This window comes from Nicotiana tabacum, chromosome 15 (genome assembly GCF_000715075.1).
Source record: "Nicotiana tabacum cultivar K326 chromosome 15, ASM71507v2, whole genome shotgun sequence".
NCBI classification, from domain to species: Eukaryota; Viridiplantae; Streptophyta; class Magnoliopsida; order Solanales; family Solanaceae; genus Nicotiana; species Nicotiana tabacum.
In genome coordinates, this window is record NC_134094.1 from 115,506,481 (window position 1) to 115,578,569 (window position 72,089).

The following is a 72,089-nucleotide window of genomic DNA, read 5'->3' on the forward strand; positions in this document are numbered from 1 at the left end:
TCAAAAAACAAAATCAATCAAAAGAAACGACTACAAACACACACACACACACACACACACACACACACACACACACACATATATATATATATATATATATATACACACACACACACACACACACACATTCCCCACCCCCACACTTTATTTATGGCATGTCCCCATAACACACAAATAAAAAGCAAGATATAACTTCCCTGATTCATCTAGTCGGGGTCAGAATCGTCGGGATCTCCCTTGCACGCCTGACCCAGTGCACACATCCATGCTGAGAGCTTCTTTTCAGCCTTCTTTGGGTACACCCCACACTTAGCAGCTTCACTCTTTCCAATTTGCTCTTTCAGGGCCCTCATTTCTCCTTCCATTTTGAAAATTAGTCGGTCATCCATCACTTTGAGCATTAGATGCCTTTCCTGAATATCCAGAATTGCTCTGCCTGTAGCCAAGAAGGGTCTTCCTAAAATCAAAGGGACCTCCCTATTCTCCTCCATGTTGACCACAATAAAGTCCACATGGAACATAAATTTATCCACCCGAACCAACACATCTTCAATGATTCCGTCAGGTATGATGGTGGTCTGATCCGTTAGCGGGAAGGACACAGGTACCGACCTGATCTCTCCAATTTTTCCCTCCAATTTTCTGAAAATAGACAAGGGCATAAGATTAATGGAAGCACCTGAATCACACAAAGAGTTTTGAAATTTAGTACTTCCTACAGAGCAAGGTATAGTAAAACTCTCTGGATCTCCACATTTTAAGGGAGCTTATTTTGCAAGATGGCATTGCAATGCTCTGTCAACTTGACAACCAATGTCTCTTCCACTTTTCGCTTCTTGGAAAATATTTCCTTCATGAATTTGGCATATACTGGCATCTGCGAAAGCATCTCTGTGAAAGGTATATTCACATGCACCTGCTTGAACACTTCTAGAAAGTGCTCGAATTGTTTATCCAGCTTTTCTCGTCTTTGTTTCTGGGAGAACGGTAGAGCATGTATGTATTTGCTATCTTCAGTCTCATTATTTGTTGTATTATCATCCTTCTTCTTTTTCTGAGATCTCATCTTCCCTTTCTTCTCCAGACCATCATCTACCAGCCCTGCACCTTTTTGAATGTTATCATTTTTCTGCTCTTCCATAATCTCTACCTGTCTTTCAATCGGCTCATCCTTTTGCTTTGCTATGGGATCCTCCAACTTGTGCCCACTCCTCAAAGACGCTGCATTGATTGTCTCTTTTGGATTTCTTTCTGTATCAACAGAGAGCATTCCTGGAACCCTCTTAGACAATAGAGTAACTAGTTGCCCAACTTGTCTTTCCAGGTTTTGAAATGATGTTCCCAGTTCTTTGATAGTTGCACCGTGGGTGTCAAGCCTCTCATCTGTCTTAATAATAAAAGCCTTCATCAGATCTTCCATACTTGACTGATTAGACTATGGAGGCTGATATTGCTGCCTCTGCTGATTTTGAAAGCTAGGAGCTCCTTGTCCCTGAGGTCTAGAGTTATATTGTTGCCATGAGTCCAGGCTTCCACTTGGTGAATTCCAAGAAAATCATGGGTGCCTCTGTCCCATAGATATGAAATTATTACCACTCTTGTAGTTGCCTCTATCAAAGCTTCCCACATTATTTACCACTTTATATGCAGCTACGACCTGGCACTGATGCATTGGATGACCCATTCAACATCACAAACTGGTGATGGTTGGCTATGGACCTTGGCTAAGGTCAATTTTCTTATCTCTTTGGCCATGGCGACTAGTTGGGCTTGCACTGCTGTGTTGGAATCTACTTTATGAACCCCAACCGATCTTCTTCTATCATTACTCTCGGCTGGCCACTAGTTGGCATCTTCAGATAGCTTATCAAGAATTGCCACAAACTCCTCAGGAGTCTTCTTCATTAAAGGACCTCCAACTGCAGTGTTCAGAGTTCGTCGTGAAGAGGGTGTCAGTCCATCCCAAAAGTCCTGGAGTTGCATCCACAATTCAATCTCATTATGCTGACACTTCCTCACTATCTCCTTGAATCTTTCCTAAGCCTCGAAAACTGTTTCAGTGTCAGTCTGGCAGAAGTTGTGAATTTCCTTTTTGAACTTTACTGTTTTTGCAGCTAAGAAGTATTTGTCAAGAAACTTTCTAGTCATATCCTCTCATGTCCTGATCGACCCTGTTGGTAAGCTACGAAGCTAATGCTTCGCATCATCCTTCAGTAAAAAGGGAATGCCCTTAGGTAAACTACATCTTTTGATACTCTGTTGTACTAGAAGTTGTTCATGATTTTCTCAAAATCTAATCAAGTGAGTGTTAGGATCTTCATTTACCTTCCCTCTGAAGACACAGTTGTTCTGGATAGTTTGAAGCAATCCTTGTTTCAACTCAAAATTATTTGCTGCTACTGGTGGAGGTCTGACACTGGACAGTCTCTGATTGTAGACTGGTATGGCATAATCACCTAATGTTCTACCAGGCATGGGTACATCATTCTCGAACTGGTCTTCAATCAAGGGTCGATTTAGAATGAATGTTCGACCCCCATCATCGTTGACGGTCTCATCAGTAGCTCTATGGGCTGCCTCAGCTGCTATCCTTCCAGTTTCTTCTCTAAGCTGTGCTGCTTTTATTGCAGCTAAATTTACTTCGCCCTTACCGTTTTTAGCCATGTGTTCTGGGGTTGAAGGTTGCCCCAAAAAATTTTCGGTGAGTTCTTTCTCTTTCCTCAATTGTCGCAGACTCTTTTCCACCTCTAGATTATATGGAATCAATTCCTTTGAAGAAGATCGAGTCATACACCAAAAGAGTCAATTTGTTGCCTGCAGACGGAAGAGGAAACCCGTGAAGAATAAAATAAAATAAAATAAAAATTCCTTAATTAACACCAAAAACTATTTTGAACACTATTGATTGCCAATCCCCCGCAACGACGCCAAAATTTGACGAGCAAAAAATACAACATGAAATTGATTCTCGCTAATATAAGATAGTGTAGTATGATATCGTCTCCATATGAATTGGATTTAAATAATGTTCAAGTAATTCCTGGTTTAATTTCTATTCAGGAGGATCAACACTTGAGTTAAATGATTATGATCTAAGTTTAACTACTAAAATAACGTAATTGACAATTGACAACAAGGAATTAGAGATTCGCATAGTGGTTTCTTATCAATGTGAGGAATAAGGGTTTGACAGGATAGGGGCAAGATAGCTAACTGAGATTTTAGTCTAGTTTAATTCACTCTAATGTCCTAATAATTCTCACGAATTCAATCGATGATTAGTTCAAACGTGTAGTCAAGACTACTCTCTCGATTAAATCTTAACTCTATGAGGTAAACCAATATAAGCACTGTGAAGTATGCAAGCATGCGTTAATGGATTGGTCCTTAGGAAAACATCTCTCGAATATTATCCTAACTCGATTTAATCAACAATTCAACAAGCTCTTCCGATTACTCAAGAGAATCAATGAATTAAATCAAACAAAATAATGCAAAGATAATCACCAAGATATTCCTCTTTCGATTAAATAAACTGATGAACAAAGTTGCAATAATTCAAAACTCCATAAATGAATTCAAGCACGAACTAGAGTTAAATCCACAAATATTTATCAACACATCAAATCCGTCAAACCCTACAGGAAACTGCTCCATAATCATGGAGGAAGTCATCACAAATATAATTGAAGAATGAGAAAACATCAATTTAACGTTACATTCCGAACTCCCGTATTGAATTGATGGCAAGATGATGAAATCCTGTGTCTTGTAGCCTCCAATGCTCTCCCAAAGCTTCCAAGGTCAAAAGTCCCCTAAAAACATCTTTTTGTTGTATTTATACCCTGTAAGAATCGGCCCAGGCGAAATTACCTTTTCCAAATCGAAACAGGACAAATACTCTGAGAAAATTGCACAGGCGCGCCGCGCATTGCGCTGCCCCATGCGGGGAGCTAGTGGGGAAGTTCAGAGAGTAAGTTGTGACAGACAACAACAAAATGTATTGCCGCGCTGCCCCATGCGGGGCGGCAGTGGATGTTTTCGAGAGTGAAAAGTTTTTCTTCTATTTTTGATATCCAGACTTGGCTTCCGACCCCCGAACGTGATCCCGGCTTAATCTCTTGGGCTTTTACTTAGATTTCAAAGCTCCAACTTGTTCCATTTAGCTCCCAAATATCTTTTTAAGTCGAAATCACTTCTTACAAAGCATAAAACACATAATAAGTGCAATACACTAACATTTAAGCTCAAGCACAAACAAAATACAATAATTAAAGTGCAAACTATGACTAAAACACGTGATTCTAGCCTACCATCAATGACGTAAATTCATCAACCAAAAACTACACGGGTATAGGTGGTGTAATTCGTAACAATAGAGGCGATTGGATTATGGGCTTCCCAGGTTCACTTCCCACATCCAATAGCCTTACAGCTGAAATGCAAGCTTTACTTCAAGGCCTTAAAATAGCAGTACAATTGCAACTAATGCCATTAGAAGTTGAACTGGATGCTAAGGAGGTAGTCAACCTACTAACAAAAGATCATCCTCTATACACTAATATACTCTGTGATTGCAAGCACCTTCTCCAGCTGCTACATGATCCAAATTTACATGCGTACAGAGAACAAAATAGAGAACAAAATAGAGTCGCAGAATAACTTTGCAAAATACGACAGCCAAATGGAAAGTAACGGTGCTACATCAGTTTTTGAAGCACCACTTTTTGTTTCAAGCCTCTTACTTGAAGACAAACTAGGACTAACTACTATCAAGGCAGTCCCATCAATAGCTGGGAATGTAGCCACCACCATGGATACACACACAACTTTTGCTCATCAATTGGAAGCTGGATTGGCGGAAGTAAACTCCTTTTTGACAATTGGTCTTGTAAAACCAGCTCAAAGCAGCACCTGAGATTGTAACACTAACCACATTAGAGTTAGCAATTCTAACTTATCTGCTACATCTAGTACTTCTTTTGTTTGTAATATGGTGCACATGCATCAACATCTCAGTAAACATATGTTTAATTAATGCAACTTATCTTTCCAACCAAAAGAAAATGATTAGTATATCAAAAAATATGTTTGGTCCAAATTTAACTTCTATCAAAAAACTAAGGCCAAATAGATGTACGGCCTCTTAAACTTGGCTCAAGTTTCCATTTTGACACCTTAACTAAGCTCATTTACCTATTGAACACATCAACCCAAATCAATGTATGCCTATTAAACACAAAAACTAACATGGCAAGAGAGTTGTATTTCACCCCCTCTTACGCGCGTGAATTTAATAGGTTTGAGATCATGTTTATTTTTTTTGTTTAAATCAAAATTGACATTTTTTTTCTAAAGGCCACCCATAACCACCTGATCTCTGACGAGTAACGAAAGCAGAAGAAGAACGGCAGTAAATTTTATTGTCGGAATTAATGGAGATCGCCGAAAAAGTCAAAACTCCGGTCAGGTCCAAAGAGGCGACAAGCAACAGTAATATGTTATCAAGGTTTTAACATTTACACACCAACCACGAAATCAGTAATAAACAGAACACAAACGAATCTCCGATACCATACCGATGGAAGACCAGAAATGGTGATAAATGTCGCCGATTTTCATGATAGCCCCCGAAATATTAAATGTTCGGTTACTTCTGTCAGATCTGTTCTTTTATCAGTTAAAACAACAATGAAACAGAATAATAAAGATAAAAGAGGAAAGGAAATGAGCAATGGTCGGTGGTTGCTAGAATCGCCGGATTCTTTTTTGTTTCTTTCCTTTTTTTTCTCAACTTGAATTTTTTCTTCTCGAGTTAGCTAAAAGAAGGGATTTTCAACCCAAAAAAGAAAGAAAAAAATTGATATAAATTTCTTCCTTCCCCAGATCTGAAAATCCAAAAACGATACTTGTGTTTTTTCCTTTTGACAGATGAAAACGGTAGTCTTCTGATGGTTGAAGAGCCAAGTAGATTGGGAAGGCGGAGGTGGGTTTCTAGGGAAGGGGCTGGTGGGATTCCATGGAATGAAAAAAGAAAGGGGGTGGTTGGGAAGAATGTGACAGTGGGAGGGGGGTGTTTAAAATAAATCTTTTTTGTTTTCAAAACTTCTTATTGACTATTTGGACTCAAATGTCACGTGTCTCCCTCTTATTTGTCATTTTGTTAAGTCATTTATGTGTGAATTACACGCACCTTATTGTTTTTACTGGTTATGAGTAAAGTGTTCAATAGATCACTTTATATAATATTAAGGTGTTCAATAAAAAAAGCGCTAGATTAAAGTATCAAAATGAAAATTGAAATCAAGTTTAAAGGGAGTATACCTATTTGGCCAAAAACTAAAGAAGAAGCTGAAACATGCACGTTACTCAATTTTGCTAATTTAAATCATAAAGGCCTCCTGCTCGAACTCCCACCCACTTAACTTTTGAAAAGTGCCAAAGGCATTTATCTTCGTAATCTAACGTCCAATCAAATCTGTGTGAAATAAATATATATTAGGAAATTACAGTTACTGACCGTAAAAAATAGTTGGTCATGTTTTTTTACCGGCAAACATTTAAGTCAAAAGTGTTGTCTAGGGTGTTCATGGTTCGATTTGGAACGATTTTTTTAAAAAAGAAACCAAACTAAGTAAGTCGATTTTTTAAATATTTGAATCAAACCAAATCAATTGACTCGATTTTTTATCGATTCGGTTTATACCGGTTTTTGTCGATTTTTTGGTTTTTCCGGTTATTTATCGGTTTTTTTCTTAAATATGAGGCATACACTACCAAACGCATATTCCGGCGAGTACATTTTCAACGTAACACTATCAAATCAATTATTCTTTGAGAAATCTATCATTTTCAAGATATATTGATGATAATTGAATCAAATGGTGATGAAGAATTTAAGTACTCAATTAAAAATCGATTATTTTTAATATGAAATAAATTCTTGTACTTAGTAAAAGAAAACTACCAATCAAACTAGAATATAAAGGTAAAGAATTAGATTATTATAATAGCAAAGAACTATACTAAAAATACAAATGACTAATATGTACTATAAAATTTTAGAAACTTTATATAAAAATATACATATATGTGTAATAATAAATTTAAATAGCTACTTTTATAGTTGGTTTGATTCGGTTTTTTCGATTATTTTTTTATTAAAACCAAAACCAAACAAAAAATGATCGGTTTTTAAAATTCAAAACTAAAACCAAACCTAAAAAGTAATGATTTTTTTGGTCTGCGGTTTTCGATTTGATTCGATTTTTCGGGTTCTTATGAATACCTCTAATTGCATGCGGGGCAAACGAATGACAATATTTGCTAAATTTGAAGTTTTATTTATGGAGTAGGCAGGGCCAAAAGATCAAAAGTGACAACGAAGTGTCTTATTTCTCATTAGTCAATATATATTGAAATCTTTCGTACTTTGTAAAAGGAAAATCGCCGACCGCCTCACGTTTTGTGCACGTGTATTAGCTTTTCGTTGGTTTTTTTTTTTTTTTTGACAAAAGTTAATTATGGACTAAATCTGTTGATTTTGTAATACATTAAGGATGTTTTTAGTTAACCATGTGATAGGTTAAGGATGTACAAAAACGTTTCGCTGTCCTCCAACTTAATCTCTTTGATTAATTCCAAATTTCCACGCAACCTATCACAAGCTCCCTCTTAATTTTCAATGTTTTCTCTGTACCACCTTCACCAGATCTAGTAGGCGTTTGAAAAAATTGTTATTTTTGAAAAAGATATTATTCGGAGTTAACTTGAAAAATGATATTTGGAATTTGAAATTATGTTTGGACATGCATTTTACTTGAAAAAGATGGGGAAAAAATTTCTTTATTTTTTAAAAACTCATTTTCAAAAACTTGCAAATTGAAAAAAAAATTAACAACAACAATTTTCAACTTGACAAACGTGACCTTAAATTTTTTTGACCAAGCAATAACAACAACAACAATAACAATCCAGTATAATCTCATTAGTGGGGTCTGGGGAGGGTAGTGTGTACGCCGGGATTACCTCTACCCTGGGTAGAGAGACTATTTCCGATAGACCCTCGGCTCTATCCCTCCAACAACTCTCCACTTTGTTTTTAGGGTGATTCGAACTCACAACATTTTGATTGAAAGTAGAGGGTGATCACCACTAGAATAGTCCACTCTTGGTATTTCTTTTTTGACCAAGCAAGAAAGAAATAAATGTCACCGAAAAAAATAAATAAAATAAGGGGTTTTCTTTAAATAAGTGGCCTAGTCCTCGTTGTCACCACTTTGACTTTAATCTATAAAATGAATAAATATACACCTCTTCAATGTACCCCATTATCTTTCTGCCTAAGAAAAGACTAATTCTCCTTTCACAAAAACTCTCTCTAGCTAGCAACTTTTCATCAGAAGATGAGTTACTACAATCAACAACCTCCTGTTGGTGTCCCTCCACCACAAGGATATCCACCACAAGGCTACCCTCCACAAGGGTATCCTCCACAGGGACCGGGGTACCCGCCCCAGTATGCCCCTCAGTATGCGCCACCTCAACAACAACAACAACAACAATCATCTGGTGGTGCGGGACTCATGGGAGGATGTTTGGCTGCTCTGTGTTGTTGCTGTCTATTAGATGCATGCTTTTGATGACTAATATGAGTTGATTGTACCATTATATTATGGTTGTGTGACGCTGTTTTATTTCATTTATATGGATTAATTGTCTTAGACTATTCTTGATTTTGTTTTTGTGTTTGTCCTTTGGTGTCTTGTTCTTGACTGATGATTTGAACTTCAATATCAATGCACCTTGATGTACGTTGTGTTAGATTCTATTGTTTATGTTTTGGACCTCAATATGTGAATGCATTTTACTTTGGTTAAGAATTTAATGCTTCAAATGTGGCTGTATATACATACAGATTTCTTCTCAACATTCAAGTTAATTACTTCAGGCCACAAATTAAACTAATCAAAGTCAAGGTGGTTTGGTACTAGGGATAAGGAATAATTTATTACGGGATTAAATTTAAAATGAATTTATCCCATGTTTGTTTGGGATAAAATCGCAGTATAACTAATTCAGGAATTAATTATCACAGGATTATAGTGCTTTTTTATCTCTATCGGAGGTTGGGATAATAATCTCGAAATAACTAAACCCGATATAATTATTAATTCTGGAATAACTTGTTTCCCAACCAGAAGTAGCTCATTGCGGTGATAACTGATAAATTTGTGTAGAAGAAGAGATGGAGAAAGAACGAGGTGCTCATGGATTTCCATCTTTTGCTTACGAAGCAGGAGGTTGTATACTTGTATTTATAAAAAGAAGGTAAAAAGTTTCAAGGCTGGACTCGAAAAACGGCCAAACGTACAACTCTAAAATTTTGTTCTTCCTTTTGCAAAAGGAAAATAATTTGGAAAAAACAAAAAAAAAGGATCATGGGATGAAGTGTGCACCCACCATCTCAACATGGAACCAATCATTTCAGTGCGAGGTTACCTTTTTTTTTAACGGAAAAGGTCCAAATTTGCCTCTAAATTTTGTAAAAATAATTAACTATGTCATCTGTTAATAGTTGGGTTCAAACATATCTCCGCAGTCCCCAAGGGACGGCCCAGTTGGGTTTGGCGGGTGACTTCCACACGGAAGACGCGGGTTCTATCCACCGCAATACCTCTCTGGGTCTCTCTGGGTCTGAGCCTGTCGCACGGGGCTTGCTTAATGCGGTTTACATCCCTGTGTGATTTGTACCACAGAGAGGACAGAGGCTGTAGCAGCTACGAATTTTCTTGGGGTTCCAAAAAAAAAAAAAAAAAAAAGATGTCTACGCTGTTACCAAAATAAATCACATATGCCCTTATTTCCCCTATTTTCACAAGGTTCTGGGGCATAAATGTCTTTTAATTAGCGCCTCGCTTTGCTTAGTGATGAGATCCTCATAGTTCAACTTAAAGGCTTGACAAGATTTTGGGATGCCTCATTTATCTGTGAATTTTACACTGATAACATATTTATCAATATGTAAACTAGTATTCTCTCAGTTCAATTCTATCTTACACACTTTCCTTTTATTTATTCAAAAGAGAATGACAATTTATATTGAGACTTAATATAATTTTAAAGTTTCTATTTTATCCTTAATAAAATAATTTATAACCACATAAATATTTATGATTTGCTTTAAACTGCAGGTTTCGGAAACATTCTTTTCTTTCTTAAATACGTATCCTATTAAAAACTTTCACATCACATCTACAACTCATCTTTGAAAAAAAGATATGCCCCTATGTGAGGAGGGGAGAAATGAAAGTAAGAACCATGGGCATGGATGAAAGAGTGTCCTTTGAGAGAAGAGGGGAAGAAAGACTATAGAAAGGCTAAGTGAAGTACTTATAGGGACTTTTTTAACATTCTTCTTTACTCTTCTTGCTTATCACCTTCTTTTCCTTTCCTCGCATCCTAATATAATAAAGATCAAGACGAGTTGCTCTAGGTCCAGATATCTCCTTTCGAGATCGCCACCATCGGTCTAAGTAGCTTAAGTTTTTGAAGAAAAAGGTAGAGAAGGAAGGGTGGTTGAAGCAAGACCATAAGAAGTATCTTTAGCATTTCAAGTACCCGGTTCAGAGCCAGGACATCTTTGGAATATCCATCAGCAGCGCCTTTGGCATGATAGGCAGGCCGCATATTTTGATCCATCGCTAGCAGAGCCACCGAGGGAATCGAGTGAATGAGCTTAACGATCATTTTAGAAGTAGCACTTTATTATCCTGACGACTCAAAGAAAGGTTGAAACCCATCCCTCTTTTTAAAATTGATTAATTAACAATACACCAAGCAAGGGCACGTTGCGCGGTAATAGCCAGTTCAAGGAAGTGAAACTTTGAACTATTGGCATATCAAATAGTATATGGCAATCCTTGCTTATTACTCTCATCATTCACTTTTTACTTGTCCATTATACTAAAAGTATATATTTAATTTTACTTGTCTATTTTAGCAAATTAAGAAAAAATTATTTTTTTCCTATTTCAGCCTTATCATTAATACCCATTTTCTAAGACTTTTTAAAATGCTCTTATTATTATGGTTATTATAGTAAAACAAAAAGTTACTTTATTTATATTATTTATAAATTTCATAAGAGGAATGCAAAGTCCCTTGTGGATAAGTAAAAGTGAACAAATAGCATAACTTATTGAAGCAGATCGACGAACTTCAAATGGATATTCCATTGGCAAATGTCTGATTCCTCCTTCCAATTTCCCATCATATTATTTATAATTATAATAAAATGGATAGATATGTACGTTAAGTCGAGATCAAGTGAACATCAACTTGTAAATTGACTTTCAAGAAGCCCACACGACTTTCAATTCAAGTAGTAAAAGTTAAAGCTAAAGCCAAAACATAGCAGATTCAATCCCAGCGCAAGTGCATGTGGCCATCTCATTCACCCAGTTCAAACTTCAAGACATAATCCTTAAGTACAAAAAAAATATTTAAATTAAATGTTTATGTGTTGACGATGAGTAAATGATTAAGATTAAGGGGGAGAACATATATCAGAATAAGGTTGGCTCAATAATAGTGAATTTCGGATTTTGATCCAAAAGTGATTTACATTACCTCTGATTGATCCCAAATTTAAAACACGGTCTCCTTAGGTGATTTTCAACATTCTCTAACAACACCTATTTGAAAATAACACCAATTTCCAAATTTGAAGAAAAAGAAAATGGAGAAGAAGGAGAAGAAGAAATGGTTTGGAAGGGTAGGAATATTTTTCTATTTTAGGTAAATAGTGTATAGGTCAAAATCTGTCTTAGTGGGATTTAGCATGGAGTGGTATTATGAAAAGTGATATGGCCAAAGTCGACTAGTGGACAGTAGGGCTCGTAGCCGGGCGGTCAATAACGACCAAGGTCAAGTATTAAGGACGGTACTAACGACTAGTTTTTGTAATAGAATATTTAAAGAAATATTCCACTGAATATTCTATGTACTGGTACTTTTAGGGTTGACTGGGGATATGTCCCATATAAATAGAAAAAGAGATCAGGGGAAAGGGCATGTAATATTTCTTTCGGATAAGAGCACTTTTTGAGAGGAAGACTCTCTCTAGAAAAGATACAAACACTACCTTTCTAAGAAAATTCTAACATCCATTATTCCACTCATTTCCATCAAATCTGAGAATAGTTCCAATATTCTAGGATTTGTCTATCACTCATCACTATCAGAGAGAAGAACCATCCACCTCATTCAATATTGGGTGAATCATTCTCCTTATTTACGTTAATGTCATTTATTGTTATTTATTACTTGATATTCTTCATCATTACTCCCCTTGAAACATCAAATGCACACTGCATTTAATCCATCACCAACGATATCTTGCGTTATTTGTGTTAGCTAGTTATAAATTGAGGGATATTATTATCAACTAGGCTTAATCCCTCATTACATAAAACTAATTAGTTTAATCGAAGATTTACACATTTTGGTCAAACAATTTGGCGTCGTCTGTGGGGATTTCCTAGTTAAATTTTTAGTTTCTCCTAGATCTATAACTAGCACAGTTTACAAAAAAAAAAAAAAAAGAAGAGCAAAACTCATTTTTCCTTGTACACACGGATCTGACAAGGCAGGTAATGGAGAAGAATGGATGAAGGCAGTGGCCGATCTCACCACCAACCTCTTGAACACCATCAATGAGATTTCTAAAACAGAAGGCAAGGATATAACGCCCAACGCCTCCCCCAGGCGAGTTGGGTCGCCCCTCCCTCACGACAATATCACAACATCCCGCGGTAAAGGAGCTTCCACATCCACGACGGAAGAGGCACCACCAGTAATGAAAAAATTACTCGAGGCTTGGCTAACAAACACGCTAACCAGCATCCTCGACAAGCCCGCCCAGGAGGCAACTAGAGAAAACACAAGGACTAGCATTGCACCGACAATGGCCGAGCAGCACGGCCCTCTCCCTCTAGTAACAGGTATCACTCACAATGTTAATAATGCATGTGACGACACCCTCACAGCCATTCTAAGGAAGATGGAAGAAATGGAAAATGAGAATAAAATGCTTCGGGGCCAAATGAGAGAGCACCAAGAAAGAGTCGACAAAATACCGGGTGCCCCAAAACTCTTGCCAAAAAAAGATGATGGTCGGTTCGTTGAGCAACCCTATAGTGATAAAGCCACCCCGCATGCCATACCCAAGACCTTCAAGATGCCGCCTTATCTGAAAATATATGATGGTGCGATCGACCCCGAAGATCATGCGACTCACTATGTCACTGCGGTAAAAGGCAATGATCTCGCCAAAGAACAAGTATCCTCCATCTTGTTGAAAAAGCTCGGCGAGACCCTCACTAGAAGAGCATTAACTTGGTATTCACAACTGCCCGCGTGTTCCATTGAAATGTTCGAAGAGATGGCCGACAAGTTCGTAACGATCCATGCTGGGGCCAAAAAGGCGGAGGCAAGAGTAAATAATATATTTGCCTTCAAACAATCGCCCGGAGAGGGATTGAGGGACTTCCTCACTCGATTCAACCGACTAAGGATGACCTTATCGAATGTATCGGAAGGAATGGCTGTAGCAGCTTTCCAAAACAGGCTGAACAGGATTGGCTCAAGAGCAACCAGAAAATTATTAAGTCGGCTTATAAAATATCCTCCAACAACTTGGGATGAAATACACAACGCCTACTGTGCCGAGGTCCGTGCAGACGAAAATGACCTGAATGGGCCAACTCATCAGTTGACCTAGGTGCAGGCCAAATCTAGGAAGGATCGAAAAAATGATGCCAAGAGGGACTTTGCAGCTCCACAACTCAACCGAGAAAGGCATCATCCATATATCAGAAGCGCCATCATGCCCCCTCCTGCCACGAAGAGGGCCCATCTAGACCAAGGACAGGGACTCACCGGAACGAGATAGGTATGCCCCATTTAATTATCCGCTCATAATTTTTGGGTGTCACCCTCAGAAATAGTCTACGCATCGGAGAAGCTCGGACCAAAAGTAAAGTGGCCACAAAAGATGAGGTCAGACCTAAGCACCAGAAAGTCAAATGCCTTCTGCGAGTTCCACCAAGAGCGAGGTTACAAAACTGAGGATTGCATCGCCCTAAGGTAGGAGGTCGTAAACATGTATTACCAAGGATACCTCAAAGAATTACTAAGCGACCGAGGAAGGACCAAATTTGCCCGAGGACGTGAACAGCACCAGGGACCACCGAAAGCACCCTCACCGACTCGCACCATTCAAATGATCATCAGAGGCGGCGACGATGCTTCGATCAATAGCGTAAATTTCACCACAACCCATAAGCTCAATCGGTCGATCACTCACGAACGGTATGACGAACTCGAAGAAAGTATCATCTTCGATAAGTCAGATACCCACGGTTTGGTTTTCCCTCACTATGACGCCCTCGTTATCACTTTACGAATATTAGATACAGATGTAAGATGCATTATGGTGGACGATAGGAGCGGCGCGTACATTATCCACCCTCGAGTACTTGCACAAATGAAACTCGAGGATAAGATAGTGTCGCGTTGCATCACGCTAATAGGTTTTAACAATGCAGTTGAATGAACTTCTGGAGAAATCACACTCCCCGTCCTGGCCGGCGGCGTCACTCTGAAAACCACATTCCACATCATGGACCAGGATACGGTGTACGACGCCATAATAGGCCGACCTTGGATACACGCCATGAGGGCCATCCCCTCCAGCTTGTACCAAGTTATCAAATTTCCAACCCCATGGGAAATATTCAACATACAAGGAGAACAACGCATATCTAGAGAATGCTACCGCATCACCCTGGATTGTACGACCACCCAAAAAATGAAGGGAAAAATAAAATAGGCATAGCAATTAACAGGGTCGAGGTGGAGCTGTGACGAAAGAGAGGACGTCATCAGAGATCCCGAAACAGTAGAGGCCGCGGGATCAACCATAGAATACCTCGACCCCGTTCAACTTGATGATAACGACCACAACAATACAGACTTGTTTGCTTTTTCCCACGCAGATAATGACCACAACAATGCAAGCTTCAAGAACCAGGTAAATTCCGTCACTTCTTAACTACTAACGCAGACTTGTTTGCTTTCTCCCACGCAGATATGCCAGGTATCCCGAAGGAGATTGCCACACACAAGTTAAACGTCGACCCATTCCAACCCCAGTGAGGTAGGTTAGGCGAAAGTTCAATTCCACAATAAATGATGCAGTCCGCGAAGAGGTCGAAAAATTACTGGGAAATGGCTCCATCAGGGAGTCAAAATACCCCCAATGGGTCGCCAATGTGGTCATGGTGAAAAAGAAAAATGGGAAGTGGCGAATATGCGTAGACTTTACAGATTTGAATAAAGCATGCCCCAAAGACTCATTCCCGTTACCCCATATCGACCAGCTCATTGACGTAACGGCCGGGCATGAATTGTTAAGCTTCTTAGACGCCTACTTAGGCTACAATCAGATCCTTATGGAAGAGAAGGATCAGGAGAAGACCACCTTCATCACCCATCAAGGGACGTACTGCTACAAAGTTATGCCTTTCATACTGAAAAACGCAGGGGCGACATACCAAAGGTTGGTGACCAAAATGTTCAAAGATCAACTCGGCAAGACTATGGAAGTTTACATAGACGATATGCTAGTCAAGTCCAAAAGGAAAGAAGATCACATTGGACACTTGAAAGAAGCCTTCGATATACTCAGGCGATACGGGATGAAACTAAATCCTGAAAAGTGTGCATTCGGCGTGACCTCAGGAAAACTCTTGGCTTTCCTAGAATCACATTGAGATATCGAGGTCAACCCCGACCAAATCAAAGCCATAGAAGAAATACCAGAGCACTTAACCACCAAAAAATAGGTTCAAAGACTGACTGGCCGTATCGCCGCTCTATCAGGATTTATTTCGCAATCATCTGACATATGCCATAAGTTTTTCGGCATACTCAGAAAGGACAACGGCCTCCAGTGGACCTTTGAGTGTGCCCAAGCCCTGATGGAGTTAAAGGCTTACATGTCATCACCACAATTGCTTTCTAAAGCGGAGCCTGGGGAGCGCCTCCTTGTCTACCTCGCCGTATCAGAAGTGGCAATGAGTGCGGTCCTGGTCCGAAAAGATAAAGGTACGCAATCTCCCATTTATTACATTAGCAAAACCTTAGTCAACGCCGAGACGAGGTACCCCCACCTCAAAATATTGGCCCTGGCCTTGGTCGTAGCTTCACGAAAGCTTAGACCCTACTTCCAGTGCCACCCCTATCTCGGTAGTCACAACTTTCCCCTTGAGAAGTATTTTGCATAAGCCCGAGCTATCGGGCAGGTTAGCCATATGAGCCATAGAATTAAGCGAGCATGATATCACATATCAACCGCGAATGGCGATAAAATCACAAGTCCTCACCGACTTCATCGCCAACTTCAGCGCAAAAATAATGCCTGAAGTCGAAAAAGAAGCTGCCCACGCTTTTCCACAAACACAAAATCTATGGATTTTGTACACCAACGGCACTTCTAATGCGTCAGGGTCCGGACTGGGACTTGTACTCGAAGTCCCAACAGGCGAAGTGATTCGCCAGTCCATAAGGTGCCCGGACATGACTAACAACAATGCCGCGTATGAGACCATGATTGCAGGAAGGGTGACACTCAAGTACGGGGCGAGACGGGTCATACTACACTGCGGCTCTCAACTCGTCGTCAACAAAGTCGCAGGGACTTTCCAAATCAAAGAGCAAAGGTTACAAAAATATCAGGTCGAGATCTGTAAACTACTGGCCGAGTTTGACGAATGCCAGCTTGACCAGATTCCTCGAGCACAAAACATCGAAGCAGACGTCCTCGCCAAATTAGCAGCAGCCACTAAAAGCATAACCGGAGAAAGAAACGTGGTCACCCTCCTCCACTCATCAATAGATCAAATCGAGGTAAGGACCATAAATCTAACTTGGGACTGGCGCAACCGTATTGTTACACATTTATAGGATGGCGTACTCCCAGATGATAAAAAGGAAGCCAAGAAGTTTCGGATGCAAGCAGCCAAGTACAACATCATTCATTACGACCTATACAAGAGGACGTATGGCGGCCCCTGGCGAAATGCTTAGGCCCGAACCAAACGCGGTGCATCCTAGAAGAAGTCCACGAAGGTCACTGCAGAGCTCATTCCGGCAGTCGATCTCTAGTCAGATGTCTCATACGAGCGGGTTACTACTGGCCCACTATGAAAATAAGGGCGCGGACTTCGTGAAAAAATGTGAGCAATGCCAAAAATACGCCGCAATGACCCATCTAGCGGGCGAGCACCTCCACTCAGTCACTTCCCCTTGGCCGTTCATCAAGTGGGGAATGGACATCGTCGGCCCCCTCCCTGCAGGGCGAGGTAATGTACGATATCTTTTGGTTTTAACTGAATATTTTCCTAAATGGGTAAAAGCAGGAGCATTTGCCCAGTTACACGAACAGGAAGTGACCGCCTTCATATGAAAAAACATCGTGTGCCGCTTCGGCCTCCCCAAAGAGATCAGTTGCGACAACGGACCCCAATTTACTGGAAAAAAGGTCGCCGAATTTTTTGAGAAGTGGCATATCAAAATAATAATCTCAACATCGTACCACCCCAGGGGCAACGGGAAAGCGGAATCCTCCAATAAATCAATGCTGAACATCATGAAGAAAAAACTTGAGGATGCCAAAGGACTATGGCTGGAGTTATTACCAGAAGTGCTTTGGGCCTACCGTACAACGTCGAAGACGACCACAGGAGAGACTCCCTACTCATTAGTCTATGGGACTAATGCGGTAATACCAGTCAAAGTCGGAGAGCCCAGTTTGAGATATTCCCATGAGAGCAGGAAGAGGAACAATGAAAGCAGAAGGAAAGAACTCGAGGAAGCCGAAGAACGGAGAGATATGGCCTACATAAGGATGATCGCCCAAAAACAACAGGCAGAACGCTATTATAATAAAAAGTCCAAGATCAGACCACTCAAAGTCGGGGACTACGTGCTCAAAGCCAAAACACAAGCAAGCAAAGATCCGCGGGAAGGCAAATTGGGAACAAATTGGGACGGTCCATACAAAATCACGACAACTACAAACAAAGGGTCTTTCCAACTAGAAATAATGGAAGGAAAACTACTACCAAACAACTGGAACATCATACACCTCAAGGACTTCAACTTTTAAGAAAAAACGTTCTCCAAGTCGTACTCTTTTTTCTCTCACTTGAGTTTTGTCCGAATTGGGTTTTCTCAAGGAGGTTTTTAACGAGGCGACAAGGGGGACACTTAAAGTTGAAATACGAACGGAAGAAGGCACCGGACGGTCAGTACATTGCCCAACCTCTCAACATGTCTCCACGTCGCCCAAAGAAGAGACTAGATAGACTGGACTGGAATGCCAGTTCGGAAAACATGCAAATTTCTCCAAGTATATGAGCAAAACACAAATGTATGAAGTCCTCCCATACTTTCGCCAGAGCAACATTGCCTCAATATCTACTCATCCCCCGGCCACAATTAAGTACGGGTTATATTCAACCTCATTCGAATCAACACCCGCTCGGCCTCGTTCAGATTAACTAAGTATAGGTTACATTCGACCTCGTTCGGATTAACTAAGTTACATTCGACCTCGTTTCGAATTAACTACGTATACGTTACATTCGACCTTATTCGAATTAACACCTACCGGCCCCTGGCCACGACCGAAACTTATTTCTGTTTCGACCTCGTTCAACACATATAAACCAAGTTCTTATGACTAAAGCAACCAAATGGCAAAACAATGAAAGAGGCATACAAGCCCGAATAGAAGGAAAAGAGTCGGGTACAAGCAGCGAAAATGGAATTTCATAAAATATATTCTTTACAAAGGCTAGAACAGATGCCCACAAAAATATGTACAAAACTTACAAGCAAAAAGAAAGAAAAACAACTACTCGCCACCTAACCCAACAACGTCATCTATCTGACCGCCTAGGTCATCTCTACCCGCCTCTCCGCCAGTACCTTCGCCACCGCCTTCAGAATACTCATCCTCATACCAGGCATCTTGTTCAATCTCGTCCATGCATGTGTCCTCCTCGCCATCACCAACCTCCGGCGTAGAGAGATCATAGCCACAAGCAGTCCGAGCTGAGCGTGCCTTAGCGCGAGCATCCTCGAAGTCGGCCTCAGAAACTTTCCCCGCCGCCATCAAGTCCCTAAATATATCCCGTTGGGCCTTAGCGTGGATCCAGATCTCATACAGATCCCGCGGAATGTCAGGAAAGGCAGAAGCGCGAGAAGAGGACGGTTGAGCCAGTAACTAGGACTTCTCGGCTTCAAGGGCGATAACCGTTCATTAAGGCCCGAATTTTCTTTCTCCAACTCCCCTATACGCTCATTGAGTCGCTCCTCTCTGAGCCTCGCCGTCTCCAAATCACTTGCCCACTCTGAACGAAGGACGTGGATTACAGCCTCCGATGTCTCTACTTGCCTCAAAGCCGCCAACACTATCCGATTCCGACTTCTCTAAGTCCGCTATCCTCTCGGCGAGCTCACCACCCAGAGCATCCGCCTTGATTAGAATTTCTTCGAGCTCGGCCTGCAGCAAGCTCACTTTGTCTTGAAGGTCAGCGCATTGGGCCTCGACTCCCCTGCTCACCTCAAGCTCATCCGCCTTGTCCCTCAACGCCTCCTCGAGCTCACTACATTTTCCGATGACCTTCACTAATTCACCATCCTTCTCTTTTAGCTCATCTAGGAGATCCCGGAAGTTGCTACTCCCACCAAGCCACCTGCAAAGCTCGCGGTGCTTATCACGATACTCGCGATATTTTCATTCCATCTTTTGGAAAATGGCCTTCAGCCTCTTCTCTCGACGGGAGCGTTCGATCTCCAAGATCACAGTCTAAAAAGAAAACCAGAGCGAGTAAGAATAAAATCGGATTCTAGATGAACGAACATGCAAATGAAATACCCAACTTACCCTAGAAGCAAGGCTGACTATGCTCCTCGACAATGTGGAATCCTTCAGTTTCTCAAGGGTCTTACCCTCCACGTTAGAACAGAGGGAACCAAGAGAAGGGACTATGTCCTCTGTATCAACTAGAAGATCCCGGTCTAGAGGGATCGCAATGGTCTGCGTGGTTCCCTCCAATCTCACCTCGTGCCGGGTAAGTCCTTCTCCCATTATCCTAACCTCTTCAGGGTCATATCGGAGCCCGTCTTATAACCATCCTCAGCAACCCCCGTTACCTCTCTCATTGGTAAATGAGGTGGGAACATCAACGAGGGGCGAGGACGATGGCACATCTCGCCGCACAGTACGCAGAACCTCCATGGACACTCCACCAGTTCCAACGTTGGCATCAAGAAGGGGCACGCTCTCTGCGGTTTTCGCTGATGGCAGGACCTCAGACGGTAAATTTGCACCGTATTTAGGCACAACGGAGGTTGGTTCGCATTCGTTCCTTGTAGAATCTACGGCTCAGATTATCCCATCGCCGACTTCCACTGACCTCCTTTTATGAGGAACCAAATCCTCCTCGCTTGGTGAAGACTCTTCATCTATTAAATGAAGCAAGGGAGAGGCCAGAGTCTCTGGTATTGAAGCCGTCGACGATCGAGCCGATCTAGACGAAACTAGATGCCAAATAAAAGTGGATGGTCGGGCAAGCTTGGCCACAGTCATAGCAGGAGTGGACCCCATTGTAGTGTTCATCTGGCGAAACGTAGGAGTAGGGGCCTTCGACCTCCTCGAGGATCCCCGGGCTAAAAACAAAAGAGAAGAGAAAGAAGATTAAGAGATCGATCTCCACAAAACAATAAGAAGCAAGCGACCAGAAGGCCACAACAATAAAGATTCAAAATGGGTAAACTCACCGGTCGCTGAAATCTTGGGTCCGAACTTCTTGATAAAGGCCGATCATTCGTGAATCCTCATTGTGTGAGGCAAGACCTTGCTAACCCAGTCATGAATATCCGCAATCAAAGGAGGGGGCAAAGTCTCAGCTGAACGAGGAAAAGGCAGAGTGTTAGGCTACAATCAAAATGAGCAAAATAAGCGTTTAGTAAAAAAAATAATTACGGGCATAATTCCATGCCTCAGGAAAGCCATTCGCATTTGTCACCACGTCCTCGGTTTTCACGTAGAAGTAGCTAAGCCAGAACCGATGATTTGCTTTATCGTCTATCTTCACTACCAAATTCTTACTTCCTCGGCGACAAAGATGCAATACCGTTCCCCTATAGAAATTGGGCGTGAAGAAGTGCATCAGGTGGCGAAGAGAGATCCCGCGGCCGGTCAATTCCGCGTACTTCGTCAACATGCGGATGAGTTTGTAGATGTAAGGTGAAAGTTAGGTCGGGCAGACGCCGTAGTAGCGGCAAAATTCCTCCGCCAATAGGAGAAGAGGAAATGAGTAGCCCACATAGAACGGGGTACGCGTCGAATGCGCAGTATCCAGGGCGATGAATCTACACCACGTCACGACCAGCCGGGACCAGATCGATCTGGGCCGGAATTTTGAACTTCGCCTTGAAATTAGTAAGGGCAACCGCGTCCATCACCGATTTTGTGGCCTCAGGGTCGTCCTCTGGTGGTTTTGAAAAGTCAGATCTAGCCTTCTCGTTATGGAGAATTATTTCCTCCACCATAGGAAAGCTTTTATCTTCCACAACAATGGCAACCCCATCGTCATGGGAAGGCATGCGCACTGCCAAGGGAACAGGGTCAGGTACCCCCCCCCCCCCCCCCCCAGAACTGGAAGACACGTGAACCATATTTGTTTATGAATAAAGGAGGTGTAAACATAGAAGATTCAAGAGTAGCAGGAGCCACCAGAATCAGTGAAAGCAAGAATATGGAAGTAAGATCAAAAGAGCAAGGATTCTAAACGAGGAAGGAAGAAGAAGGTATGAAGGTCCAATATTTAGATTGCAAAAAGGAAGGCAAAGGATTTTGTATCCCTATTTATAAGAGTTCAGGCATCAATATCGAGAAAGTAAATCGTCGTTACCCAACTCATGAATCGAAGTGGCAAAGGTACGGGAAACGATGCAAGGTATCGGAAAAATACGTAATAATGATGTATGACGACATGACGTCACTCTAAAATGACGTGACCCTGGGTTGCGGCTCACGAAAGGCTACGTTTCCACCCCGTCTGAAACGCTACTACTCGGCCTGCTCATCTAAACTTCTCAACCATAACTAACAGAGTCCGCTCATCTAAGTCGCTCAGGGTCGACATCAATAAGCAGAGGGACTAACTGTATAGGTCAAAATTTGCCTCAATGGGATTTAGTATGGAGTGGTATTATGAAAAGTGATGTGGCCGAGGTCGACTAGTGGATAGTGGGGCTCGTAGTCAGGCGGTCAATAATGGCCAAGGTGAAGTATCAAGGACGGTACTAACTACTAGTTTTTTAATAGGATATTTAAGGAAATATTCTACTAAATATTCTATGTACTGGTACTTTTAGGATTGACTGGGGATATGTCCCATATAAATAGAAAAAGAGATAAAGGGAAAGGGCATGTAATATTTCTTTCGGATAAGAGCACTTTTTGATAGGAAGACTCTCGCAAGAAAAGATACAAACACTACCTTTCAAAGAAGATTCTACCATCCATTATTCTAGACTTTTCCATCAAATCTGAGAATAGTTCCAATATTCTAGGATTTGTTTATCACTCATCACTGTCAAAGAGAAGAACCATCCACCTCATTCAATATTGGGTGAATCATTCTCCTTATTTACGTTAATGTCATTTATTGTTATTTATTGCTTCATATTCTTCCATCATTACTCCCCTTGAAACATTAAATGTACACTGCATTTAATCCACCACCAACGCTATCATGCGTTATTTGTATTAAACTAGTTATAAATCGAGGGATATTATTATCAACTAGGCCTAATCCCTCATTACATAAAACTAATTAGTTTAATCGAAGATTTACACATTTTGGTCAAACAAATAATGGACTTTTAGATGTAGGCCAACGTGCAAATAGGGGCCGCAAATGGACGGGTTGGGCTGAACTTGGGCGGATCATGATGGGTTGAGTAAATAAATTGGTCATTGCCCAACCCAGTCCAAGTGTATTTGGGCTAAGATGTGCTGGGTCAAGATGGGCTAAACAATGGGTCATAATCCAACCCGTCCAACTTGACCCATGTTTTAGAACCATGGTCTTCTTGCATAAACAAAATCTTTTACCTTTTATACACCTATGTATGTTCCCTACTTTCTTAACTTCTTCCTAAATTATTCATTCCATGCACTGACGATGAATTTCTATATATCTAATTTTAAATTTTTAGCTAAGAAATACATATGGATTAATCTTATACTCAACTATTCATGAGCTTTTATAACTTTCTAAAACTAAATAAATATTTAAAAGTGTATAAGAAAGAAGAAAAAAGGCCAAAAAAAATAGCGGTTGAAAAAAAAGAGATAATATTTCAGAAAATCTTTGTGCAAGATAAAGGTTTGGCTAGTTGAAGTTTTTTTTTTTGATGTTGCAATTGTTCCATAAACAATTTATTTAGAAAAGAGCCTTCCGGCCACACAAAATTTTCAGAAAACTTTGTTGATTAAATCTTTTAGAGAAAAACAACCCATACGATTTTCTATACAAACTTTGATTTATATCTATTTATGTAGTTATTATTTGTTCTTTACAATGTAACATAAGAAGCCGTACTGGCCACTTAAGAAGTACTCCCTCCTTTCCAAAAAAAAAATAGACTATTAGTATTTTGAGAATCAAAATATATTTTCTTAAATAACAAATTAGTATTTAAATTTATAAGTTGAAAAATATTTTTTATGTTATTTCTAAATAAGTAAATTTCACCACAACTCAGTTATAAAATTATTCATATTTACATTAAAACTTAAATACCTTGATTCTCATTTTTAAACTTAGATACAAAAATTAATGATGGGGCAACTAAGTAAATTTCCAGACAAGCCTTCAGTTGGGTTGTGATCCCTTTGTTTTGGATGAGCTTCACGGGTTGTATTTGGGTTATTTTATGGGTCAGAATGAGCTATAAAAAATGATGGGTTAATTTGGGTTCAGCCCAAATAGACTCATGAGCTAAAATGTTTGTAGCCCAACCCATTTATCTCTGGGCGGGTTGAATGAGTTTGGGCTCAAATTGACACCCCTATGTGCAAATACAAACTTTAGGACTCCTTTTTATGTAGTTTTTATTTAAGCCAGTATTACAAATGATAATATATTTGTCCCTTGTACCTATTAATTAAAACTTATGTTTCTTTTTCTTTATCTTAGGACTCAAAAGTCCCTTCTAATTTAAAGCCCCACTTTCCCAATAAAGGAATTCCAGCAGATAAAAAGTTTTATTCTTTGACAGTTCAAATTCCCTTATTAGTAATTTTTCAGTGAATAGATGCTCTTTTGTAGTCCACGTCTACACATGAAAATGATATGAGTAAATTAATCACAAATCCTCTAAGCTAATTCACAAGTTCTTTTTTCAATATGTACTGGGATTCTAGCCAACTAAGATCGATATATATGAATAACATCAATTAAATTTTACGAACAGTTAGATGGGAAATATTACCAAAATCCTTAGTTAGGCTATAGTCCGTACCAATCTCTCATATATAGCAAACACATTTCATATACAGTTTATGGTTGCCTAAGAACAGACAGACAACTATTGACCAGAAAATGAAGAAAAAGGGAAAATTGGACCGGTACTTTATTTGTTGATCAGTACACTAGTAGCAGGATAGAATTTGGCAGTTGGCACCGGTCAGTTTTCAGGACACTAGTTCTGAATCTCGAGCTTCTGTTGTCATCACAAAGCTTGGAAACATTTGAGTTATTTCCCTGGAATTGTAAATAAAATTTTAAAAAAAAAAAAAAAACATCTTCTAAGGCTAGTGACATCAAGAATTTCTAGTTAGAATGTGATAATGCAGATTTGGAAATGAACAAATTATGCTTCAATAATAGTATATACTTAATTAGAATTTTCAACTCACTTTAAGCATGGTAGAGTCATGTTCTTAATGAGAGAAGGACATCTTATAACCAATTCCTTCCACTCTTCTGGATCAATCCTTCCATCTCGATTCGTGTCTGCCTCTAGAAATGTCTGTTTATTATCACACAGATCAGATATCAAACAGATATACTTAGGATGACTAACATGGAAATAAAGTGACTCTTCTCCACCTTATCAATGATTGCTTCGATAGCATCATCTGGAAGTGTCAATTCTGATTCTTCCAGAATAGCAAATACCATTTCCTTCAGCTACACAAGTTTCCACAGTAGAACAAACTAGTCAAAAGAGAGATTGAGCATCTCGAATTTGAGATACACCGACTGTGTAAACAATAATGTATTTAACCATTTATGTAGTGAAGTGTGTACTGTCAAGCTATGTTGCGCGGACTTTTCAAAATGCTACCACACCCGTGTCGGATCCTCCAAAAATACACTATTTTTGGAGGATCCGACACGCACCCAGCGACATTTTCGGAGAGTCCGAGCAACATAGCTGTCAAGTAGTTTCAGTCTTCCCTACTTCCTATTTCAAGAAAGGCTGTCATTCATATCATATGTGAAATCATCAGGATATGATCATCCTCCTAAAAAAGAAAAGTTTTCATCCTTGAACTCCTTTAACATATTTTTTCAACTTCTGTTGTCTTATTCTGACACATTTAATGAAGATTAAGCAAGAAAATCATGGTTATGACCATTTAAAATGCCTGATGCCTGTATCCTGATAGGGGGTCATAAATAAGTAGTATTCTCTGTTGAACATTCAAGTTATGTTTCCGGTAAGATCAAGCAGCAGTAGCTTTAACTAGTTCAAATTCTTTTAGCCTATACGGTGAACATTTCATTAGCAGTATATTTATCAAAAGAAGAAGCAATCAGTTGACTAGTACCTGATGATTATTTGGGATTATTCTAAATTCAAATTTACATGTTGCATGCATTGTAAGTGATAATATTAAGGGAGTGGTAGGATAATTGAAACAACTCAACAAGTATGTTTCGTTAAAGCTACTCACCTCTTCACGTTCTATGTATCCAGTGTGGTTCAAGTCATACAACTTAAATGCAACTGGAACAAAATTATTCCTGAAGTTAGTGTCAGCAACAGGAGAAAAAATGTTTGACATGTTGCTGTACTTATAAGTACAAGAAAGTATGCCTCACTAAAAAGAATTTAAAAAAACAAGAAAAGAGAAGAAATGAAATTCCAAACAACTTTTTTATAAGAGAAATTTCAAACATATCTCTTACATTCAATTTTGTCTGCTTGAGGAGCCCTTGGGTGGAATAGGCTTAACGACCGAACAAATTCTCCAAATTCAATAACCCCATTACGCTTAAGATCAAACAAATCAAACAGCTGCAATAGTGTGACAAGAAGGAATAGGATCTTGTTTGGAGAATAAAGATCAAGATGCTGGACAATCATACAACATGAAACAGAGAACTTTTAACAGTTTCAAGAATGGCCTGTTAATATAGCAACTACTCGAACTGTTGATGCAGTTATGACCATTAAGATGACCCATCATTATATTTGCAAGCCGTTTATAACAGAGAATATTTTTCCAGAGAGTCAAATCACATTAATTACTGGCGAAGAAATGTCTAATGAATTCCGTCAAAAAGGGTGAAACACGTACTCTCTGAGCAAAAAGATTCTGCTTAGGGCTGCAGTTGAAAAGAGCAAGGAGAAACTCTTCCTGCATTGAAGATATAGACATAAATCACAATCTCATAACCCGAAGTTTTAAAATCATTGGAGGACATGTAAAGTGCATCACTTGCCTCATTAAACTAGATCTTTGAAAAACGAATTAAAGTTTAATTTTTAGCACAATGGTTATCAAAGATAACGTGCTTTCAAAGTGGTTATGACATTGCCTCGTCAGGCACTAAAAGATTAGATCATAAAGTGGGATTATCATATAGGTAGCCTTTTTGTCATGAAGAAGAAGTAGGAAGGGAAACAAAGAACTTTTTGAAAATACCAAACTGGTCTTCTAAACTTCATACCCTTAGAATCAAAGAACACCAAGTTTCAGTGTTTCTTTCACTGTTATATTTGTAACTAAAAATGAAGAAACTCATAAATGAAAGCAGATGCATCTTGGAAACTTGGTTTAACGTGTCGTGGTCATATACATTGGCTGATTCCAATGGATCAAGTCCTACTGTTCTTGAGACTGTTGATCATAGCGCGTTTTCAACAGCTCTGCCCTTAACATCTCAATTTACATAAAAGCCTAATGAGTGAACTTTGCATGATGAAATTACCTTATGAATAAGACCATCATCAATTATGGAGCTGCTTATTTTCTCGTACAGAATTTTCAATGCATCCACTTCATTAACAGAAACTGCAACAAATGAATGGAACACTCTAAGATGCTAAAATTATGGATTGAGTAGATACTTAACATCATAACAAATTTCCATTGGACACATACTCTGCTGGAAGTAATCAAGAAGACATCAATAGCTTCATTGGCTAGGAAATATAAATTACCAATTATTTAGAGGAAAGACTTCAATTTGCTGAAGGCTAAGCAAATATAACATAAAATGATAAGACAAAGTAATAATAGTGATTATAAGATTCTTCTGATTGAATGTCTAAAACTATCCAATTGGTTATAAATTTTAGAGAATACTAAACTTTACAAAAACAAGCTCAAGCCAAAGAAAGAAACAAGAAATTAAATAAGAGCCTCAAAACCCTGTTGCCTAAATAGTAGGGGCAAAGAGACATTGTTTAACTCACAGGAAGTCTCAGAAGCTAATAAGTCATGGTCCTCGAAACCAGGTGGACGTCTACATTTCATGGAACAAAACCAGCTCTTTAAAGCATACATTATCCCCCAGAGGACTTTAAGATCCTGAAATATATATATATTTACCTGCCACAATCCAACATAAAAATTATAGCAATGCATTCTACAACATAGAGTATTAATCAGAACACCAGTCCAAGAAAAGGGCACTGATGATATTGTGTGCAAGTTTTATCTCCTTTTGAATACTAGGTGCATTTTCAGGCATAGCCAGATTATACATAGTTCAAATTAACCACTTTCCTTTTGTTAACAAAAAGAGTAACCACTTTTCTTTTCATGGAATCATAGTCAACGCTAGCTTTTTAGTGTCCTTTTCTCTATATCATCCGGTATTGAGAATTCACTGGTCCGACTAATCCATATTTGCACCGTATAAGGCATTAAAAGACGAAGAGCTCCTACTAGGGGTTTCTCAATTCCCAAGGCTCAAACCCGAGACCTCTGATAAAAAGCGGAGAGATCTCATTCATCCCACTATTACCCTTGGTTGCAGGTTTTTCATTGTCTCGAGTGGGATTTCAGCATCAGACAGTACTATCCCAAATAAGCAATATCATACCGTTCTTAAAAGCAATTAACAGATTTTTCAACAATTCTAACTGTTTCAATAGTGCTTGTTACCCGGATTGTTGCTACTGAACATTAATCAGAAAATGTCAAAACCAAATTTACTTGGAGCATATGGCTATGTAAAAAAGTAGTACTAGCAAAAATACACTTGGAAAATCCCAAAATCTTGTGAAGTGCATAAGTTCACCACTCTAAAATTAATCAAGAACATTGAGTAGAATGAAAGATGAGAGAGAGGGAACTTACCTCTGTGCTGTTATGGAGTCAGTTGGTGTGTTGCAGAGTCAATTAAATCCTGTAAGATCTTGTTCAAATTTCATTCTGATGATGATGTGCTCATTTTTGTTTCTTGTTTTCTCTCATTTTCATATGATTTTCTAATACGGGAAAAACTCCTAGCAATAATCTAATGCATAATTGATTCCACATAGGTTTAGTACAATGTCGTAGTACAATAATGAGTAGTATTTTATATATTTTAGGTAGCTATTTGAGTCTCAGTTGCCTGCATATGCAAAGTAGATAGTTGACATTGTCACCCTGCAATTTTCCAGCTTACATGGTTGACATCCAGATTTTCAATTTAGATGAATTAAATAGTTATCTTTTGCTTTTGTCTCCACAAAGTTTAATTCTTTAGTAGTAAATACAGGCGGAGCTAGAATTTCTGATAACAAATATAGACACCTACTTTGGTTTTTAACGCCGCCCTTGAGTACATCACGAGCAATACTCCTTCTCAATTTATTTGATGGTATTTGATTGTACATGTACATCTCAATTTATTTGATAGTATTTGATTGTAAATATAATTTAAGAAAAAAAAAAGACTTTTGAAAGTTATGTCTAGAACAAGCAATAAATATTTGTATGACTATAATTTATCTCACTAAGGATAAAATAAAAAAGTTTAAAGTTAAATTAAACTTTCTAGAACAGACTAAAAATAAAAGAATATCACATAAATTGTGATAAAGGGTGTATATGTTAACCTCAGTTTGTCATATGCGGAGTAGATAGTTGACATTATATTTTTCAAATATAGTTGGAATTTACCAGGGTAAATAGTTATATTAATATGTAAAAATAAAATTTAAACTTATGAATTTATATTATTAAACTCATAACACTTTTGAAACAATAGGTTCAGAATTTCATATTAATTGAAACTTGATGAGTTCTGTGTCAAAATTAGGATTTAGTTTAATGTTTTTAATACACCACCAAAACTTATAGTATAATGATATTAGTAGGAATTTCTGATATAATTGGTGTAAGTTGAATACAAGTCCTTGATCCCCTTCCCTTGTCCATTCTGTAGTGGAAAAAAAAGTTCTTTGAAAAAGTCACATTTTTTCAGTTAGGCCTACTATTCTCAGAAACAAAATATGTGATAAAAAAAATTAAAATAGCGCCCTCGGCTTTGCTTAGTGATGAAATCTTATGGTTCAAACTTAAGGGTTGACAAGATTTTTTGATGTGCTATTTCTATGAAATTTTCACTGATAACATATTTATCCACATTGTATATCACTATATAAGCAAGGGGCCGGATAGAGTTTTGAGGTACTGGTTGATCTTAACTCAATATTTTGAATGTAGAGTATAAATTTATGACCGAAAAATTCACTAAAATTGTAATAAATAATAGATATGAACATATAAATTAAGAGGGTGTTTGGGCTTATAAGCTGGTCAAACTGGTTTATAAGTACTTTTTGACTTATTAATGCGTTTGGTAAACACCCAAAGTGCTTATAAGTCAAGTGTTTATAAGCTAAAATAAGTCATAATCACCCCTAACTTATAGCTTTTTAGCGTATAAACACTTTTAGTTTGACCAAGATTTTTACTAGTTTATTCTTAATAATATTTTATAATTTACAAAATATTTTTCCCAAAATAAATTTTCTAACTTTCTTTTCATTCCATATTCGTTGTTCATCTTTTTTCTTTACAAAGAAACTTTTTAATTTATAAATTTTTGTAAAGTTTTTAAGGATATTTTAGTCATTTTAATAAAAGAACAACTTATCAGCACTTTTCTACCAAACACATTAACTACTTATTATCAGTTTCAGCACGTTTATCCAAACACGTAAATGCTTATTTAAAAAATTTAACCTTAGCACTGAAAAATATTTTGAGCACTTCAAGCTTATCAGTTAATTCAAACGGGCTCTAAATCTTAAATCTGTCTCTAAAAACTACTGAGGAAGCCTATCAAAGGAGTATCATATAAGTAATGTTAGAAAAATCTTGCTAATTCTATTGTCAAATTTAATGTTTGACAAAGCAAACCGAATTTCAAAGTGTATATTCCCTTGGCGTCTGTTCGATTCCTCCTTCCTATCATTTTCTTTCTGTAAACTGGACACATATGTAGATGAAGGTCGAGACTCGAGATCAAGACCAGAAGACTTCCAATTCTAACGCTAAAGTCAAAGCTTTTTAACTACATTATTTAAAAGATAGCATATTCTCTATTTTTAACTGCATAGCATCCGAAATCCACTGCTTGACTAATCTAGATTTGCAACATATAGGACCCATTTAAGGAGAAAACGCTCCCTAAAGGCTAAAACAATAGCATATTCAATACATGTTTGCAACTGGTGAAAATCGTATTCCCTTTATGTGATAAATCAAGCTCTCTTCTACTATTGACTAGTAGATTTCTGAATAGATAATTTTGAAAGTTAGATATTGTTATAATGACCTTTACACAGGATCCCCAGTCTGAGTCAGGGGCGGCCCAACCTCATCGGAGGCCTAAAGCAAAATCTTAATAAGAGGCCTTAATATATATATATATATATATATATATATATATATATATATATATATATAAAATTCAATGAACATCGTTTTTAAAAAAATTAGACAAGTGAGGATGTGAAATTAAAAAAAAATGAGAACTTAGTTTTATAAAATACAGAAAATTAAATGAATTTAACGTTGATTGCATCACAACTGAAATGGGAGAACCCAGAAAACATAAGTGACTCCTTTTTTTAGTAAGTCCCTTTCTATATTTGGTAACAATTCAACTTTAGATTTTTCTTTTTACCATTAATGAGATGATTTCTAGCCCAAAAACTTCTATGATTTATTTAAGATTACAAGTTTCAAAAGTCTTCTTTTATTTCATAAAATTCATGTCCAGTCAAATACTTTCATATAAATTGGGACGGAGAGAGTATAATTTATGTAAGAAAAATAAATAATAAGCTAGATTATTAGATATAGTTACATGACCAACTAATGAATAGAGAAATATAATTAAGTAAAAAAGTAAAATAAGATTAACAGAAAACTATTTTAGTTATATTAATTAGAGGAAGAAATTGAGTTATTAAAAATTAATATGACAATAAAGAAATAAATTTATCAATAATAAAAGATAATTATATAAATAATATACTACTATATATAAAAAAAATACTAGTAATTTTAGTGCCCTTAAATATTTGGGGCCTAAAGCAAGTGTTTCATATTGTTTTTTAAAGTTTCTTTTCCCTTCCCTTCAATAGGGAGACTAACTTTATCAACTAACTTCATCTCATAATAACTTGCCGAAGAGCTTACGATATCTTCAATAAAACAATGAAAATCTGACAACTTAGAATTTCCAACAAGAAAACATAATATCTATATATACTTTTGCAAATTTTCCTTGTATATATGGTGGAAACAAAGAAATTAGGTATAGTGGGACTGACACCCTCACCTGGGCAGGTGGGGTGCCTGTAATTAATTCATTTACATAAAATATAGAGTTTACACTGTCAATACACAACTTTAAAAAAAACTATAATGCATAGGGGAGGAGAAAGTTAACAGAGAGAGAATTACAAGATGGAGAATCCCACTCTTGGTGACAAGATTAAAGTTCATGTAACCAATGAACTGAACTACTAACATTTCTCATCAGTATACATAACTTATTCCCTTATAGCTACTAACCTATAATTTCTAGCACAGTAGTTGCCCTACGTGCCAGGCAACTCGCACATTAAAAATAGAATCAAACAACGAGAGCATTACAGTATATGCATACCATGTCATTCTGATAAATAATGCTAATGATCACTTTCTAATAGTTTAAACTTTTAAATAAAGCAGTTCACAGACAGGTACAATAACAACAGCAAATTCAGTGAAATCCCACAAAAGAGTCTGAGGAGGGTAGTTCGTTTGCAAACTTTATCCTACTTGGAAAGGTAGAGAGGTTGTTTCGATAGTTCACAAAGAGTTAAATATAAGTATATATCAGAAGATGCTCGGGTCCTGAAATATGCCTCATTTTCACATTAGGCATAAGTATTTTCATCGTTTTACACAATAAGAGAATCAAGCTGAATGTGAAAACGTGTTTGCAGACAAAATAAATAAAAACCATCTCATTTTTCGTAATTTAAATTTTTGCATTAGAAAGTTCATACAGTAAAACGGTTCATTCCCACCTTTTGGGAAGTGACCAAGAATCTATACAAGAGAATTTATCATTGCAAATTGAGACGAGGTAGAGGAGATCACGGAAGATAAAATTTATTCTCCTTGATTAAAGGAGAAAGAGCACACTTAAGTTATAACAAATTAAGGATTGCGTAGGTTACACAAAATGCAGTGAAGCTTCCACTGCCCATTAGGTATCTCTATGGTTTCTTATCTTTATTATACAACTAAAATCATAGATACAAGGTATGCTCCCTCCAAATGATGGAGCATTCTGCATTTAAAATTAGTCTATATCTTAAAGAAAATGTCTAAATATTGAGACTAGGACAAAATTACATTTACATCACCCTAGTCCCCGGCGTAACTATCTAAGCTTCGGCATGAATACAAAAACTGAAGCACCATGGAAAGAACAGAAAGAAAAGGCAGGATTCGAAAGCTGTACATTGCGTAGCTATCACTAGGCAGCTACTTATTAGTCTTTTGTTGCATGTTGAGCTGCCTCAACGTACTGCTCTGCAAGTTTCTTGATTTTCTCCCCTTCCTTGATGAGAAAATTAGCATTTTTGTCCTTTGGGTGATACTTCATGACTTTCTCAGTAGTTTTGCCCACAGCCCATCTGTATTGTTCAACAGAGATCACTCCGCTCTTGCAAAGTGGCCTGATGTGCTCCTTCACATATGCTTCAACCTGAGGATAATTTAATTAGTAACCAAAAGAAAAGAGCTCACTAGTGGGATTACACTAGGTTTTGTTGTTGTTGTTAACGGAAAGAAAAGAGCCCAGTAAATATTCCTGTTTAGAAGTATTTAGACATTCAACTCCACTTGGAATATTCCTCTTAATTGTTAGTCAGATAGGGAACCCTGATAAACATGAAAGCAAGTGTTCATTCAGTACCTTCGTTGATACAGAGTTATTGCTGCCTGATTCCTTTTCAGCACGGGATTTTGATATCTTGTTCACTTGTAGATTTTCATTTCTTGCTAGCTGGCTAGGTGAGTTTGGGCATTTGGAAGCAGTAGAGCTGCTGTCATTTCCCTGCTCCGAGGACTTTGAAGCCTGTTTGGATTCATCAACTCCATTGCTTTGTCGAACTTCATTGTTCATAGCCAGTTCATTAAGCTTGAGCGATGCCATTTCAGGGTACTTCTCAATCAGCGGCTCTTTATCTGGTCCATACAACTCTTCACAGTCTACACCAGAGAGCTCTTCATCAATAAGGGAACTATTTTGAGAATGAATAAGGGAACTATGACTAAGGCAATTTTCGGTCTTGCCAGCTGCAGTTGAGCTTCCAACTCTACAACTTGTTTCACACCCAATCAACAAAGATGAGTCTACAGGACCTTCAAGAATTTCCTGCTTTTCGTGATTTTGAAGTTCCATAGAGCCATCATATCCCACAGGGTTGATTGTGGAGAAGACAACTTTCATTTTAGATTCTCCTGGCTGCAGCGCAGAGATCATTGAAGTGCCAGCACCAGAAAAGTCATCATCCTCCAAATTATATTCAAAATCCCCATATATATCAAGTTCTGGAGGAGCATCTACTTCAAACACATTCTCGGGCCCGTGATCTTCAACTTCTTTTGATACGCAAATTTCCTCTTTGACTTCCTCCAATGGGCAAGTTGGACTATTTGGAGGTGAATCAGACAAAAGTCCTGCATTTCTTAGCGCTTCATTGACTGCTGGATCAGAAGAATGGACCTCGCTTAATTCTTCGGATGAGTTAGTTAGAACTTCTGAAGTTTTGCAGGGATTTGACTCTCCCACAACAACATTACTGGCATTGTCTGATCTACGCAGCAGCTCTTGTGAGCAGAGGTTTATATATACTAGTTTACTATTAGACCTATCAGCAACCTCCTTTTCAATATTAACAGCGTCTGCAATTGCCAGTTCTGTTTCTGCTGTTCTGCGCATAACTGACAGATTTGCTTTCCTTAAGAAGTGCTCAGTGAGACGGTGAAGTTGAGCCTGTGAGAAAACCAGAGGAAAGTTGATAAATTATATATAACCAAGATAAGTGATTTGTGGTTATAGGAGAACAGAGCAAACCCCTGAAGTGGAAGCTATGTCCTATTAAAGACAAACAACATGATATAAGAAAAAAAAATCCCCTATCTTCCCTCTCTGTTATATTATAGAGAAGAAACGAGTACCATTCATCTCTAGGTTATATGGATCTGTACCCCAATAAAATCATACTAAACTAGGGATTTTGATAGACTTTTTTGCATCATTCCAATTTTATCGGTTGTCCCGAAGGGACGAGACTTTCAATTGATCCTACTATGACACGTGAAGGATTAACAAGCTGTTAGATGCCAATCAGCATATGGAATAGATGATGGTGGAATTTGTGATGATAATTTTGATATCCAGGGAGAACGGCTTCTAGACTATAGCTATCTCCTAGGAGTTCAGGGTTCTCAATTAAATTTGAGAATCAAAGATCAAACATGAAACAAAGAAAATAGAGACGTGCTTCACAACAGTGCTTTCAGTAGCAAATGCCTTGCTGCTTCAATAGAGAGTAAAGCAGAGGAAAAAAGGCAAAGAAAAGAAGTGTTGAGATATGTCGCATACAATTCAAGAATAAATCGCAATACACACAAACAACAATTCTACTGGCAAAGGAATTGAAAAAATAAGTGAAATATTTATTGTTTTGTGTTGTCTTAACTCTTATTCAAGACAAAGCCACTGGGTGAAGAGACGTGCACCTCCGTGTCTTAGTGACTGGAACTGAAGCTGTCTATGCAAGGTGAATAACTCAATCTGCTTCAATCTAGCACTCTAATCCCAACATTCTAGCACTAACACTAAGACACCTAGTTGAGTTTGCTGACTTCGAAAATTTGAAAGTAAATGCTGTCAATAAATTGCGAGGTTAAGAAAAAAGTTGAGGTTATCTTGAATCTCGTCGGAGAAGTTGCTGCCCAAATAATAGCCGCAAAGAGGTGCACTGATGCTGAAACAGTCACCATTAGAGGAACGATGACATAAGAATAGTCATTGGAAAGAGCCAGGAAACAGCCGAAACTGTCGCCAGAAAGAAAAGGGGTGCCATCAGAAGAAGGTGCCATGCTAGCGGAACAGAAATAAGAAAGAGTGGTGTCCCTAGAACAGTCACCAAAAAAGATAAGATTGTGACTGAGCATACAATGTAAAGACGCTTGTAGATAAGGGGAGGCTACTAGAGCCTCTACCAAAATGATACCAAAAAAATAAGGAAGAGACTTGATAATGATGAATACAATCCACACCAATTTATACATGCTAGGCACATTTTTTCGTGGAACAATATCCAACTTTTACAACACTCTTACTCTAACATTTCTAACAGTAATACCAAACATTCTAACACTTTGAATATCACAGACTATAGAATAGCAAAATTATCACCCCAGGTAACAACAAGTAAACTTGGAAAAAGGCTGGAAATTAGGACAGTGCTTACCATCCTAACAGACATGGGGATTTTATTAAGACGACTGGGTGCCAAAGCTGGCCGCATATCTTTCGGTAGCTGAGCCTGCTCAAAAGTTTACAAACAAGAAATGATTCCAGGTGCAGAACAATAGGCAGCAAACAAATGATACAAAAGGAAAAAAAGTTAACATACTAGCAAAGGATAATTATGTTTCAGCACTGCACTGTCCTCTTCATTTTCCAGGGCGTCACTCTTGCTTGTTGCTGCTGTTTTTCTAGCAAGAACCTCTAGGGCCCACTTCCTCTTATCACTCTTTGTATTATCACATTTTACAGCTGCTTCCTCCTTGGTACACAATTTAGAACTACTTGATGTTGATGCAGATGGCCTTTCAGCGCCTTTGATAGAAAGTACATTCCTGGTAGCATCAGCCTTAGTGATCAGGACACTTATCTTGGCCCCCTTAATTTCCATGGGAGAAGCCACCATCACAGACGCCACATTTACTGGTGGAACTACGTTGAATGGACTTGGAAAAGACATTGAAGCGTTCGATGTCAATCCATTTTGTTTGTTCTGATCAGCTGCGACAAGAGTATGGGACGAAACAGGCTTGATATCCTCCTTTCTTGGAAAAACCGAATTATCTGCTAAATAAAGCCTTGATAAAATGGAAGACTTTCCCTCCCCTTCATTCACAAGCTTTGTCTCTACAGTTTTTGAATCATCTCTCAGGACGTCAAGAACTGACTTCAATGTCTGAATCTTCTCAGGCTTTGACATTTTTGAGCATCTGTGTTTCCAAAATTCTATTTCACAATCGCGAGTCCATGCTCGTCGTCGTCTTCCTCCAATACCATAAATTTTTTTGGTTAGGTTTTCACGTACTTTTCCCTTCTGCAGCAGTGACCTCTTTGCCTTCAGATCCACAGAAGACTTCTTAGTTTCAGTTGTAGATCCTGTCACAACAGCTCTAAAAGCAGTCAGAAGTTTCGGATCAAGCTGGTTTTCCCCTTTATCCCCAGAAGACTTGTTACGAACAGCTTCTCTAATTTCTTTCCTTAGATTTTCAACTAGCAATGATGAGTCCTCATCACCAGTTCTCCGCATGATCTTTTTAACCCTCAAGCGAGCTGCATTTTCTCTTTGTTTTGAGGACATTCCATCCTGGTTGCTAGGTGCAAGTTTCTTCAAAGTTTTACGACCTGTTCCTTGAACTATATCCATTATGTCAGTGCTAAGATTTTTATTTTCAGGTTTACTTTTCAGTTTGTCATCCTTCAAGATGGTTACTCGAGATTTATCAGAGTTGTCTGAAGCAGATCCTGGAGGTTGGTCCTTTGTATTAATTAGCTCACTGCTTCCCTCGACTTTAACTCTCTTCGAATAATAGGCAGACTCAGCCTTGGCTCTAATGCCTCCATCATCAGCATTTCTGCAACAAATCAGAGTAACTATAAGTAATCCTAAAGAAATGCAAGGACAAACGCAAACCTAATAAAGAATGCTGCAGTTGTTGAACATTTGACTCTGCCAGGTTTCAGATAGAATGATAGCAGATAGTAGTTATTTAGGGCTTATCTTCTATAGCACTTGATGATTGTTATATCTCCACAAGACTAGTGCTTACCACGACAAGAACATTGACTGGTGATAGCTACTTACGAGTCAAGCTTCTTAGGATTATATTTTTATATTTATTTTCTAAGCCATCCCAGCAGGTGCTCCTTACGCACCCCATCTACTCCCCCTCTACAGTCAACTCCCAAGGAGAGACATATCAACTCCTTAAGAAGCCTGGAATAATACTGTAATACCCCCCCCCCCCCACAAAACCAGAGCCTTCTTTCTGGTACAAACATCACTTCAGTAAAGGGCTAAACATGTCATAGGATTATCCTTTAAGAGAACCCAATACACATGAATGCACAGGGAAACTGGAAAGAAACATTGAATCACTTTCAAAAAGCATTTTAGGTGAATAAATTTGGAATACCAGATTAGGCAATTAAGACCTTGTCAGTGCGCAAGAAAATTCAAAAAGAAGTCCAGGTTACGTGGCTTATGCTTCTGAAGAGTCTGAGCATTTATGCCTAATTAATAGGCTTGACATGCTGACATGCCTTGTCTAGCTCTTAATTAATGTGGTGCTTATGTTTTCCTAAGCCGAGGGTCTATTGGAAACAGCTTCTCTACCTTCACAAAGGTAGGGGTAAGGTCTGCGTACACACTACCCCGACCCCACGATGTGGGATAATACTGGGTATGTTGTTGTTGTAGTAATAGGCTTGACATGCCTTTATCACTTAGAAAGAGAACAAGTCCAACTAGTACGAAGCATAAGAAAATCAATATGCAACTAGAAGACTGCATGTAATGTCGGGAAATGTCTAGATGTTTAAAACATACCCAATCACAATAAATATGGGGACGCATTACAATTCGATGTCTATCTTTAGTTGCTATGTCTTGCATAGTTAAAAAAAAGGATAAAAAGTTGTTGAGTCACATGAAACATCTCAATTACTAATATGTATGTCAGGGTCAAGTCCAGGGGAGTCACGCAGATGACGCACAACTAGTGGCCACATGTTTTGCCAATTAGTCACTGGTAACATGAGCTCAAGCCACTTAAAGAACCCATGTAAAGAAAAGATCATCACAAAGATATAGTTACAACTTTGTCAGACTGGATGCCTAGCATCAGGATTCGAACCTTAAGAAAATCAGAAAAATAATCCTATATAAATCAAATGAAGAGGTTTGATTGCATAATACCTGTTTTCCCTGCGCTTTCTTTTTGCACCGGAAGCCACAACTTTGTCTTCATTCTTGTCAGGCATCACTTTTTCACCTGACACATCAACAACAAACACTTCAGAGAAGAAAAATATGCAAGCACATATGTACATCTCAATAAAATTTATGATGAACTAAAGTTTTTCAGAAAGCAACAGTCCTCAAGAACAAAATATTTGGAAAAGGTGTTGCTACTGTCATACCAGGACGAGGGCATCCCGACGCATTCTTCTGTCGGGCAGTTTGAAGTACTTGATCTCCAGCTACTTTCGTATCTGTTGTCTCTACTGGAGATGCATAGAACATTAATAACTGAGCTGTTTTATCTGCCCCATCTTAAGATAGATCTCCCAATTAAAAGGAACAAAAGAAATTCCCAAAACATTGTAAGCATACCATTACATGCTGAAAATGAGTTCACTGACAATCCAAGATGAAGATCAAGATTTGGTTGAATCAGTTCGTCACTAAATAACTGTGTTGATGCATCAGGCTTCACATCCACAGGGGTGGCAGAAAGCTGTGCTGTATCTGGACATTCATTTTGTGACAAGGACAGTTCAATATTGGGAGTATCAGGAACAGAATCAGGGATCAAAATGCCAGTATTTATAGCCTCTTTAGGATCTAGGTTTGAAAGGTTTCTGTCTGGTACTTCACCCTGTTTGTTCCTCTCAACAATCGAGACGACAACAGCCGTCTCACCAGCATCAGCAACAGATACAGACACTTCCCCTGAAAAAGAAGCCTCAATCAAACAGTTATTGCTGGCATTTTCTGGACCAAACTTCTTGTTAGATACTGAACTTTCGGGTATCTTGTCGACACATCTGCATAGGGAAATAATGATAAGAATCATGTTTAAAACCACTGCAGGTGCTCAAGTTGAAAATATCAACCTCCACCATCCAAAGAAAAATCTATATAGAAGGCATTAGAAGGAAATATTTTTATAGGTGGCAATTTAGGCTAACTACAAATTCTATATTTAAATTCTAAGAAAGACAACAGATCCTAACTAATCCTGAATATTCTAGGCATGATTACAGCACCTAAATTAATAAATAATCAAGTATTGTCTTTGCATAATCTTAATAATCCCCCTCAAGCTGGATCCTACATGTTATATGTCTAAACTTGCTACAATATATTCAATCTGCGGACCTGTAAGGTTTAATACAAGCATCTGCAAGTTGGTAAATTGAATTGGCGAAACCGATGACAATACATCCAACTTTAGTTTTCTATCTAGTATAATGAAAATTCACCTTTATGTTCTTTCATATTGAGATGATCTGATTACATATCAGCTTCATCTGTTTAACTACATTACACATCAACTCTTGATGAAATTGTTTCAACTAGATAAATTCACAAGCTACAAGGGGCGTAGCTCGCTGTTCTACTTCCATAATTGATGCTTTTCACTCCCGAGAGAGTATATTTCCTTCAAAGTAAATTGTCCATCTGAAGGAGAACTTGCTCAATCCACATCATAGTACCCAGAAAGACCCATGTTTTCATATAACAAACATTATGCTAAAGCTCTTTGATGTACTTGAGAATGCAGATTAATACATCCAATAACCACTATATTAAGCATGGAGAAACTAACCAACCACACCCATTGCAATGAGCCAATAAATTATTTGACAATGTGTCCTTGAGATAATTTAGCTTATCACTAGTCTCTGGTACTTGCCACGGTCCTCCAGTGGCACCCCTGTCCAGCAACGACATGACAGTTGGATCCATAGCAACAACATGACAGTTGGATCCACAAGAGTATCCATTGTTAGCAATACAACATGCATGTTTCCTCGAAGATGTCCATAGTGAGTTTCTTTCTAAGATAGCAATGTCCGTCTTGAACAATGCTTTTCTTGTTGTTCATCACCTGTCTTGGACGATGCTACTTCAATGCCTAGAAAGTATTTTAATTTTGCAACTTGGTTTAAAAGTTTCTGAACAGTTGTAACATTATGATCATTGCCATCATGATAACTTCATAACATAGACTGTCGGGTATCGTGATGAAAGAACACTGAGTGATCAGCTTTACTTCGAGCCATCCAAACAGTTGGACCACGGAATTGAACATCTAAATGATGCTCCATGGGTTTGTTTAGACCATATAATGACCGTCATAGTCATATCAAGCTTGACTCTCCTTGAGCAACAAACCCTAATGGTTACTCTATATCACCTGCTTGACTAGTTCACCATGCAAAAATACATTCTTAATATCAAACTGAAGAAGCATCCTATGGTATATTGTTAATGCAAAGATAACTCGTCTTCCAGAATCACCTTTCTCTAACATATTGGTGAGATAGAGTGTCAATGAAGAAAGAAACTCCCTGGGGAGTCCTCGTGCATCCCCTTTTAGATGAAACTTTTTTGCTTTTTTACTTCTCAACAAAATGAAGAACGAAGACAAGAATCAAAGCAAAAATCACCGAAAAGGAGGGCCCAAGAGCGGCAAACACAATGGACTGTAGTCAGAAGGGGTCACCGACCTCAAGTGAGTGTGCTGATGCAAAGCCAGATGAGGGAAAGCCGGAATGCCAACTTTCATAAGTCCAATTTAGATTAGTTAGATTCAAGAAGACTTTATCCATGTAGAGTAAAAATCAGAAGGTGGTTACAGATGAAAATGAGTTTCCGGCTTCAAAGGAGTCGTCCAATATGATATGGAAAATTTCTCACGCATCAACCAAAGTTGATCAGTATGTGAAGATAGCGGCTAAGAGTATGGAACTCTAGACAAAGGTCGCAGATGCTCAACGCTTCTTCCATGAATGTGGTTAGTCTAGAAGACTACTGAAGAGCCTTTTCAACTACACTGTTGATTTTCAAAAAGTCGGGTTGATTCCCTAAATCTGATAGCATGATAATTAAATAGAGTAGATTGAAAGATTGTAAAACTTGGTTATTCCCTCAAACATGGTTGGAGATTCTTAGTAAATTACAAAGATTAGGGTTTAGATAAACTACAAATTATGATTCTAGGAAAGATTATAAATTCCAAATATTCTAGACATAATTGCAGTAGCTAAGTACAAATCATGAGTAATCTTTGCATAGTCTCAATAACACACAAGTCACACACGCACAAAAAAAAACAGCTAACAGAAATATGAACATGTTCAGGTGTGCCGTGGTTAATAGAGGTACATGCAAGCTAGCTCGGACACCATGGTTATCAAGCAAAAAACATACACATGTCCAGCTGCTAAATACATAAAAAAAGGAAATGTGGAACTAAATATCCATGCTTACCTTGGGCATAGCCATGAACTTTCAGAAGTGTCCTCAGTGTCAAATCCAACACAAAAGGCATGATACCTACACAAATATATGCAAAGAATCAATCAAAGGAGAAACCCTAGAGAAAAATAGGGAAATTAAGAACTTCGGCGATATGAAACACGTTCTCAGTTTAAGAAAGTTTACATTAGGAGAAAATACAACAACAACAACAACAACCCAGTAAAATTTCACAAGTAGGGTCTGGGGAGGGTAGTGTGTACGCAGACCTTACTTCTACCCCGAGGGGTAGAGAGGCTGTTTCCGATAGACCCTCGGCTCAAGAGAACGAAAAGAGACAATATATCAGTACTATCAACAAAAAACCATAGAAGTAATAACAACATCACAAGAACTAGTAAATAGATGGAAAGCGGAAATAATAACCAGTAAATAAGGCCCGACACTATGAAAATGGAAGAGTAGTGTAAACACAACATTGACCGCTAACAGTACATTAGGAGAAAATGTAACAGAGAAACCCACTGCCGAAGAAAGAGATTATATCATTTAGAAGATACATAAGCAGGCTTTTAGAAACTGTGTATCATAATCAGGTAAGAAACTCGCATTTTGCATTAAATATCAAGGAAAATGCTAGTTGATTGAGCTATCAGACCTACTGATAAGATACCTCATGTACCTAACGGTTGTAAGTTGTAACTCAACTTATCAACTATTTTAATATTTATAAAAATGAATGGAGAATGTTAAAATATGTCTAGACTATCATATAAATGCACATGACGTCGCATTTTAATGTGAAAAGAGAGAAGATTTCTTGATTGGTTTAGTAACAATGCACAAGAATGACTCCTTATATAGAAACCCTAGGTTCTTTACCATATGGTACAGTGTTGTTATCAAAGACGACGACAACAACAATAACAACAACCCAAGTGGGGTTATCAAAGACTAAAAGCGGGGAAAAAAGCGCTAAAGTCAATTGGGGCTTTAAGCGCAAAATACAAATAAAGCACGAGCTTTATATATATATATATGTGTGTGTGTGTGTGTGTGTAGTTCAAAATAATAACTATAAACCAAAAAACAACAAAAGACAACAAAATTTATAATTAAAATTTATAATTAGGTAAAATGTTTATTGTTTAGTATAGTCCTCTTTAAGATAGACACATGAGCAATGATATGCAAGCCTTAGTGCCTGCACTGAAGCACTGATTAAGCAAGGCAAAGCATAGAACCTATTTCGCATTGAGCTTCACGGTTTAAGCACGCCTCAAGAGAGCCTTTCACAACATTGATGGTAAATAGGTATTCTCACTCTAACTTGGTCAGTAAATATTCTGCCACTGAATACAAAATATTCTATAATGTCTTGAAATATTCTTTAGTATTCTCTTACGTGAATTTTATAATTCTATATATGCAGAAGTTAACTAAAAAGATACATAACTTTCTCTGAACTTTCAAAACGCTCCCTCAAATTCAAGGGTATTGAAGTAAACCACCAAGGGTTGTAGTGGGATGGATAGGATCTCTTCACCCTTAACTAGAAGTATCGGGTTCGAGCCTTGAGAATGAAAAAAATTCTTGTAGGGAGCACTTCCTCTTTATGGGCCTTATGTGCGAATCTGGATTAATCGAGTCCCCAATGCGGGTACCGGACACCGAGTGGAAACCAAAAAAATAAGGTAATGAAGTAACTTGGTTTTGCAGATTAAAACTGGAAAGTCAAATTGAGTATGTCAGATCAGCTTTTATCTCATCATTACTGCTGTGAGAAAAAACAACTAGGCAATGGCACAACCATGAATTCATAAGGAGGAGGAGGAGGAGACATATTTTGAAACATTGACGGGAAATTCCACATTCAAAGGAGGCACTAGTACCATATCTCTATGACCATAAAGAAAGAGAAGCGAAGAAGTCTTTTTTCCGAACAATGACGGATACACAATGATTAGAGAAGGGACTAAATACACAATTCTGAGGAGGGACTAAATACACAACTCGAATATCAGAAAGAAAGAAAGAGATGATGACTTATTAAAACAGTGACCAGAAATACAGTGATCAAAGGGATTTAATTCCCAAACTTTGATACCATAGAGAAACAAATGAGAACTAGACTATTTTGGAAGAGTGACCGAAAATTCAGTGGACTACCCAAATTTTTGATACCAAAAAGAACAAAAGTAGAATAAGAACTTTTTCATAGTAATGACCTCAAATCCAATCTTCAAAGGAGGGACTAAATACCCAACTTTGATACCATTAAGAAAAAAGAAACGAAAAGAATCTTGAAAAAACATTTTGTTTGTTAAAGTTTCCAGAATACTGGGCAGAAGAGGCAGCGTTCCAAGAATGATCAGCTAAAGAGTGCTAACACAGTGATCATAGAAAAAAGACGATTCTGTCGCGTTATTAGTGGAGGTGAGAGTGGTGCCTCCATCATGCAAAAGAGACATGATAGCAAACATATTAAAAAAGAAAAGGAAATAATTGGTTGGGCAGGCGAGTGTCATGGTCCAGCCCCAATTGTCAAGGTATTATCCGCTTTGTCCTGACCCCTCTAGGCCACCTAAAAGCTTTTGGGCCTCACGGTTTTGTAACTTTGGGTTTAATCCAAAAGACGTCTCAGCAATTAAATCCTGAACTCGCGCTTACATGACCCCTAAATTTTCCCCCTCATTCGAATGTGTGATTTGCGTAAGGCAAGTTTCACAGCATAAAGTACCCCCTTTCGAGTTCAACCGCCAGCGGTCCCTAGGTGGTTGCCCTAACCCCCCTTAGGGACTCAGCATCCTCGCTGAGATTCGCCCCACCACTGTACTAGGGAGGTACCAGCTCCGATACCACCTGTCATGACCCAGGCCCAACTGTCAAGGTATTGTTCGCTTTGGGTGAACAAAGAACATAGACGGGTCTATCTCTGATACAATGCTAACAGAAATGGATATTGGATTTAACTCAGCTTCAAAAACTAGGCCAAAAGATTAGGATTGTCCAATTCAATATGATATGAGGAGACATCCATTCCATCAACCAATATGGATTAGTCTAGCAAAGGCAACAAGAATATTCGTTTAGGTATCTATGTGCAAGTCAAAGTAGGACAAATTTTGAGATGGACGTAGTAACTTTTTGTAGAATATGCAAAATATTTCAAGAAGTTCACAATAAAGAGTGTGCCCTTACGAGGCCCATGGAGTGCTTCTCAAGCTCTCATCAAATTCCAAGTTGCAAAAGCTTATAGCATCCATCCGTAGATCACTCTCCTTACTGAATCTTAGTTCCATAAGAACAATGCTAACAATTTTATATAAACCCTCTGAATAATCACATTATTCTGTTCCATCAGTGCTTTGTATACACAAATTCTAACATGCTCTAAACAGGCAATAAGCAAGACAGGGAAGGACGACAAAATAACATAGGGTTGTATTCATCTTGACATCTTCACTGTGAGAAGGCACGGGAGAAAATATGTTATTGATATATTGAATGAATGAATAATACTACACAAGAGGTCCTTATTTATAGCTATACTATACAAGGACATACTACTCCTCTACCAATGTGGGACAATACTACACTATATACATGCTGTAAATTAACACTCCCCCTCAAGCCGGTGCATACAAATCATATGTACCGAGCTTGTTACATATATAACTAATACGAGGACCAGTGAGAGACTTGGTGAAGATATCTGCAAGTTGATCATTTGACCTCACAAACTTTGTACCAATCTCTCCTGAAAGTATCTTTTCTCTGACGAAGTGACAATCAATTTCAATGTGTTTAGTTCTCTCATGGAACACCGGATTTGATGCAATATGAAGGGCAGCTTGATTATCGCACACAAGTTCCATCCGACAGATTTCACCAAATTTCAACTCCTTGAGCAATTGTTTGGTCCAGACTAGCTCACATGTTGCCATAGCCATTGCTCGATATTCTGCTTCTGCACTAGACCGAGCAACTACATTCTGTTTCTTGCTCTTCCAGGACACCAAATTTCCTCCTACTAAAACACAATATCCAGACGTAGAACGTCTATCAGAAGGTGATCCTGCCCAATCAGCATCTGAGTATCCAATGATCTGCTCATGACCTCGATCCTCAAAGAGTAATCCTTTTCCTGGAGCCGATTTTATATATCGAATAATGCGGACAACTGCATCCCAATGACTATCACAGGGAGAATTCATAAACTGACTTACCACACTCACAGGATAGGAAATGTCGGGTCTAGTCACTGTGAGATAATTTAATTTTCCAACCAGCCGCCTATAGCTTGCAGGATCGCTAAGCGGCTCCCCCTGTCCGGGCATAAGTTTAGAATTCGGATCCATCGGAGTGTCAACAGGTCTGCAACCTATCATCCCCGTCTCCTCAAGAATGTCTAAAGCATATTTTCTTTGAAAAATAACAATACCTGAGCTAGACTGGGCAACCTCAATACCCAGAAAGTACTTCAATCTGCCTAGATCCTTAGTTTGGAAGTGTTGGAAGAGATGCTGTTTCAGGTTGGTAATACCATCCTGATCATTGCCAGTAATAACAATATCATCAACATAGACTACCAGATAAATACAGAGACTTGAAGCAGAGTGCCGATAAAACACAGAGTGATCAGCTTCACTACGAATCATGCCAAACTCATGGATAACCGTGCTGAACTTACCAAACCAGGCTCGAGGAGACTGCTTTAGACCATAAAGTGACCGACGCAAGCGACATACAAGGCCACGAGACTCCCCCTGAGCAACAAAACCAGGTGGTTGCTCCATATAAACCTCATCCTCAAGATCACCGTGAAGAAAGGCATTTTTAATGTCCAGCTGATAGAGGGGCCAATGACGAACCGCAGCCATGGATAGAAAAAGGCGGACTGAAGCCACTTTAGCCACGGGAGAGAAGGTATCACTGTAATCGAGCCCAAATATCTGAGTATATCCTTTGGCAACAAGACGGGCCTTAAGTCGATCAATCTGTCCATCGGGACTAACTTTGACTGCATAAACCCAACGACAACCAACAGTAGATTTACCTGAGGGAAGAGGAACAAGCTCCCAAGTACCACTTGTATGTAAAGCAGACATCTCGTCACTCATAGCCTGGCACCATCCTGGATGAGACAACGCTTCACCTGTAGACTTAGGTATGAAAACTGAGGACAAAGAAGATATAAAAGCATAATGGGGAGATGACAGACGATGATAGCTCAAACCGACATAATGAGGATTAGGGTTAAGTGTGGTCCTTATACCTTTCCGAAGTGCAATCGGTGTACTAGGAGCAGGGTCCGCAGCAGGAGCAGGGTCAGGTGCAGGACGAGAACCAGTTGGGCCTGATGGAGGACGCAAACGACGATGATAAGTCAAGAGTGGTGTTCCTGTGGCCGGGGAACTAGGGGGAACAACACTAGACTCCTCAACGGTTGGTATGGATGAAAACTCTGTGGTCGAAGGTGGAGGAAGAGCTATAGTAAACTCCTCAAAGGTCGGTATAGGTAAGACCTCAGATATATCATGGTGGTCAGCAGAGGTAAAGAAAGGTTTAGACTCAAAAAATGTGACGTCAGCTGACATACGGTACCTACGAAGATCTGGAGAATAACAACGATATCCCTTCTGAATACGAGAATAACCAAGGAAGACACACTTGAGAGCACGGGGAGCTAACTTATCTTTCCCAGGGGCTAAGTTATGAACAAAACACGTGCTCCCAAAAATACGAGGTGGAAGAGAGTATAAGGGTGACTGGGGAAACAATACTGAATGCGGAATCTGATTCTTGATGGGAGATGAAGGCATCCGATTAATCAAATAACAAGCTGTGAGAACTGCATCGCCCCAAAAACGCAACGGAACACGAGATTCAATTAGAAGTGTGCGAGCAGTCTCAATAAGGTGCCTATTCTTTCTCTCAGCAACCCCATTTTGCTGAGGGGTATAAGGACAAGATGTCTGATGAATAATTCCCTGAGAAGTCATAAATTGCTGAAATTGAGAAGATAAATATTCTAAGGCATTATCACTGCGAAAAATGCGAATAGAAACACCAAATTGATTTTTGATTTCAGCACAGAAACTCTGGAATATAGAAAATAACTCAGAACGATCTTTCATTAAGAAAAGCCAAGTACATCTTGAATAATCATCAATGAAACTGACAAAGTAACGAAATCCCAAGGATGAACTAACTCTACTAGGACCCCATATATCAGAATGAACTAAGGAGAAGACAGACTCTGCATGACTCTCAACACTACGCGAAAAGGAGGCTCGGGTATGTTTCCCAAGTTGACACGACTCACAATCTAATGTAGACAAACTAGATAAACTAGGCACCATCTTCTGAAGTTTGGATAAACTCGGATGTCCTAAACGTCTGTGGATTAGATCTGGAGGATCTGTAACTAGACATGTTGTGGAAGGACTGAGTGAGTTAAGGTAGTAAAGGCCTTCTGATTCACGTCCTGTACCAATTGTCTGTCCCGTACTGCGGTCCTGCATAATAAAAGAATCGTCAATAAAGTATATACCACAATGGAGGGCACGAGTCAAACGACTAACAGATGCAAGACTAAAAGGACAGCCAGGGACATAAAGAACGGAATCTAGGGTGATAGAAGACAAGGGATTAGCTTGTCCAACTCCTTTTGCCTTAATTTGACATCCATTGGCTAAAGTAACAGTGGGAAGAGACTGTGAATATACAATATTTGACAAAAGTGATATATTACCAGAGATGTGATCAGAAGCGCCGGAGTCCATGACCCATGGGCCAAGAGTGCTAGACTGGGAAACACAAGCAAAAGAATTACCAGAAACAGAAGTATCAGTCTGAGCAACTGAGGCTACTTGTGGAGATGTCTGCTTACTTGCTCGATACTGAAGGAGCTCATTATATTCTTCTTTAGATAAAGAAAATCCTTGGTTACCTGGAGTCTCGGTCTGAGCAATGTAAGCATTTTTGGGTGGACGACCATGTAAGGAATAACACATTTCACGAGTGTGTCCAAGTTTGTGACAATAAGAACACTTGGGTCTAGATCTTCCAAAACGACCTCCTCCTCGTTTATGCTCCATAGTTTGAGATGCCCGAACATCCATTGTCTGGGATGCAAGAACAGAGGAATCAAGTATCTGTGATGAGCTCACTGGTGGACTTGGTGCTGCAGCAAGGCGGAGTAATCGAGAGAATAATTCATCAACTGTCGGGACAGACGGACTAGCCAAAATCTGGTCGCGTACTGAATCAAGATCATTAGAAAGTCCAGCGAGGGTAAGAACGAGAAACATCTTCTGTCGCTGCTCTTGTTGTTTTTCCACACTAGCCGAAACTGGCATCAACTTCTCAAATTCCTCCATGACTGCCTGTACTTGACCCAAGTAAGTAGACATATCCAATTCCTGCTTCTTTAAGTTTGTCATCCGTGATATCACATCATAGAAGCGAGATATGTCATTAGTGTATAAGGTGCGTGCCTTTACCCAAACCAAATAACATGTCTGGAATGGACGAAACAAGGGCATCAACTTGGAATCAATAGATCGCCACAAGATGCTACATAACTGAGCATCGATTTTTGCCCAAAGTGCTATTGCCTTTTCATCTCCATCGCTAGACTGTTTGATTAGATGATCTTGAACACCTTGACCTCTACACCATAACTCGACAGATGAAGCCCAAGCTAAGTAGTTTGAACCTCCCATTAAAGGTTCCGAGGTAATAATAGCACTAGAGTTTCCAGAACTCATGTTTCTAGACCCAAAAGCATCAAATCCCAAAGACATTGTTGCAAATTATTACCAAATAGGAGAAAGAATCAACTGTAATCCACTGAAACAGTGTACGGAAACACAGAAACAGAATACTGAAATACTGTAGCTGCCGGAATCTACTGTAGCTGTCGGAATAGTACTGTAGCTACCGGAAAAAACTCAAAGTTGTCGGAATGAAATGAAAACAGTAGGGGTAGGATCGGAATTACCAGGCGACCCAACTGTTCTGAAGGAAGATTTTCAAAAAATGGCCGGAAGTGGTCGTACGCGCCGGCGCATGAGCTCACGCGTGTGAGCTTCTGGTGGCACGTGGAGGCGCGTGAGGCTGCTTCTGCCGGAGTTGTTCACTGGGGTTTGGTCGCCGGACAGTAACGACTCTTGTGGTAGTGTTGGATTTTGCACAACACTGACAGAAATGAAGCAGATAGAAAACAACCTTAAAAAATACTGATTTCTCTTTCCCGGAATCGCTGGAATTTATGCACAGCGATAAGTCTCTCACAATTGCTCTGATACCATGTGAGAAGGCACGGGAGAAAATATGTTATTGATATATTGAATGAATGAATAATACTACACAAGAGGTCCTTATTTATAGCTATACTATACAAGGACATACTACTCCTCTACCAATGTGGGACAATACTACACTATATACATGCTGTAAATTAACACTCCCCCTCAAGCCGGTGCATACAAATCATATGTACCGAGCTTGTTACATATATAACTAATACGATTAGATTAAGAAAATAGATATATTATCATACCATATATCACACGAATCACAAGCAATTGACGTATCAAGATTCAGATCTCCTTCATTTGTAACTGATCCGGCCCGAACTTTGCAGCCATCTCCATCCAAGCAGACAACTGCCTAGAAAAGACAAAGCGTAGTAATTACAGATAAAAAGTTGACTTACAAAATTATAACACAATATGACAAAAATAGAGTCATGGAAACCCCCAAAAAAATCCGTAAGATTTCAAAGATTCCAAGAAGAGACAACCACTTCTTGCAAAATTCTCTTTCATTAATATACAAGAGTATCTTACTGATATGACGGCAGTGAAGGTCACAAGAAATACAATATCAGCTTTTCGAAGCATGAAACCACACATTCACCAATTAGAATTTCAATTTGGTGCACTGGAACATGGAAAGACGAAATGAGATCACATACTATGTTGCATCTCAAAAAAGTGAAAAAGTAACACAGCTTTACATGATTTGCATACAACCAGCACCCAAGAGAGAAAACTAGGATTTAGGAAAAGAGAAAAAACAGAACCAAGGAGGAATCTCGACAACTCTAAGCTGATCAAACGAAAGTCATGAGATTTCGCAGTGTATTTATTCTCTATCGGTTTCCATGGGTATGGCTCCCACAGAGATTTGAGGTTCTAGTAGCAAGGGTGGAAAACAATTATTCGTAGTCAATTGAACATGGTAACTCACATTCTCGTCGATATAGTATGATGGGAATGAAAGAGTATTAGTCTTCCCCTCAATGGACCAATCATCATCTCTGCAAAGATCAGAAAGTTATACTCGATAGTAAATGCTTGCAACAATCAAGCCACTGCTAGAGAATGAACATTATTAAATTAAATATTCTCGAAAGATATGCATGATATAAGATTGAAGATCTATACTTAAGTACCTGAGAAGAAAATATTTTTTTTGGTTAATGTATCTCTGAAGAAATTTTAGGATGTTAAGTTTTAAAACTCGACTATGGCTAGAAGCGTTCACCATTTCCATACTCAACAACCTTAAACCTCAAGGTCCAAAGTTTTCAAAATAAGGAAGAGCAATAATGATACAGAAGGCGGCAAGAGCACTTCAAATAGCAAGTGCGCGAATCTAGAAAATCCAGCATCAGCTCCAAAAAGAAAGTTGAGATTTCTGATAATAGTGAAGGAGTTATCTAAACGTACACATTTGCAGCATTCTATGAGCTGCAACTATGCAGCTACTTATGGAAGTGGTTGTAAAACACCATCATATGCCTGTACCAATGACCAAAACATGGGCGTAGAAAGAGCTTATAAGTAGAACTCTTTGAGTATTCCAGATAGTCAATAGTCACTAGGTCAGCCGTGTAGAATCATGAAGCACAAGAAAAGTTCCTAATACAAATTGTAGGAATTATTTAGCATCCATTTCGAGAAGGAAGAAGGAATTGTGAAGATCTTATCTCACAATCCCTTGAGGTAGAGTAGAAATCTATAGGTAGGGCCATAGGGGTCTTAAGGATTTGCAAAAAGGTATTAAATTTTCACTTCTGAATGCCAACTGCTTTCCTTTGAACCAGCACGACTGAGGCTTTCTCATTTTCTCGCATTCGTGGAGAAATATACAGGTAGGGGTCTTCAGGATTTGCAAATAGATGCAAAATTTTCACTGGTGGCTGCCAAATGATTTCCTTTGAACCAGCACGACTGACACTTTCGAGTTCTCACATTTGTGGAGAAATACATATGTAGAGGTTTTAAGGATTTGCAAAAAGAAATTAGATTTTCACTTGTCATTGCCAAGTGATTTTCTTTGAGCCAGCTAAACTGAGGCTTTCTCAAGTTCTCTCGTTTTGTGGCTTTATTTAAGTTCTTTGCATATTCCTTATTTTTGGCTAACATATCCATATTACATGTTGTTCAATCTTATAACTCGAACAATTTCAAGACCACACATTCACGATCAACTCCCCATTGCGTGTTGCTTCTTGCATCAAGTGTAGAGTTGCAGATAGTGCTTTTGCCAATTATAAGGTTCCTCTCTTCTTTCCTCCAATCAAATTAACAAGAAAATGAATCTAACTGAATCTTTCTTTTATAGCAATGCATAACGACCATCGCCGAAAAAGATGTAGTGGATTGTTATAAATTTGAAACAACAACAACAACCCAGTGTAATCCCACAAGTGGGGTCTGGGGAGGTTAGGATGTACGCAGCCTTACCCCTACCTGGAAGGGTGGAAGGGTAGTATAAATTTGAAAGAGTACCAAAAACTAAAACTATACCTGATATATAAATCCTCATCAGTCTGGCTGCCCCCAATGGTGTCAAAAACCTTCATGAAAATTAGTAAGCATTAATGAAAGCTTTCAGAGCTGACTTAAGATGGGAAAAAGAACCTCAGAACCATCGGCAAACAAAGATCAAGCCATTAATTGATAGTATGTAACTAAGACACTGTTGAACTCATTAATGAATTGAAAAATAGGATAAAAACAATGTGAAGCAACAACGATAATTTCAGTTACTCACAGGCACACAAGTGATCAATTGAAATTCACTCTGGCAAAGTGGGCATAAGTTTGTGATGGTAGCCCAGTTGTCAATGCATGTAAAACAAAACCTGAAATTTAAATGAAGAGCTTAGGACATAATTTGTATTTGTACAAGCAGTTAGAGGTTGGATAAAAAAAGTCAACATTTGACATGTTAATCTGAGTAATGTCCACATTCACAAACGTTTAACTAAAACCTTACTTCCTATGGTACGGTAATTGGTCTCACAATATCACACAACTCATCATAAGCAGTAACAGAACAGGAAGACAAAAGTCATGGAACTGGAAATTCGCATAATTTCGGGTGATGTGGTATCACCAACAAAACTAAGTATCAGAAACAACAAGGCCGATCAAGAATACAGCTGATTACCAGAGTGAAAACATGCTGACAAGTCATAAATAATTTAGACAAACATTGAAACGTCATAACTGAACTATTCTGCAAAACATCTACTTAAAGAGAACAAACCATAACTAACAACCAAGAAAAACTTTTTCATGCATGCCGCCAGGCACTGAAACTTCTGAAATCCACATACTATTACAGGCACATATGAAAAGATGCGATCATAAAAATAGTAAGCTTAGGCTTGTCGTGAAGGGAAAGGGTTGCGTAAATAGATTGCATGAAGAGAAGAGTAAGTCAACTGACTTCGCTTAAGGGAAAGAGGAAAGAGAACAATGCATAACATGACAAAAGGGAGAAGCCAATGGAATCTCAAATACAAATGCACTGAACAATCCATTTATGTCAAACTACAGTCGCTTCCTTCTCTATTCTAATGTCACGTAGAGTGATGTAAATACCAGTGCTGACAGCAGTCTAAAACTCCTCTGTCAATGACAACATCCATACATATCCCACATCTTTCACCGTCCAAACTCGAATAATCCTGCAATGAAATCCATAAATGCTTCAATATAAGGATCTTCGGTTCAATAAATGAACTGAAAATAATGCATCTGGGACCATAGTCCATTTTCGAAAAGAAAAATGTACATCAAATGATTAGGCACATTATAATTCATTGTTTAGTTTTTCTATTTAAACCCACGGGTTACATAGCAATACCAATTAACAGAGAGTGACGACATAACTTACGTCATTATTTTCCTCAAAAGAACAGCTTTCTTCTTCCAGCATTGCCTCCGTGAACAATTCCATCTCCATAGCTAGCTCAATCACCTGGAAAATAAAAAAAACAAAAACTTAAACAAGTTAAAAAATCAAAATTTTGAAGAGTAACGTACCTAGGGTTTATCAATCACTTTGCATAATTGGATCATTCAAACAATGAGATTTTGTCCGTAAATTGTACATGGGTGTGCATAACATTGAAATTTTAACAAGGCTAAGCTGAATTTTGAAGATTAATTACCGATGTCGGGAGCTTGAATGGGGAAAAAAACTGATAGTTGCGCGTTTGTGAACACTAGCAGAAGTGAATCGCTGATTCTAGTTAGGAATTTCGGTCCTCTGTAGATTGAGGGACCTGTAGTTAAGCATGTGCTTGAAACATGAGAGGAAATGGTATGTTCTATGGAGTTCGGACTACAAAAATGGATAGGCCCACCTTCTCTACTGACGCAACTTCAACCCGGTTCTTTCTCAAAAGTTAAAAACGGTCTTTAAAGTTTGGAGTAGGTTTAAAATAATCCCTATAATATATGTTTAAGTAGTTTTGGTCTTTTAAATTTGTCAAAAATAAATACTTTTGGTGTTTATCAAATATTTAACACACTTTGATTGTTAGTATATTTAATGGGACTGTGAAAAAATAGTTTTAATGAGAAATTACAATAGGAAGTGTAAATTTTGCAATTTCTACTTTTTTAGTCTAATTTTTAGTGGTTGATGCAGTTTTTTGATGTGTATATCCGGTTTCTAGCGTTGTAGTTTGTGAAATTTGACGGGACTTTCTCAGTAATTTTTGTTAATTTTTTCTTATTCATTCCGAGTTTCTTATTGTCAAGCTTAAAGGATCAAAATTGTTAGTATGAGATATATTTAATGAATTATTTTAAAGTTACCACAAATAGAAGAGTCCATTTTTGTCGTTTTCTCAATTGTATGCCTTTAAATTTTACTTTATTTACCATAACAAATTTGATTCGTATACAAAATTCAAAAAATTATAGTCCAAATGAATATTATAGAATGATATAAATTATGCATCATCTTTCAAATGAATTAGCACACCAAGTCAAACAAAGAAGCAAATGTTACATCCAAAATATACAGGATTCAAAGGTCAACTGAAAATATTAATAAAATATACCAAATATGCCGTGATATATTATAGTCGATTAAAAGCGTTTTTATCAAAAGATCAATGTAATTATTTTGATGACTCAAGTGAATCGATCAAATCAAAGAAAGTGAGTTATTTTCGATATGACTTCTTTGTTTTAAAAATAGAAATCTTCTATATAACTTCTCATCTTCTCATGACTATAAATAGGATCACTCCTTCATATATTAAAATATCGTTAGAAATCACAAGAAGAATCAAGAGAGAATTTTGAAGAATAAGATACTAAAGGAAAATTTTGGTCATTTATTCTGTGTTGCTTAGCAGAATCACTATTATTTTTTTCTTTTCTTTTTAAGTTGCTAAATGTTATAAATCAATATCAAACTTTTATGGATAAAACTGAACCAATTTATAAACTCAAGAGACTCGCTGTTGGAATACTGAACACTCTATGTGAGTTCCTGATTCCACCTTCGGTGGGAACAAACATAGAATAAGGGTATCCAGAGGAGGAAAATATCCTTAATTAAAGTAGGCAATCACTGCATAATAAATCTTGTATTATTCTTCAGTATAACAAAGCATGCATACACTATCAATATTCATTGCATAATTATTCCTACATTATAATTCTTACATTATCAAACGGTGAACCAAGCGATCCTTATTGTATTAATTTGGAAGATTCCTGAATGAGTGATTGAAGAAGACTGTTAGTTGTTAGAGTTAGAAAACCAAACTTGAGTATGGAGTAAACTTGTCGAGGAAACATGTAGAGTTTAGGGATTCAATGGTTTTCATTTTATGTTATGTGCTTCTGATCGAGTTAGAGTTCAACTAAATACTTCTTGAAATTGATCGAGCTCGGAAAATAGTTCGTTAATTAAATCGCCTGAGGTAAAGGCGTATCTTATTACATTCAGAAATAAAAGATTATCACGTAGATTCATCTAATATTCTATTAATAAAAGTTGTGGGATGATTTAGATCAAGACGCGTGGATAGATCCAGTGGCCGATCTATATTATGAGTTATGGGTGCTAAAACACATATATTATCTTTGGAGTCAAATACCATTACTTAGGTAGAAAAATTAGCAAGTCATATAAATATATTAATTAAGCACCCATTCTTAGCAGCAATATCTAGATTAAAAATAGTTGAGCACTCATGACTTAAGAATTCTAAATCTACCACTTGGTAGATCATCTGACAAGCTAAACTATGATTAGAAGTTGCGAGAGCAATGCATATTAGAAGCTCTTAATGTCAGAGCTATTTAAACAAATTTAAGATACATCATACATGTATATTCATACTCTATGCTTTATCTTCCTATTACTTTCGGGGGATACAGAAAATTAATTTCTTGATGATGTACTATAGCAAAATTATAAAGGATGAATACCATCATTGCTACTTGTTAGCTTATCTAATGATAATTAGTACTTCTTCGGCAAGATGCTTTGCTCTATTGTACTGCATGTGAACATATATAAATCTGCAACATACGCTAGGTTTCAGCATTGTGTTGAAATTATTAAATATGAGGAAAGAACATATATCTTCAGAGAGTCAGAGTACAAGCCATATCGTAAAGGGATATATGATTGTTGATGCTTGGTGCCTAAAATTACTTGAAGTATGACAAAACAAGAGAAGGAATATTAGAAACTGTTAGAAAAAATAACATAATATGAAACGAAATAATTAGGCCTTGATAATGTAGTCACTGTCCTAAAGGAATTTAAGCCTCCCAATTTCGTTGATATAGGGATTATGACAGAATTCCTCCAGGATTCTACAAAGCCTCTGAAATTCGAGTATCAGCAATTAACTCGAATTTTCACTAGAACAAACTTTGTGAATTGTAGATAGCAGAAAGAGAAGAATATGGAAAACTGTTGTTTTCTGATGATTTTCGTTTTGGAGAAGAATGGGGTATTTATAAACCCTTTTAGGTGTCTGTTATAATTAACCACTCAACATTTGCCAACATGCACCATTTTAAAACCAATAGTCACCTTTTTAAAATTAGTAAACTGTTAAAATGTTTTAATTAAATATTTTTATTAAATAACAAAATTAGTAGGTGACTAAAAAAGTAAATTTCGGACTATTTTAATTGGCCCAATTTCCCAAGTGCCCAATCTTGACTATTAATAATATAGTTAAATTCTAGTTTTTCTCCAAAACACCTTCAAAATATTCAAACCATATAAGATAAAGAAGTGCTTTTAAATACTTCTTCCTTTATTTTATTTTTTTTCAATGAGGGACAAAACAACTTCTTCTCAAATACTCACATTGTTTAACCCAAAAATAGATTTCTCGGTCAAAGTCAATATCTAGAAAAAATCGGGCTACTGATAACCAAGATTTACTTCACTTTCCAAAATAAAATTGAAAGAATAGATCAAGGAATGGAAATAATTAACAAAGAAAATATGAAATGAACCGATAATCATTCCTAAAATTACGGCTTAGAACTTTGGGAGTAAAGCAAAGAATAACTGTATAAATTTTAATAATAATTATTTCTTTCCATTACAAATGAGATTTCAGTCCTTATATAGGATCATACAATTATTGGTTCCCTTACTTAATTTGGGCTCACTAATGATATTAATTGCCTTGATTGCCTGTTACCATGTACAATCGTAACGGAAATATTTATGATTAAAGACTCCTTGTAACTGCATTGATTTTCCTTCCTTATTTATGACAGGTTTGTGTATCTTCCCTTCTTCACAACCTTTATTCATTTCGTTCCTGTTTCTCCTTTTACAGTTGTCAGGTCAATTTTTTTCCCCAGTATAACCTCGTGGGTGTTTCTCTCATGTCTTTTTCGCATTCTTTAACTCGTCTAATTAAGAATGCCACTTGTCCTTACATCGATGTTCCGCATACCATGCCTCGTCAGCTTATTGATAGTCCATGTGTCATGTATTTTTTCACCAATACAGATAGTCCCCCCACTTTCTGAATATTCTCAACTGTATATTCGAGAAGTGGTAAGTTTTTATCGCGGGAATTCTTTGTCGCCGTTTCTCGAGTATCATTATGCCTCATTCAGAATCGATACGACGTATGTCACATTCATTTAATGCCCATGCCATATGGCTTCTTATGATTGGTTATGCAGTTTCTCAACGCTTTTTTAGGGTTATTTCTGCGGTTGCGCCAGTCACGAAGTGACGGTTCCATTATGACACTTTATAATGACCAATTTTAACGACGGTTGTATCTCCTTATAAATACTTTATCTTTTTGATTTCTTGAAAACTTCTTCCTTCTTCTCTGTATCCACCATCTTAACCCTTCTTCATATTTATGTACCTTTCCTCTGTATTTTCTCTATTAAACATGTCTTCTTCAACACCAGACCCTCGCAAAGTTGTGATCGTCGACGAGCTTGCTCCTTCTACTGCCCCTACTAGGAGTAGTAGATGTAGTAGACTTTGCAGCCTTGGTTCGTTATCAACTCGTGCTTCTACTTCTCAAAGTAGTTCTGCTAGGCCATCTTCTTCTAGACCTTGGGCTACTTTGACCCTTAGGTCTTCTTCTAAAAATAGGGACCTGAATGAATCTATGCGTGAACCTACAGTTTCTGATATTGTTCCTCAAGAGTTTTCTTTTTATGTCAGATCGTGAAACCATGAAGAATCAAGTTTCTTCTATAGCTTCCCTTAACCCTGCTGAACTTTACCCAAGTTTAATCACTCTTGGTCTTATTTCTTTAGTTCGACGAGAATGTCACTGGAAACCAGATTTCTCAGTTTTAATTCCTGGTGCCAATCAAAGAATCATCTCTTACCATGCTGGCTTTTCTTTCGTTTATACCTACCCTTTCACCTTAGGGTTTAAGCCTCCTATTGATCCAGTGATCATCGAGTTTTGTGCTAATTTAATGTTTGCCTTGGCTAGATTGGTCCCATCATGTGGAGGACTGTGGCATGCCTTTACTATTTGTCGGATTTGGTTTCCGCTCCTTTTAATTTCCATCACTTACTTTATCTTTTCTCTCCCAAGTTGTTTCGTGAAAGGATTTTTTCCCTCGTGGCTAGAAGTAAAAGGGTTTAGTTAGCCCCGAGGATGACCGTGACCGTGGTTGGTACGCCCGCTTTGTTGCTGCCCCCACTAGTGGGTTAGTGGGTGAAAAAACATGTCTTCCCCAGAAAAATAGAACTTTGCATGTAAGTTTTTTTTCTTTGTTGCCTTGAATTCCTTCATGTAACCACATATTTATTTTTTCAGCAACCATGGAAGTCTTCGAAGAAATTCCTGACTTCCATGCTTGGGCAAAAAAAATATTGACTGCTGCTCCTATGGACAAAAGATCTTGAAAATTTCTTTCATAGAATTTTGGTTAGAAAGTGAAGACCCACGGTATTCTTTATCTTTGCAGTTCCTCTCCTCCTTTACTTATTTATACATAAATTTTTCATCATTCTCCCTTTTTTTATTAGGGTATGTTATTCGTGGCATTAGCCCCATATTTGTTCAATCAACCAGGCTTTCTGTAAGTCTTGCTCAAGAACGGATTTTGAGTGCTTCTTCCTCCAAGAGAAAAACTGTCGAAGCCCGTGGGTCTTATGATGAAGAGGATGTAGAAGAAGGTTCTTTGGTGAGAAAATCGCGTGTCTGGAGATGCGTGATTTCTGATGATGAAACCCCTGTCTCTTGGACAACTTTTGTCGAAAGTGTTTGTTTGTTGGTTTTTGCTTGGAATTCCCTTATATTTTTTGGACAACTTTTTTGGAAGGTTTGTTTTTGCTACGCCTGTCTTTTTGGGGTTATGATATAAATATATTTATTGCTTTTGCCGCATATTATGCTTTCTGCCCTTTTAGTATTTGAGCTTTCTCTTGCACTTAAAAATGCTTTAATAGACCGTAACTTTGATATATACGGGTTTTTATAAAAGAGGTCCCTTTTATATTAATGACACTGATGAAGTTGACGTCTCATATTCATATTGGTGCAAATATATGAAACATGAAGTAGACATGAAAAGAGAAATAATTTGAGGAAGTTTTATGTTTTGAACTTTCAAATAAATAAATTCCGTACATCATTTTCATAACTGTTCATACAACACGTTCATAACTGCTTTCATAAGTAGCAAGTTTGCAAATTCGGGTCTATTCTCCCATGACTAAATTTATGGCATTAACCTAGAAACTCGTGGGAATATCTTGCATCCTTTTTACGAGTTCGAACTCCTTTGAAAAGTTTTCAAGTGTTTCTTCAAGGTTTTGATTAAGGGTCAACTATGCTCGTGGTTCATTTTCCTTCCTTCTATATGCATAGTCCCCCTAGTGTTGGATCTTTGAAGTATGAAATCTCGAACACTGGATCACTCATTTCTTTTGGTCTTTTTCCTAAAAAAGAAAATACAAACGGGACTTAGAGGTAATTTCTTAGATGATGAATTCATAACCTTTTTCCCATCAGAAAAGTTATAACCTAGACCGGAAATAATTCAGTATTTCGCGTGTTTTTCGGGTTTAATATCATCATTTGGTACGGGGCAGCTTTTTGCATATCATCTAAAATGGTTAGTAAAATTCAAAAGAACAAAATAAAATTGAATTTGCGCAATACCTGACCGTGGGTCTTTTCTTCATTTTAGAAGTAATACTTCTTTAAATGGACTACATTCCAGTTCGACTGTAATACCTTGTCATCCATGGTTTCCAACTCGTATGCTCCTTTCCCAGCAATACCTCGAACCCTATACGTGCATTCCCAATTTGGGCTCAATTTTCCTGCATTCACTGCTTTTGTTGACCGGAACATTTTTTTGAGGATGAAGTCCCCAATTTTGAAGTACATCAAATTAGCTTTCCTGTTATAATATCATTCAATCATCTGTTTTTGAGTTGCCATTCGAATTAATGTTGCTTCTCTCCTTTCTTCTAATAAATTCAAATTTATCCGCAACTCTTCTTTATTTGCCTCTTCAGTGGCATGCGTGTATTTCGTACTTGGTTCACCTATCTCCACCAGAATCAAAGCTTCTCCACCGTATACAAGTGAAAACGGAGTCTCTCCCATACTAGTTTTTGTGGTTGTTCGGTAAGCCCATAGCACCCCTAGTAATACTTCTGGCCATTTGCCTTTTGATTCTCCTATCTCTTCTTTAAGTTATTGGTAATAACTTTATTTTTTGATTCAGCTTGTCCGTTGGCCGCAGGGTAGTAAGGTACGGATATAATTCGTTTGATTTTCTAACTTTGGAAAAATTCTTTGATTTTCGCGCCTATGAACTGTGGGCCATTGTCACATACAATTTTCTTTAGAACTCCAAATCGACATATAATATTTGGCTAAATAAAATCTCTGACTTCTTTTTCTCGCACCTGTTTGAAAGCACCTGCTTCTACCCATTTTGAGAAATAATTTGTTAAAACTAACAGAAACAGTACCTTTCCTTTAGCTTGATAAAATGACCCTACGATGTCCATGCCTCATTTCATGAAGGGCCATGGCGGAATAACTGAATGCAACAGCTCTGCCGGTCGGTGCATGTTATTGGCATATCGTTGACATTTATCGCACCTAGCTACAATTGTTTCTGCTTCTTCTTCTATTTTTGGCCAATAATATCCTGCTCTTATTAATGTTTTCACCAACGATCTTCCCCCGGCGTGATTACCGCAATGCCCCTCATATACTTCTCTTATTGCATACTCTATTTGTGATGGACCGAGGCACCGTGTTAAAGGTCCAACAAACATTTTATGATATAAATCTCCACTAATTAAGAAATACCAAGCAGCTTTCTGCCATAACAATTGTGACATCTTCTTATCTTCAGGCAAGATACCATACCGCAAAAAGTTCACAAATTTGTTTCTCCCATCCCAAGTTAAATTATTAAAAGTTCACTCTTAGTTTTGATCGAGTGACAAATGAAACAAATGTATCACAATGGCATTTTCTGCATTTGTTATATCCGCGACAGACGCGGGATTTGCCAATGCGTCTACTTCTGTATTTTTCTCCCTGGGTATTTGCACGGCTTTCCATGTCTGAAATTATCTAAGCAGTTCTCGTACCTTTTCCAGGTATTGCTGCATTTGCGTCTCTCTTGCCACGTAAGTCCCCTACATTTGATTAATCACTAGTTGCCCGTCATTTTTTATCATAATTTGTTCGATACCAAGTTCTCATGCCAATTCCAAGCCTGCAATCATATCTTCATACTCGGCCTCATTGTTAGTGATTGGATAATATTTTATTGTTTGTCTTATGACTTCACCTGAGGGTGGAATTAGAACAATTCCTAAACCTGTTCCTTTAACATTTGAGGAACCGTTAGTAAGCAGAGTCCAAGTCCCCAGATTAGCTCCGGTAAACACCTGTAGTTCTTTCTATGCCTCAGGAACTAAATTCGTACTAAAATCCGCTACAAAATCTGCTAACACCTGCGATTTTATTGTTGTTCTAGGCTGATATATGATATCATACTCACTGAGTTCTATTGTCCATTTAGCTAGTATACCCGATAATTCATGTTTATGCAGCGTGTTTCTTAAGGGGAAAACAGTTATAACAAAAATAGGATGACATTGAAAGTAAGGTCGTAACTTCCTAGATGCCATAATTAACGCTAACACGAGCTTTTCTAGGTGTGGATCCCGTGTATCAGCATCTAGTAAAGACTTACTAATATAATAAATTGGGGATTGCTTACCTTTATCTTCTCGTACCAACACCGCACTTACTGCTACTTCTGACACATCAAGGTAAATGAGCAATCTTTCACCTTCTTTTGGTTTGGCCAACAAACGTGGGTTTGATAGATACGACTTTAGGCCCTTGAGAGCTTGTCGGCACTCGTCAGTCCATTCAAACTGATTTTGCTTCTTCAGCACTGAAAAGAATTTAAAACTTTTTTCTGGTGACTTGATATAAACCTCCCCAGAGTTGTTATCCTGCTTGTTAATATATGCACTTCTTTCTTGCTCATGAGTATATCTGGTATCTCCTCAATAGCTTTGATCTGTGTGAGATTCTCTTCAATACCTCTGTTAGAAAAAAGAAAACCCCAAAACTTACCTGACGCCATGCCAAAGCACATTTTTCCAGGTTTAACTTCATGTTGTACTTACGGAGAATCTCAAAGGTGTCTGACAAGTGTTGAAAATAATCCCTTGCTTGTGTCGACTTGACCAATATATCGTCTATGTAGACTTTCATAGTTTTTCCTAGATGTTCTTGGAATATTTAGTCACCAATCTTTGATATGTAGCTCCAGCATTTTTCAAGCCAAATGGCATGACTTTGTAATAATAAGTCCCCCTGTTTGTGATAAACGAAGTTTTTTCTTCATTTAGAGGGTCCATTTTTATTTGGTTATAACCTGAATATGCGTCTAAAAAACTTAAAAGTTCATGCCCTGCAGTAGAATCAATTAATTAATCTATATGTGGTAAAGAAAATGAATCTTTAGGACAAGCCTTATTTAAATCAATATAGTCTACGCAAACTCGCCCTTTTTATTCTTTTTTGGAACCACAACGGTATTAGCTAATCAGTCAGGGTACTTTACCTCTCGTATTGAACTAATTTTTAAAAGCTTTTGTACCTCATCCTGGATCACCTGATTTTTGAAGGACCCCTGCTTTCTTTTCTTCTGCTTAACAGGTGGGTGTGAAGGATCCTCATTCAGCTTATGAGTCATCATTTCTGGTGGTATACTTGTCATATCTGAGTGCGACCAAGCAAAGCAATATGCGTTAGCTCGTAAAAATTCAATTAACTTACCTTTCATTTCTGGGCTTAAATTTGCTCTGATGTAAACTTTTATTTCTGGCTAGTGGACAAATAATATTATAGCTTCGATCTCCTCGGTAGTTGTTTTAATATTTTTATTTTCTTTTGGCTCTTGAATAACATCGGGTCTCGAATCAACATCAGTCTATCCTTACGTGTCTTTAGCTGAGGTTTTCGCAACAATGTCCTCAACCAAATTCTATAATTACTATTTCACGTCTGCATCATTGGCTACCGTGCTTGTGATCACCAGTGAGTTGATACTTCTTGAAGCTTGTTGATCTCCACGGATTTGACGGATTCCTCACTGTGAAGGAAATTTGATAACTTGATGTAATGTGGAAGGGACAACGTCCATATCATGATTCCACGGTCTTCCGAGAATTATATTATAGGCCATGTCCACGTCTCTCACCTGGACTTTGTATCCTTGACGATCCCTTCTGCAAATGTGGTTAGTACAACTTCCCTTTTTATAATAACGCTTGAATTGTCAAACCCGTATAAGGATCACGCTTTTGGTATGACCTTATCATTAGCTTGCATTTAATTCACCACCCTCAGTAAAATGATGTTCACTGAGCTACCTGGATCAATCAAAACTTGTTTTACATTAGTATCATGTACAAGTAAAGATATTACTGTGCATCATTGTGAGGAATCATCAAGTCGTCCACATACTCATCATCGAATGTTATATTGTCGCCATCCAAGACCTGGAGAAATCTCTTTCCATGAGTGACCGTGACTTTTGATTTCTTTTTTGCAGCTGTATATGTTACTCCATTGACCTCATCTCCCAAGTTATTACGTTGACTGTTCTTTTTGGTGATGGAGGTTTTGGGGGCTCTTGTCTATTCTTCATGTATGATTGTCCTTCTTTCTCACTGAACAGATCAGTAAGATAACCCTTCTTCAACTAATGCCTTGCAGAACCCTACAATCTGATATTCTATGGCCATGATCATTATGAAATTCGCACCAGAAATCTAGATTTCCTTTGCTTGGATCTGATCTTATTTCTTTAAGCCATCACACCTTATCCCACATACCTCTTAAAACAACCACTAACTCGGAGGCACTGATGTTAAATATGTAATAACCTATTCTTGCTTGTGTATTGGAATCATTGCTTCGGGCATCTCGTTCTATTTTGAACCTAGATGAAAAACTCGTGTCTTTTCTTGAATTGAATCGTGCACTCTCATGTTTAGATCGAGAGTCTCGACCTGCAGGTCCCATGTATGGCTCATATCTATTTTATTGGACCTTCTTTCAAATTCTGAACGTCTCGATCCTGGACTCTCATCGGCCCTTGGTTGTGTGACCATATCTTCTTCCATCTGCAACTTCGTATTGTACCTGTTGTACATATCGTTCCAAATTATTGCTGGAAATTCTCGCAAACTTTCTTTTAGCCTCCTCATGGCTTTGAACTTTTCTCATTCAAGTTGCTTGCGAATGCCATAGCCGCCCAGTTATCAGGTACTCGAGGTAATATCATCCTCTCCCGCTGGAATCTATCTACAAATTCTCTGAGCAATTCTGTACTCCCTTATTAAACCTTAAAGATGTCTTCTATCCTTTTTTTAACTTTTTGAGCTCCCGAATGTGCTTTTATAAATGAATCTGCAAGCTTAGCAAAAGAATCAATAGAATTTTCAGGTAAAAGAGAATACCACGTTAACGCATGTTTCACCAAACTTTTTAACCAAAACCGATTTGATTTCCTGTTTGGTTAAGTCCTTGCCTTTCACGCTAGTAGTGAACGCAGTTACATAATCTCGAGGGTCAGTTATTCCATCATTTTTGGGAATATCAGGCATTTTAAACTTTTTGGGAATTGATAAAGGTGTTGCACTTGGCTTCCAGGGTTATTGTGAATACTGGTCAATATCCACCCCTTTGATTACGAGTGGTACGCCTTGTATCTGCTTTATACGATCGTTCTGTTCCTTTGACTGTTTCTGCAAAGTGAGCACTAAACTTTGTAAATTAGAATTATTTGGAGTACTTGACCCTCCATCACGAGATTCATTAGGATTTCTCCACTTCCAGAATTATCAAGCCCTTAACACGGGTTCTCCAAAGTCGTTGTATTAACTGGTGGAGGAGTTTGCGCCGCAATGGGTAATCCTCTAACAAAAGCTTGTAGTGCATTGTTCACGTGTTCTGAAATCAATTGCTTTAGGGCATGTTGCTCCACGGTTTAGTTGTTTCCCTGCTGATCATCAGTACGTAAAGTAGGTCTTTCACGCGAACTTCCACGAGACTGTTGAGGGGATCCCATAGGCGTATGGCATGGTAGAGTTGCACCTTGTTTGGTTCAACTGGTTGTTGTCGTTAACGGTTGAAATATTTGATTGTTAAAGATTGGAAAGTGAACAGATTGTCAGATTCCCGATAACGGAACCAATTTGTTTAACCCAAAAATAGATTTCTCGGTCAAAGTCAATATCTAGAAGAAATCGGGCTACTGATAACCAAGATTTACTTCACTTTCCCAACAATTTGAAAGAATAGATCAAGAAATGGAAATAATTGACAAAGAAAATATGAAATGAACTGATAATCACTCCCAAAATTACGGCTTAGAACTTTGAGAGTAAAGCAAAGAATAATTGTATAAATTTCAATAATAATTGTTTCTTGCCATTACAAATGAGATTTCAGTCCTTATATATGAGCATATAATTATAACGGTTCCCTTACTTAATTTGGGCTCACTAATGATATTAATTGCCTTGATTGCCCGTTATCATGTACAACCGTAACAGAAATATTTATGATTAAAGATTTCTTGTAACTGCACCGATTTCCCTTCCTTATTTAAGGCAGGTTTGTATATCTTCCCTTCTTCACATTCTTTATTCATTTCGTTCATGTTTTCTCCTTTTACAGTTGTCAGGTCAGGATTTTTCCTCAGTGTGACCCCGTGGGTGTTTCTCTCGTGCCTTTTCCGCATTCTTTAACTCGTCTAATTAAGAACGTCACTTGTCCTTATATCGATGTTCCACGTACCATGCCCTGTCAGCTTATTGATAGTCCATATGTCATGTCTTTTTCCATCAATACACCCATCAAACACTAACTAATCTAACAGAAACTATGTTATGTACTAATTACTAAGTAATTGCTTATAGCATTATATTTATAAGGTTCAGACGTCGCAAGTGCAGGATAGTACAATTTAATTCTTGTCTAACGAATTACTAACACCAATGTGACATCGTAAAACTTTAATTAAGTACTTTACCCCTTTCTACCTCCTTGGAAGTATAGGAATATTTTTAACAACACTAAGTTCTTTAATTAACTCATACATGTAACCTAAAAAAAGCTCAAGGTTTGATCCAAACAGTGATTGTGACTTGTGAAATTCTGAGCCTTATGGCATATGATATACTTGCAATATGTGCAGATGTGTATAGATATTTGTACGGACAGATTAAAAAGGAAAAAGTAAATTGGAGGTTGGCTTTTCTTCTTCTACCCACATCAATTGACAATCTATTAGAATTTGATTCTTGATCTAGGGAGTGTTTAACCAAAAAATAAGATTTTTAGTCAAAGCCTATTTTTAGAAGAACTCGGGTTACTGATAACCAAATAATTCCCTACTTCCTCAGTAATTCACTTAAAAGGAAATAAAGTTGACAAAAAATAACTAAAAAGAAAGAATAATTGATTGTACTGAATAAGTAAGAGAAAGTGAATATATTTCGATAGTACTCCAAACATGTCTTTACAAATGAGATTCTCCTCCCTTATATAGGAGTTTACAAATATAACGTTTTCTCCTATTTATGGAGGAATCATTATGAGCTTTAACGACATTAATTGTCCGTTATGATTGATAATCATAACTGTCTATGAAGATTTTGTAACGATTCCGATTCCCCTTCTTCATTAATTATAGGTCCGTGAATCTTCCCTCTTTCTAGTCTTGATTCATTCCGCTCGTGCCTTTTCAGCAATTGTTTTAGGTTCGAACGTTGGTTCTCCATTATCTCGTGGGTGTTTGCCTCGTACCTCTTGCGCTTCATACATCTTTTAAATAAAATATACCAGTTGTCATTTCTTCATTGTTCCGCGTATCATGCTCTGTCAGCTAAATATAATTCCACGTGTATCATTTATTTACCACCAATACAGATAGTCCCCCCACTTTCTGAATATTCTACAATTGAATATTCGGTAAGTGATATGTATTTATGGCGGGAATTCTTTGCCGCTGTTTCCCAAACATCATTGTGCTTTCTTCAGAATTAACGCGTTGTATGTCACTTTCATTTAATGTATATGCCATGTGGCTTTTGATGATTGGTTCTATGGCTTCTCAACATTTTTTAGGACTTTTCACACTTCTTAGGTTTTATGAAACCTTTATTCTACAGTGTTCTTCTTCTTCATTCTTCCTTCTTTTTTCGACGCATATTCCTCTGTTAATTCCTTATACAACCATGTCTTCATTAACTCCTGACCCTCCCAAAGTCGTAATTGATGATGAACTTGCTCCCTCATCTGCTCATGTGAGATGTAGAAGAGGAGGCAGACTTCGTAATTTAGGTTCGCTGTCCACTCGTGGTTCTTCATCTCAAACCACTACTCTCACTTCTTCTTCTAAACCTAGGGCTTCTTTAACCCCTAGATCTTCTTCTAGAAATAGGGAATCGAGTGAATCTATACGTGAACCAACAGTTGATGAAATTGTTCCACAGGAATTTTCTTTCTCATCTGATCAAGAAACCATAAGAAATCAAGTTTCTTCTTTAGCTTCTCATGATCATGCCGATCTTTATCTTACTCAAATTACCACTTGTTTAATTTCTCTTGTTCAAAGAGAATGTAACTGGAAACCTGACTTCCTAGTTTTAGTTTCTGATCCAAACCAAAGAATAACCTCATATCAAGCTGGTTATTCCTTTATTTATACATATCTTTTCATTTTAGGATTTAGATTACCCATTAACCCAGTAATCATTGAATTCTGCCGCTTATTTAATGTATGCCTGGGACAAATTAGCCCCATTGTTTGGAGGGTCGTTGCATGCCTTCGTTACCTATCTAACTTGGCTTACTTGCCTTTCACCTTTCATCATTTGCTTCATCTTTATTCCCTCAAATTATTTCGTGAAGGAGTGTTTTCACTTGTGGCCAGAAGCAAGAGGGTATTGGTTAGCCCCAAGGATGATAGAGACCGTGACTGGTGTGCTCGCTTTGTAGCTGCTCCCACAAGTGCTTTGGTAGGTGAAGAGAATATGCCCTTTCCAGAAAAGTGGAATTTTGCACGTAAGTGTTTTTCCTTTACCTTTTCTTTTCTTTCTTGAAACAAGAAACTTTTAATCTCGTGTCTACTTTTTCAGCAACCATGGAAGTTTTCGAGGAGATTCCTAACTTCTGTGCTTGGGTAAAAAAGTTATTGTCAGTTGCCCCTATGGGGAGAATGTCTTGGAAGTACCTTTCTCAAAGGTTTGGTTGGAAAGTCAAAACACGCGGTACCTTTTCTGTTCAATTTCTCTTTTTCTCTTGTGTTGGCTTAGGAGCTTCTTACCAAACTTACTCTCTTTTGTTAGGATTTCCTATTTGTGGTGTCAATCCAGCTTCTATTTCTTCTATAAGACTTTCTGTATCTCTTGCTCAAGAGAAAATTTTAAGCTCTTCATCTAAAAGAAAAGTTGATGGTTCCCGTGGCTCTGAGGATGAAGAAGAACAAGAAGATGGTTCTTTAGTGTGCAGGCCTCGGGTTAGGAGGCGCGTTATTTCCGATGATGAAGCTACCCCTCCTCCAAGTTCAATCCCTTCGAGACTTTTAGATGATCTTGAAAGTGCTACATTAGTGATTTCCGTTGAAGAGATGAACATTCCTCCCTGTGATTCTGCTGATCAGTTGTTTACCCGTGGTTTTGATAATGAAGCCTTTGGTCCCGTTTCTGAAGAGTTGCCTCTAGCCTATCTTCCAGTGTCAGTCCTCGTTCGTTCTCAAGCTCCCCTACCTGAAGTTGCTTCTACTGCTCCCCCCGTGACTGCTTCCACCTTCTCTACTATTCCAGTTGCTACTACTTCTCATACAGAAGTTGGGCCTTCTAGTAGCAATAAAGCGATGAAGAAGATTATCATTGAGGTTCCTGAGAGTGGGAACTTGCTGAAAAAATCTGGTCAAGCTAATGTATGGTTGAAACCTTTGCTTGGTCCAGTAGAGAAGGCAAAATTGGAGAGTCACGACTTATTGACTTGGATGAATGATATTGTTCATTCATCTTTGAAGGTTCGAGTTTTAACTTTACTTCTTTTCTTTTCCTTGTTGTTGTTTTCTTTTATTTAACCATAACTCCCTTCCTTTCTTTTGTAGATCAATTTGATAGGCACGAAGCTTATGAAAATGATTGTTCATACCGAGCAACAAGTCATTGATTATCGTACCGAAGCTGACAACTGGAAGGAGCAATTTGAGAGTATTCAACTGGAGAAGGAAGTTTTGGCTGAAGCGAAGAATGCCTTGGAGAAACAAGCAAAGATGGTTGCGGCTGAGTTAGCAATTGAAAATGCATCTTCAAGTCAAGTTGGCAAAGACAAGGATATCCTTGAGTCTTCATTCACTGAGCAGCTTTCGAAAGTCACTGAAGAGATAAGGGGTCTGAAGGAACTTCTTAACCAGAAAGAGACTTATTCCGGAGAGTTAGTTCATTCTCTTACACAAACTCAAGAAGATCTCAGTGCCTCTTCTGATAAGATCAAGTTCTTGGAGAGTTCTCTTGCCCCTTTAAAGACTGCCTTCGATGCTTCCAAAGTTGAGAAAGAAGAGCTGAAGGCTGAGATTGATCATTGGGAGAAAGATTATGAAGCTCTTGAAGATAAGTTGACACTCGATGTGAGTTGGGCTTTTTTGAATACCCGCCTCGAAACTTTGATAGAGGCTAGCCAGGAAGGCTTCGACCTGAATGTTAAGATTGCCAAAGCTAAAGAAACGATTAAAAAAACTCAACAAAGTCAAAGATTTTCCTCACCTGAGATTGATGTTTCCGAAGGTGACGATCCTATTCCTGGTGAAGTTAGTGCTCAAACCCCTACTCCCCAAGCTGAATCTTCTCCCGTTACTGATGATGCCACATTGGATGTTGCCCCTTAGTTTTATTTGAAACTTTTTGATGGGAAGTTTTTTTTTCTTTTTGGAATGGATGTTAGTTTTTACCCCTATCTTATTTTGGGGTTTGATAACAAACAAGTACCTTAGTTTTGGCCAAGTTTAATATATAAATCTTTGCTTATTTTGATGTTGAGTTTTTTTTTTTGTACTCTTTGGCTTTTAAACATGCATTTAAAATGCTTTAATATTTCGTAATTTTGATAGACACGAATTTTTATAAAAGATGGCCCTTTTATAAGTGACACTAATGAAGAAGACGTCTCAACTTCATATTGGTGTAAATATATGAAAGTAGTAGAAAAAGGAATACTTTAAGGAAGTTTCATG

At 38.0% G+C, this 72,089-nt stretch overlaps 2 protein-coding genes across 7 annotated transcripts; both read right to left on the reverse strand.

The window, feature by feature from the left end:
* Nucleotides 1–24,651: 24,651 nt before the first annotated feature.
* Nucleotides 24,652–29,070, reverse strand: LOC107769778 (calcineurin B-like protein 4). Of its 2 annotated transcripts, none has more exons than XM_016589031.2 (9): nucleotides 28,748–29,070; nucleotides 27,859–27,994; nucleotides 27,372–27,454; nucleotides 26,738–26,797; nucleotides 26,346–26,454; nucleotides 26,111–26,163; nucleotides 25,260–25,340; nucleotides 25,067–25,179; nucleotides 24,652–24,911 (listed from the first exon to the last, which is right to left on the reverse strand). In XM_016589031.2, the coding sequence occupies exons 2-9, from the start codon at nucleotides 27,947–27,949 to the stop codon at nucleotides 24,842–24,844; spliced, it is 660 nt and encodes a 219-aa protein (XP_016444517.1). In that variant the 5' UTR covers nucleotides 27,950–27,994; nucleotides 28,748–29,070; the 3' UTR covers nucleotides 24,652–24,841. The 2 variants fall into 2 exon arrangements, with proteins under 2 accessions (XP_016444517.1, XP_016444518.1); XM_016589032.2 differs by having other exon boundaries at nucleotides 27,859–27,973; nucleotides 28,748–28,880.
* Nucleotides 29,071–33,041: 3,971 nt separating this feature from the next.
* Nucleotides 33,042–55,106, reverse strand: LOC107769779 (uncharacterized protein At4g10930). Of its 5 annotated transcripts, none has more exons than XM_075231131.1 (15): nucleotides 54,956–55,106; nucleotides 54,679–54,762; nucleotides 54,384–54,469; nucleotides 53,548–53,638; nucleotides 53,301–53,350; nucleotides 51,736–51,805; nucleotides 51,044–51,153; nucleotides 42,487–42,552; nucleotides 39,601–39,939; nucleotides 39,408–39,488; nucleotides 39,184–39,259; nucleotides 36,598–37,840; nucleotides 36,433–36,507; nucleotides 33,864–34,946; nucleotides 33,042–33,653 (listed from the first exon to the last, which is right to left on the reverse strand). In XM_075231131.1, the coding sequence occupies exons 8-15, from the start codon at nucleotides 42,545–42,547 to the stop codon at nucleotides 33,438–33,440; spliced, it is 3,174 nt and encodes a 1,057-aa protein (XP_075087232.1). In that variant the 5' UTR covers nucleotides 42,548–42,552; nucleotides 51,044–51,153; nucleotides 51,736–51,805; nucleotides 53,301–53,350; nucleotides 53,548–53,638; nucleotides 54,384–54,469; nucleotides 54,679–54,762; nucleotides 54,956–55,106; the 3' UTR covers nucleotides 33,042–33,437. The 5 variants fall into 5 exon arrangements, with proteins under 5 accessions (XP_075087232.1, XP_016444520.2, XP_016444519.2 ...); XM_016589034.2 differs by having other exon boundaries at nucleotides 39,601–40,034; nucleotides 54,956–55,094; XM_016589033.2 differs by having other exon boundaries at nucleotides 39,408–39,491; nucleotides 39,601–40,034; nucleotides 54,956–55,094.
* Between the last annotated feature and the right edge of the window lie 16,983 nt (nucleotides 55,107–72,089).

Coding starts and splice junctions, on each gene's coding strand:
- LOC107769779 (XM_016589033.2), bottom strand. CDS start 54,747: ATGGAGATGGAATTGTTCACGGAGGCAATGCTGGAAGAAGAAAGCTGT. Junction 51,154..51,735: donor CATACTATATCGACGAGAAT/GTGAGTTACCAT, acceptor TGTCTTTTCTAG/GCAGTTGTCTGCTTGGATGG. Junction 40,035..42,486: donor AGTTCATGGCTATGCCCAAG/GTAAGCATGGAT, acceptor TTCCCTATGCAG/ATGTGTCGACAAGATACCCG.
- LOC107769778 (XM_016589031.2), bottom strand. CDS start 27,949: ATGTATGCTTTAAAGAGCTGGTTTTGTTCCATGAAATGTAGACGTCCA. Junction 26,798..27,371: donor ATGATGGTCTTATTCATAAG/GTAATTTCATCA, acceptor TCTTCAATGCAG/GAAGAGTTTCTCCTTGCTCT. Junction 24,912..25,066: donor ATGACTCTACCATGCTTAAA/GTGAGTTGAAAA, acceptor TTACAATTCCAG/GGAAATAACTCAAATGTTTC.